Below are 60,948 nucleotides of genomic sequence, written 5' to 3'. Positions count from 1 at the left end.
TAGGTATGTTTCTGTAAAGGCTTCAGCTGATACAGGTTGCTAAGCAACAGTAACAACGTGTAACGTCAGCTGATACAGGTTGCTAACCCCCTCGCCCGACTCCTCCGGGCTTTCCGGACTTTCCAATCCTGCCCCCCTTTCTGCCTCTTCGCTCCCCCCCCCCACGAAGGGGGCAGCGCCATGGTCCGGAGCATGAGTGAGGCACGGCCGGGGGCCTTGGTGGCCAGGTGGGAGGCTGCTCGCCTGCTGCGAACTGAGGCCCCGGCCTAATCTCATGCGAGCTGAGCTGACAGGAACCCCGGGGAGAGGGGGACACCTGCTCTCCCTCCCCCAGACCTCTGTGCCCCCCAGGTCTGCCAGACACCGCGCCCCCACAATGATATTTAATCAATAAACTTTAAGATATGCTACAACGACGTATGTTATGCCGGGTACAGCTAGTATTGTATAAGTCTGAATTAGTATGCCTGGTAAATATGGAATGTTAGAACTGAGTGGGCGTGGTTTATGATGTAATAGGTGTGTGTGGGGGTGAAGGAGTATATAAGGAGAGTGTTGGGAGTTTGTGAGGTAGTATTAGTGGGGGAGAGTTGTTTGAAGAGTTTGCTGTAAGGAGAGTGAGGTGGTTGGCGTGTGGAGAGTTTAGATCAAGCAGGACTGAAAGTATTATATTTGATTTAAAGCTTTTAAACAACAATAAACTTATTATTATTTTGCCAGCTACCAAATACCACGTGTCCGCTTGGCATTATTTACCTGCCTTACAGTTATTAAACACCCACACCAGATTATGCCCACGGTATATTTAGAGCAGATCCTGTATTAAACCTGTTTTCCTCATAGCTAGGGGAAAGGTTTTAATGAAGCCTCCCTCAGGTTTTCAAGTGGTGGCGCTGGGCCTGAGGAGGGTTTAAGCGACAGGCCTGGTGTAAAGGGTCTGTTATGTCGCGCACACCTTCGTTGCTGCAGACTGGCGGTACCCTCACACGACGTTACGTGTGAGGGTACCGCAGGCCAAAACTGGAAGCAAGCAGCCCCTCTTACTCCTTTTGAGCAGGGGATGGGGGCAGGCCCAGGCCCTCACCCTCATGTACTCTTCTTTAGGCCCCAGCCCACAAAGTTGCTGCAGCCAGGGGTGGGCTAGCTCTTTGCACGCCCTGAGTCTGTAAGGGGGCAGCTGAGAAGTTCCACAGGCGAGGGAAACCCAACAAAGCCATAACAGCAGCTTGCAGCTGGGGTGGCCACTTGCCTTGCGACTCTCCAGAGCTTCCTCCCCTTGCAGGATAAGATGGCAAGACTAAGCTGGCTTGTGGCAGATGGGAGTTGAAGTCCAACAACCTCTGGAGGGCCACACGTTTCCTTTCATGCTCTAAATCGGGGGTGGGCAACTTAAGGCCCTCCAGGTGTTTTGGCCCACGAATCCGATCGCCATTCGCTGACAGAATTGATGGGGAAGGACGATGGGAATTGTAGTCCACAACACCTGGAGAGGCATAAGTTACTACCCCTGCTCTAAATGAAGGTGAATCCATCTCCATCTGACGCAGGCTATTCCACTGTCGAACAACTCCTATCCACAGGGTGTTCTTACTCATCTTTAGTCAAAATTAGTCGGGAGTTCCGGGTTCTAGTCCCCACTCGGCCATGGAAGTTCGCTGGGTGACTCTGGGCCAGTCGCAGACACTCGGCCCAGCCAACCTCACAGGGTTGTGGTTGGGAGGATAAAATGGAGAGAAGGAGGATTATATATGCCCCCTTGGGTTACTTATGGAGGAAAAAAGGTGGGATATACCGTATTTCTTCAATTCTAAGACGCACTTTTCCTCCCATATAAACATCTTTAAAAATGGGGTGTGTCTTAGAATCGCGGGTGTGTCTTAGGGTTTGTTTCTTTCTGTTGGTGGTACTGAAATTAGTGTGCGTCTTACAATCGATGGCGTCTTACAATCGAAGAAACACGGTAAATGCAATGGAAAAGATATTTGTTCCATTTTCTGCAGGATAGCCTTTCAGATATTTGACACTGTCTCTCCAGCAATGTCTCTCCAGGAAGGAATATTTCCAGACCTACCCGGAGATGCAGGGAGTTGAACCTGAGATTTCTGCATGCAAAGCAGGTGCTCTCTGCTGCTGAGCCACAGCCCTTCCTGTTCCATTACAGGAAAACCTAGGAGGAGTTATTACATATGGGCTATATGAACATAACAACTGCCCTAATGCTGGATCAGACCAAAGGTCCATGTAGTTCAGCGCTCTGTTCACACAGTGGCCAACCAGCCATCGGCCAGGGACCCACAAGCAGGACATGGTGCAACAGCACCCTCCTACCCATGTTCCCCAGCAACTGGTGCACACAGGCTTACTGCCTCAGATACTGGAGGCAGCACACAACCATCAGGGCTAGTAGCCATGGATAGCCTTCACCTCCAGGAATTCAACTCCCTTTCAAAGCCATCCAAATTGGTAGCCATCACCACATTATGTGGTAGTGAATTCCATAGTTTAACTATACACTGTGTAAAGAAGTACTTATTTATTTATTTATTTATTTATTTATTTATTTATTTCATTTATATACCGCCCCACAGCTGAAGCTCTCTGGGCGGTTTACAACAGTTAAAAATGGTAAACATTAAAAAGTATACAAACTTTAAAAACCATCAAAAACATAAAAACAACAGTATAAAAACAACAGTATCCATTTAAAAACAACAGTTCTGGGGTCCATTAAAAACCAACTTAATCTTGTTAAATGCTGTTAAAACGCCTGGGAGAAGAGAAAAGTCTTGACCTGGCGCCGAAAAGATAACAATGTGGGCGCCAGGCGAGCCTCATCCGGGAGATCATTCCACAGTCGGGGGGCCACCACTGAAAAGGCCCTCTCCCTTGTTGCCATCCTCCGAGCTTCCCTCGGAGGAGAAACTCGGCACTTCCTTTTATCTGTCCTGAATCTCCCACTAATCAACTTCAGGGGCACCCTTTGGGTTCTGGTGCTATGAGAGAGGGAGAAAAATGTCTCACTATCCACATTCTCCACAACACGCATCGTTTTATATACCTCTATCAGGTCTCCCCTTGCCCTCCTTTTTCCCAGGCTTAACAATCCCAGTTGATATAACCCCAGCCCCTGGATCATTTGAGTTGCCCTTTTCTGCACTTTTTCCAGCTCTACAATATATTTTGTTTAGGTGTGGTGACCAGAACTGTACATACAGTATTCTCAGTGTGCTTGCGCCATAGATTTGTATGACACTGGCAGTTTTATTCTCAATTCCCTTTCGGCCGTGCACTGGGTTGACATTTTCATTGAGCTGTCCACTACAACCCCAAGTTCTCATTCTTGGTCGGTCACCGCCGGCTCACATCTATCAGTCTGTCTGTCTCAATTCATCGGATGCAACATGAATGAATGAATGAATGAATGAATGAATGAATGAAAAAAATAATACTCCTTGGTTTTGCACTTAAACATAAATAGCATGCTGTAAAATCCCTACATCACCCCCATAAGCATTCATTAAAGTAGGGATGTGTGTATCATAGAATCATAGAATAGCAGAGTTGGAAGGCGCCTACAAGGCCATCGAGTCCAACCCCCTGCTCAATGCAGGAATCCACCCTAAAGCATCCCTGACAGATGGCTGTCCAGCTGCCTCTTGAAGGCCTCTAGTGTGGGAGAGCCCACAACCTCCCTAGGTAACTGGTTCCATTGTCATACTGCTCTAACAGTCAGGAAGTTGTTCCTGATGTCCAGCTGGAATCAGGGTGAAGGAATCTAGCCACTATTAATGTTGTCACTATAAGAATGTAACTAGGCAGATAACCTGTGTCACTGATTCAGTTCTCTAGAATGCATCCTGAAAGGCATATCTGTATCACAAACAGCCGTGGCTTTCAATCACCCCCAAATCCTGGAGGTTGGTAGTTCAGAGAGGAACACATAGTCCCATCCACCCAAGATCCACAGGGAATAGTCAATTAATCTAATGTAAAGTTTATGGCATAGATATGCCCTGGGCTCATAAGAAGGCGGCAACCGTTTTGGTCTGTCATTAGCCGCTGCCGTTTGGCACACTGGCACAAGTAACGTCTAATCATATCATTACTTTATGAAACGCTTAATTGCATTTAATTGCGTTATTAAAAGCTTTTCTTGGAAACCACAAAGAGATTTAACTAAGCCTGAATGACATTCATCCATCAGCCAGGCGTAATTCTCATCGATGGCTTATTGATGGAGAGGAAAGAAACACATGTCATTCAACAACAATCAATTGGGCAAGCATGCAGAAAAGGGTTGTGTGAAATGTGCTGGCCGGCACCTGGATGCTGGCAGCACCTTTATCACTAGGACAGGATCTTGCCACCCAGCAATTAACAAACCCTCGTTAAAGCGACGTGCGGAAGCAAGCAACGAACCGACCCCGAATTGCGTTCTTGTGTTTTTCCCCCCATGCTTCAGAAATTCTCATTAATTAATATTGTAGCTTTTATAGCAGGTTACTGCGGCAGGCCGAAGACTCAGAGTGCCATCAGATGAGCATTTTGTTGCACGCTTGTTCCTGGGCACTCACGGATTTTCGCGGGTCCCTCTCACGACATCGTCTGCCTCCCAAGTGCCTCCCTATTGCCTTCTTTGCACCATAAAAAACACCCCAGTAAGTCCGACTTATTTTCAAAGGCGGAAGTTGCCGCTATCTCATGCTGCGTGCAGGAAAAACGGTGGGATCAGATCGTTGTTTGATTCGTCTTTCAAAAGAGGAAGTAAAGAGGGACAAATGCGTGGGCGGAGAAGCGACGGGAAGCAAACGCGATTTTCCTCCGTGTGCCTCAGGCAGAGGGTTAGTACCATGAGAAATAAAACAGGGCAGGATTCAAGAGCCTGTTTTCTTAGGGAGGGTCTCTTTTTCCAGTTCTGCTGCTGCAGATTAGGCGGAGCGTTAAATGCCCCCAGCTGTGTAGATGAGGAGGGAAGCTGCTGTCTGGACATAGTGACTCAGAAGGAAGGAAGGAAGAAGTGTCTCTCTCTCGGGCACATTTTCCATGGCGGCGTGGCCCAGCCTCGAAGGAAAGTGCAGCAGCTGCCGCTGGTGGCAATTTCCGGGTGTCGTGAAGATGAGCAAAGTGGAAGGGTGTTGCATTCAATGCATGGGACACAAACTCCCGGGACGTTGGCCTGCATAAGCTCCATTCAAAGGAAGAAAGACTGAATCAAAAGCATTGGGGGAAATCGATTTGATAGATTTTTATTTACTGGTCAGCCAGGGCCAGTCAGTCTATGGTCCGGCCCGTATGTTTGTCATGCAAATTTGCTGCGTTAGTAATCCTGAGGCATCGTTGCCTCACCCTTCCCGGATAGCCACTGGAAGTCGGCCCATGTGTGAGTGAGTACATCCCCAGGAGACCACTTCCTCGAAGCTGAAGAAACAGATGATGGATTTTTCCCTCACTGCCCTTGAATGCCAGTTCCAGGATTTTCAGAGATAAAAACCTGTCTGCAGAGGAAACGCTGCAGATGCTGCCTTCTGTGGCTTTCACACTGGGAACACGCAAAAGGTTTGCTTGTAAGATGACCTTCATTCTGGATTCAGACGCTTGAGTCCATTAGCCGGAAAATGAACTAAGGTCTTGCAAAGCTCGCTGAGGAGTTGAGCTGTCTTGCAAAAGTCTTTGGCCTACTCTACACCAAGCAGGATATTGCACCATGAAAGCGGTATATACACTGCTTTCGTACTGCTTTCATGGTGCAATATCCTGCTTGGTGTAGATTAGGCCTTTGTTGCTTGGAAAATGTACCCTGAAGTAGGGTGACCATATGAAAAGGAGGACAGGGCGCCTGTATCTTTAACAGTTGTATTGAAAAGGGAATTTTAACAGGTGTCATTTGTATATATGGGGAACCTGGTGAAATTCCCTACACATCACACTATTTAAAGCTGAAGGTGCCCTGCCCTATTTTAAATCTGGTCACTCTAGTATAGCTCCTGCAGCTTTAACTGTGGTGATGAAGAGGGAATTTCACCAGGTTCTCCATATATACAAATTACACCTGCTGAAATTCCCTTTTCTGAGCTTCATCCCATGTACCTGTTTCCTCGAATGATCCCCTACAGCGCTAAGCTGTCGCCGTTGTTGTTCCTACTGGGCGGCAGCGCTCCTAAAATCCTTTGCATACCAGGAAATGGGTTTAAGGGGAGAAATGTAAAAAAATCATTAAAAATCAACGGATGACCCAATCTGATTCAAATTTGGTATGCTTAAAGCTCTACTTAATATCTATTAATGTACCAATTTTGATGTCTTTATCTTTAAAGCTTATGCAGATGTAAGCATTTGTTTAATTTTTCTTCAAATCCTGCTCCTGTGCCCCAGTGGCCGCTTGGATGATACGCTCGAAAACGAGCATCAAAATACGGCGAGTCTTTTGCCTTTATAGCACAATTAAAGCAGGATACATGGGAGTGCTTCACAGTCAAAGCAGATTATAAACTGGAAAACTTCGGAGTCCTTTGAATGCAATTTGCAGTGATTGCACAGTATAACGCTGGTATGATAAAGCTCTTTATGCAACTGTTAAAGATACAGGAGCCCTGTCCTCCTTTTCATACGGTCACCCTACCTAAAGGGAAGCAATTACCAATGCCAGGACCTTCCAGTCTAGTCCCCTATCACTCCCTTTTCTCCATCATGAAGCCCTTATGTAGGGTGACCATATGAAACGGAGGACAGGGCTCCTGTATCTTTAACAGTTGCATAGAAAAGGGAATTTCAGCAGATGTCATTTGTATATATGGGGAACCTGGTGACATTCCCTCTTCATCACAGCAGTTAAAGCTATACTGTAGCTATACTGTGAACAGATTTAGAAGAGGGCAGGGCACCTGCAGCTTTAACTGCTGTGATGAAGAGGGAATTTCCCCAGGTTCTCCATATATACAATGACACCTGGTGAAATTCCCTTTTCTATGCAACTGTTAAAGATACAGGAGCCCTGTCCTCCTTCTCATAGGGTCACCCTACCTTATCTACATGCAAAGGGCTCTTTAATCCTCTCCCCTCCAGCACAGATGGAAACAGGAGAGCCTCTGGCAGAGTTTTCTCCTTATGCACCTCAACAGCTCTCTCCATAATAACAGGCGGGCGGGACAGCCAAAGCCTTTGTTACTGTCCATTCTGCAGACTTGGGCAATCTGTGCCCCGAAAGGCCTTTGCCTAATTTCGAAAGCCAAGTGATCAGTTCAGAACTCCGGCAAAAACAGTCAGTCCCTTCCCAGAAGATTGATGGATCATAGAATCATAGAATAGCAGAGTTGGAAGGGGCCTACAAGGCCATCGAGTCCAACCCCCTGCTCAATGCAGGAATCCACCCAAAAGCATCCCTGACAGATGGTTGTCCAGCTGCCTCTTGAAGGCCTCTAGTGTGGGAGAGCCCGCAACCTCCCTAGGTAACTGATTCCATTGTCGTACTGCTCTAACAGTCAGGAAGTTTTTCCTGATGTCCAGCTGGAATCTGGCTTCCTTTGACTTGAGTCCATTATTCCGTGTCCTGCACTCTGGGAGGATCGAGAAGAGATCCTGGCCCTCCTCTGAGTGACAACCTTTGAAATATTTGAAGAGTGCTCTCATGTCTCCCCTCAATCTTCTCTTCTCCAGGCTAAACATGCCCAGTTCTTTCAGTCTCTCTTCATAGGGCTTTGTTTCCAGACCCCTGATCATCCTGGTTGCCCTCCTCTGAACACGCTCCAGCTTGTCTGCGTCCTTTTTGAATTGTGGAGCCCAGAACTGGACGCAATGCTCTAGATGAGGCCTAACCAGGGCCGAATAGAGAGGAACCAGTACCTCATGTGATTTGGAAGCTATACTTCTATTAATGCAGCCCAAAATAACATTTGCCTTTCTTGCAGCCATATCGCACTGTTGGCTCATATTCAGCTTGTGATCTACAACAATTCCAAGATCCTTCTCGTTTGTAGTATTGCTGAGCCAAGTATCCCCCATCTTGTAACTGTGCCTTTGGTTTCTGTTTCCTAAATGTAGAACTTGGCATTTATCCCTATTACATTTCATTCTGTTGTTTTCAGCCCAGCACTCCAGCCTATCAGCATTCCCACAGTCCACAAGGGAGGTTACCCGATCTAAAAATGAGATCAAATTAGTCTGGCAGGATTTGTTCCTGACAAAACCATGTTGGCTTCTAGTGATCACCGCATTGATTTCAAGGTGTTTACAGATTGACTTCTTTATAATCTGCTCCAGAATTTTCCCAGGGATGGATGTCAGACTGACTAGTCTGTCAGTCCCAGATGGAACTGGATGGGGAAGAAGATGAGGAAGAGGACGGGAGAGAGGGGGGAGAGATTGTTGGAGACAGAGGGTGCTAGAAGGAGAATAAGGCCATAGCTAGACTTCAGGTTTATCCCTGGATCGTCCAGGGGTCAAACCTGTTCACCTAGGTGACACACAGGGGATCCAGTGCTCAGGCAGGGACGAACCCTGGATGATCTCAGGATAAACCTTAGGTCTAGCTGTGGCCTTAGAGAGAGACGAGGGGTGTTGAAGAGAGAGAAAGAGGTGACAGAAAGAGAGGGGGAGAAAAAGGGGTGTCTGAGATTTTCATCCCACGTACCTGTTTCCCTCGAACTATCCCCTACAGCGCTAGGCTGTCGCTGTTGTTGTGAGACGGGTGGCAGCACTTCTAAGATCCTTTGCATACCAGGAAATGGGTTTAAGGGGCAAAATGTAAAAAAATCATTAAAAAATCAACGGATGACCCAATCCGATTCAAATTTGGTATGCTTAAAGCTCTCCTTAATATCTATTACTGTGCCAATTTTGATGACTTTATCTTTAAAGCTTATGCAGATGTAAGCATTTGTTTAAGTTTTCTTTAAACCTATCAAATCCTGCTCCTGTGCCCCCAGTAGTAGGGTGACCCTATGAAAAGGAGGACGGGGCTCCAGTATCTTTAACAGTTGCATAGAAAAGGGAGTTTCAGCAGGCAGGTGTCATTTGTATATACGGAGAACCTGGTGAAATTCCCTATTCATCACAACAGTTAAAGCTGCAGGAGCTATACTAGAGTGACCAGATTTAAAAGAGGGCAGGGCACCTGCAGCTTTAACTGTTGTGATGAAGAGGGAATTTCACCAGGTTCTCCATATATACAAATGACACCTGCTGAAATTTCCTTTTCACTACAACTGTTAAAGATACAGGAGCCCTGTCCTCCTTTTCATAGGGACACCCAACCCTGTAGCCGCTCGGAAAACAACAAAAGATTCCCTCGAAAAGTAGTATCAAAATAGGGTGGGTCTTTTGCCTTTGAAGCACCATTAAACCAGGATGCATGGGAGTACTCACAGTCAAAGCAGAGTATAAACTGGAAAACTTCAGAGTTCTTCACAATAAAAGCAGATTATAAGCCGGAAAACTTCGGAGTCCTTTGCACGCGATTCGCAGAGATTGCACAGTGTAACGCTGGTGTGATAAAGCTCAGAGATTGGGGAGGAATTGTACCCTTAAGGTGGCCTAAATATGTTTTTTAATAAATAAATGGGGTGTCCCGGCTCACCACTGCCAGCAGACAGCCTCTGACAGATTATGCCAGCTGTCAGTGGAGTGAAAGTCCTCCACCGCATGGTTAAGGGGTTCTTTCCCCATTTCCCATCTGCCGTGGCCGTTAGGGTACAATGAAATGTGAACTGAGAGATGCACGATTAGGATCTCATCCACACACACACCCCAAAAAATTAATAATGGCGTTCATTGGTGGGAGGCGTGGGAATAGGAATGAGGGCTATGGTGCTGGGTTAAAAGAGTTGGTCAGTCCCTTCTTCCAGTTGCCCTGGGTCGGTAGGTGGGTTGGGGCATATATGTGTGCGCTCCCCACCACCACACCCCAGCCAACCAAACAGGCACTAGAAGAATCATAGAATCATAGAATAGCAGAGTTGGAAGGGGCCTACAAGGCCATCGAGTCCAACCCCCTGCTCAATGCAGGAATCCACCCTAAAGCATCCCTGACAGAGGGTTGTCCAGCTGCCTCTTGAAGGCCTCTAGTGTGGGAGAGCCCACAACCTCACCAGGCAACTGATTCCATTGTCGTACTGCTCTAACAGTCAGGAAGTTTTTCCTGATGCCCAGCTGAAATCTGGAATCCTCCTCCCTCCCAATCCCCTTTCCTTTTGTGTCATGTCTTTTAGATTGTAAGCCTGTGGGCAGGGACTGTCAAGAAATACTTTTGTAAGCCGCCGTGAGAGCCTCTTTTGGCTGAATGGCGGCATAAAAATGCTTAAATTAAATAAATAAATAAGTAAATATCTACGTTTTATTTTGTTTAAAATTTTCCAATAAAAGATTGTTAATTTTTTTTTTTTTTTTTTTTTTTTGTAAAAGTGAAAAAGTGCTTTAGGGAACTTCACCCTTGAAGCACAGGATACACACTGGTCTCCTGTGCTACTTTTCTGATAATCAGATTCTTATTTTTATTGCTTTATACAAAGGGGAGCGTCGGGGGAAGTGATTTCCCCTCCCCAAAGCCTGAGATGATGGTACAGCCCAGTCTATCACTACAGGACTCTACCACCTCAGTCCCCTGCACGTGTCAACCAAGCTACAAGTTACTGCAGGAGACCCGGTTTCAAAACGGAGAGGCAAAAGGCTAGCTTTAAGAGGAGGGCCAGGATCTTTTCTCGATGCTCCCAGAGTGCAGGACGCGGAATAACGGGCTCAAGTTAAAGGAAGCCAGATTCCAGCTGGACATCAGGAAAAACTTCCTGACTGTTAGAGCAGTACGACAATGGAATCAGTTACGTAGGGTGGTGGTGGGCTCTCCCACACTAGAGGCTTTCAAGAGGCAGCTGGACAACCCTCTGTCAGGGATGCTTTAGGGTGGATTCCTGTATTGAGCAGGGGGTTGGACTCGATGGCCTTGTAGGACTGTTCCAACTCTGCTATTCTATGATTCTATGATTCTAAGAGGGGTCTCCTCTCTCTCTCTCTCTCTCTCTGTCAAATGTGGGTGCACCAATGCAAATCCTGTGCCTATGAGTTAAACCAGCCATATGAACCTGGCAGTTCTGCTAGGAAGAAAACCTTCTCCCAGCCGGATCTGGAACGGGGAGGAAAAGAAGAGGAATATTTTTTTTCCCAGAGCTGCCAAGGGAGGGTCCTGCTGTATGCTAAGGAGAAGGAATAAGACAGCCGCTGTGTGTTTTCCTGCCAAATGCTGCCACTGGAGGTGACTTTTGCGTCCGAGACTGAGGAGAGGATGTGTCCAGCAGTGTTTCCTGCCTGATAACGGGAGCCGGCCCCTCCAACCGGATGTTATGAGTCTTGGTGCTACCTTCATGTTCAAGTGAAGGGCTGAGGAGAAATCACGAATTGTTTATACGTCGAGAAAAATAACGCCCCCCCCTCACTCCCCGTCTCCCCGTCCTCATTCTCTCTCTTTTAATCCCTCTTTTGAACACATGTTCGTGGCTCCCCAGAAGCTCATACAAAACCACATGCAAAATAATATCCCGTAAAATACAACAGCTCGTATCCCAGCGTAGGCCTCTCAGATTTAGAGATGCCTGGTCCTGGCCACAGCCATGTGTCCTACTTTACAGAGGACACTCCTCTATTTGAAGGTGCTGTGACGTATGAATTGTATTCCCCTTACCTTTGTATTGGCAATGTAATCCCTCGATCCAAAGGGAGAGGCGGGTAAGAAATAATAATAATAATAATAATAATAATAATAATAATAATAATAATAATAACTATTGTAACCTAGTTTGATTAACACAGTAGGGACCGGTAGAATCCATTAGAGATCAGCACATTGACCAATGATATTACTAACAAAGTGATGTAATCAGAGTCTATATTCAAGAGGATCCCTTTGTTCGGGGAACTCTTAATTTGCATTTTGCACTGGAGTTCCATGTTGCAACATTTAATTCATTAATAAATTTTAACTTCATAGAATCATAGAATAGCAGAGTTGGAAGGGGCCTACAAGGCCATCGAGTCCAACCCCCTGCTCAATGCAGAAATCCACCCTAAAGCATCCCTAACAGAGGGTGGTCCAGCTGCCTCTTGAAGGACTCTAGTGTGGGAGAGCCCAAAATCTCCCAAGGTAACTGATTGCATTGTCATACTGCTCTAACAGTGAGGAAGTTTTTCCTGATGTTCAGCTGGAATCTGGCTTCCTTTAACTTGAGCCCGTTATTCTGTGTCCTGCACTCTGGGAGGATCGAGAAGAGAGCCTGGCCCTCCTCTGTGTGACAACCTTTGAAGTATTTGAAGAGTGCTCTCATGTCTCCCCTCCATCTTCTCTTCTCCAGGCTAAACATGCCCAGTTCTTTCAGTCTCTCTTCATAGGGCTTTGTTTCCAGACCCCTGATCATCCTGGTTGCCCTCCTCTGAACACGCTCCAGCTTGTCTGCGTCCTTCTTGAATTGTGGAGCCCAGAACTGGACGCAACCTGGTGTATTCGCCAACCTGGTGTGTTCCTTGACAAAGTACACATTGAAGGAGTCAACCTACTCGGCTCTCAGTTCTGAGAGCTAACGCTTGAAGGGCTGTCCAGTCCAAAGCTAGTTTAACGATAAATACCAAAAAAATGCTAGGAACTGCAATGGCCTTGAAGTTGTCTATCCATGGTTAGCAGCACCCAGAGATAACCTGACTGAGCGAGCACACAGGAAGTCACCTGGTCACATTCTTCCCCTGATGATCAGGCATATTTATTTCTGTTGAAGTAGGATGACCCTATGGAAAGGAGGTCAGGGCTCCTGCATCTTTAATATTTGTGTAGAAAAGGCAATTTCAGCAGGTGTCCTTTGTATGCATGCCACACCTGGTGAAACTTCCTCACAGCAGTTAAAGCTGCAGGAGCCCTGCCCTCTTTTGTAGGGCAGGGCTCCTGCAGCTTTAACTGTTGCGATGAGGAGGGATTTTCACCAGGTGCTTCATGGGTACAGCTGACACCTGCTGAAATTCGCTTTTCTTCACAACTGTTAAAGATACAGGAGCCCTGTCCTCTTTTTCAGAAGGTCGCCTTACCTCCACTAGTGTGAGCAGCCCCACCCCAACCTGGCGTCCTCCCGATGGGTTGGGTTGCAACCCCCATCATCCCCAGCCTGCAGGCTGGGGATGATGGGAGTTGCAATCCAACCCATAGGGAAGACACCAGGTTGGAAGAGGCTGGTGTAGCATTGCTGAGAAGGAGAAGAAGCTGCTCCTTTCATATTTGGAGTGTCTGCCATTTTTGCTTTCCTCCGCATGCTTTTCCTTTGAATTTTCAGTCGCTTCTAGGGGTCTGCCATTCTGCACCGCAGCCGTTTTCTTGCGGTCTTTCTCGCAGGAAGGAAACGGCCAAATCTGCTCCGATGATGGTCACTAGCCAAAATAGTGTCTGATCTTCCCCTGAAACCCCAGGGAAGGAGAGGGCAAGGCTAAAGCATAGACAACCGAGAAACCTAAAAGCAAAGATTTGGAAGAGGGGGGAAAGGGTGTGACTCTGAATCTGACCCACTTTCCTGTTTGATTTGTTGATGAAAGGGTAGAAGCAAGAGTTCCCCAAAGAGGAAGAGCTGGGTGGGGCGGGGGGCGGGGGGGACGGGGAAGAGACGGCAAATCCCATCTCGAGAGGCCCTGACTCTTGCCTAAAATATCTGAGTTGCTTTTTTAAAAAACAAAATACTGCTCACTCTCCTACGCTACGTGCCTCGTCAATTTGATCCTATTTCTTTGTTTATTGGGCTTTTTAAGCCCCGTCCCTGAATGCTCAGGATTTCAACGCCTGAAAATCGTGAGCAGCACGATGCGCACAAATCCATTGTGGCTGTGGCACATAATCCAGCTTCACGTGGCACATAAATATAGAATCATAGACTAGTTCCTCTCTATTCGGCCATGGTTAGGCCTCATCTAGAGTATTGCGTCCAGTTCTGGGCTCCACAATTCAAGAAGGACGCAGACAAACCAGATTCCAGCTGGACATCAGGAAAAACTTCCTGACTGTTAGAGCAGTATGACAATGGAATCAGTTCCCTAGGGAGGCTGTGGGCTCTCCCACACTAGAGGCATTCAAGAGGCAGCTGGACAAGCATCTGTCAGGTATGCTTTAGGGTGGATTCCTGCACTGAGCGGGGGGTTGGACTCTATGGCCTTATAGGCCCTTTCCAACTCTACTAGAATCATGGAATCATAGAATAGCAGAGTTGGAAGGGGCCTACAAGGCCATCGAGTCCAACCCTCTGCTAATGCAGGAATCCAACATCATAGAATCATAGAACTGCAGAGTTGGAAGGGGCCTACAAGGCCATCGAGTCCAACCCCCTGCTCAATGCAGGAATCCACCCTAAAGCATCCCTGACAGATGCTTGTCCAGCTGCCTCTTGAATGCCTCTAGTGTGGGAGAGCCCACAGCCTCCCTAGGGAACTGATTCCATTGTCACACTGCTCTAACAGTCAGGAAGTTTTTCCTGATGTCCAGCTGGAATCTGGTTTGTCTGTGTCCTTCTTGAATTGTGGAGCCCAGAACTGGACGCAATACTCTAGATGAGGCCTAACCATGGCCGAATAGAGAGGAACTAGTCTATGATTCTATATTTATGTGCCACGTGAAGCTGGATCAGGGCCAAAGGCTGCAATCCGACAAAGGGTGAAGTTAGGGTGACCATATGAAATGGAAGACAGGGCTCCTGTATCTTTAACAGTTGCATAGAAAAGGGAATTTCAGCAGGTCTCATTTGTATATATGGAGAACCTGGTGAAATTCTCTCTTCATCACAACAATTAAAGCTGCAGGTGCCCTGCCCTCTTTTAAATCTGGTCACTCTAGTATAGCTCCTGCAGCTTTAACTGTGGTGATGAAGAGGGAGTTTCACCAGGTTCTCCATATAGACAAATGACCCCTGCTGAAATTCCCTTTTCTATGCAACTGTTAAAGATACAGGAGCCCTGTCCTCTTTTTCATATGGTCACCCTGGTTAAGTGAACTTGGGCCTATTGGTTTTAGGATGGCCCTGGGGTGTGTGTGTGTGTGTCTATATGCCGCTGCTTTGTAGCCGAATCTCTCAAAGTCCTGCAGGGTCAGAATGATAAATTTAGACAGCAGGAGTGAGCGGGTTGGACTCGATGGCCTTAAAGGCCCCTTCCAACTCTACTATTCTATGGGTCTAGTGCGGCCAAAAAAACCCACGGTGCTGGCAGCAATTCTTCTTTTCAAGCCCGCCCCATGCTCTGTGTTCCTGCACTTATCCTGGGCTTCGATCCGCCCCCAGCAATGCCCACTGGCTTAACCCAAACCAAGGCCGCCACTGACAGGCGGAGGAACAACATGGTGACCTCAGAGCAATTTTAAAAATCACGGTAAACCAACACGGTGAAAAAGCAGTTTCAGGGGTAAAAGCCTGATGTGGGTGCGAGTTGGCGGTCGCGTCAAATAAACGACGTAGCGCCACTATGCAGCCATGACAGGGGTAAGTAGTCCGTATAGTCACACACACCCAACTTTCAATGTGAACTGACTCCTACATAGCTATTTAAAACCACCACACCAGCAACACACGCAGGCATGACTAAAAAGGAGGAAGAAACACTTGGTTTATTGGAAAGACATCTGCCACTGGACGTCAGAAAAAGGCAGAGGAAGCTCGCTGTGAGCAACATACAAGACCCAATATGGGGGCACCGTCCATCCCAAGACAAAATGGAAAGAGGAACAAAGGAATGAGGTCGTGGAACTTCAGTTTTGAGCAATGCATAGCGATCCCTCAAACTTTAACACACGTTTAGGCCCACTTGCGCTGGTTGGGTTTATTTGATCGGAGATCAGTCCCTGTAAACAAAGAGATTTAGGGCTTGTTCTCACCTGCATCTGGTCTATACCACTTCAGACCCTGTGTGTGTGTGTGTGTGTGTGTGAGAGAGAGAGAGAGAGAGAGAGAGAGAGATTTGACATTGTGGATAAAAAAATAAAAAAATAATGGCCCATGGTAAAAATAAGCACGTCAAGGAGAAGACTAGCTGAAATCCTTGACATGCTAGTTTACCCCATGGAGGGATTTTTTGTTTAATCTTATGGAGAAGTATCTGGTCACGTGAGCCCCCACCTACAGTCTGAAGTGGTACGACCCAGAGAATCAGCCATAAAGGCAGGGCTGGTAGAACGTCTGAAATGGAGAAACACTCATTCCGTTATGCATCGATGACAGCTGGGCCATTTGTGGTTGTCCAGATGTTCTCTCCTACAACTCCCTTGATCCTTCACCAGTGACAGGACTGATAGGAATTGTAGGTCAAAACATCTGCAGGGCCTCAAGTTGCCCACTCCTGAGGGGTGCAGAAGTGAACTTCCATGCGAACCTCACTTCTTCTTCTCCTTCTTCTTCTTCTTCTTCGATTCCCCCTTGTCCTTAATTTCCGACGGCTTCCCTTGCACCTTCTTTGGAGGTTTGTTAGCTTTCTTTCCTCGCTCCTCAGGACAGGGAGGTGGAGGATACGGGGCAGGTGGGTTGAGCGTCAAAGCCTTCTTCTGGAGCTTCAGCTGCAAGATTTCAAAGGTGACCTCGATCTCATGCTGAATAATATCACGCAGGCTTTGGATCTGGGTCTTTATGGCTTCTTTGACAAGGAACATGAGGGTCTGGAAAACACACGTAGCACATCTTGGTTACCCATGTTTCCAAAGTGGAAGCAGGAGGGGCTCCCAAAGTGGTTAGCTGCACACGATGATAATTAAGGTGTGGACACTTTTACGGAAGACCAGCTTCTATTTGACTGCATCCTTTGTTTAAAGGGCTGAGTCTAATTGAAGTCTAGTTGAAAGAGAAGAACCATCGCCTATCCACAGTTAGCACCTGGACCACAGATTGAACAGGTAGGTGCAGAGGTCACCTGCTCCCAGTTTTCAACATCATGGCAAGACGTACTTCTATTTACATTATAATAATTATTTCCAAATTTGCATCTGTACATATAAATTATGGAAATCCCTGTCCTCCTTTGCCCCCCCTTTTTTTAAATGATGCATTTCCTAGGGTGACCCTATGGAAAGGAGGACAGGGCTCCTGTATCTTTAACAGTTGCATAGAAAAGGGAATTTCAGCAGGTGTCATTTGTATGCATGTCGCACCTGGTGAAATTCCCTCTTCCTCACAACAGTTAAAGCTGCAGGAGCTATACTAGAGTGACCAGATTTAAAAGAGGGCAGGGCACCTGCAGCTTTAACCGGTGTGATGAAGAGGGAATTTCACCAGGTTCCCCATATATACAAATGACACCTGCAGAAAATTTCCTTTTCAATACAACTGTTAAAGATACAGGAGCCCTGTCCTCCTTTTCATAGGGTCACCCTAAAGTTTTAATACAACTGTTATTAAGGGGGGGGGGGGAGAATGCAAAAGCAAAAAAATTAGATGGCTGCAGCTATGGTACCGGTACTCTGTGGTGCCCTAAGCATGTGCTTATATTGCTTAAAGGTTAATTAGGGTGATCATATGAAAAGGAGGGCAGGGCTCCTGTATCTTTAACAGTTGCATAGAAAAGGGAATTTCAGCAGGTGTCATTTGTATGCATGTCGCACCTGGTGAAATTCCCTATTGCTCACAACAGTTAAAGTGCAGGAGCTATACTAGAGTGATCAGATTTAAAAGAGGACAGGCAGGGCACCTGCAGCTTTAACTGTGGTGATGAAGAGGGAATTTCACCAGGTTCTCCATGTATACAAATGACACCTGCTGAAATTCCCTTTTCAATACAACTGTTAAAGATACAGGAGCCCTGTCCTCCTTTTCATATCGTCACCCTACTTATACACACCCAGACGACAACTACGATCCTCAGAGGTGGCCCTACTGGCCATTCCGAAACGAACAGAATGCCGCCATGAAGAACCTTCTCTGTGGTGGCCCCCACCCTCTGGAGGACCCTCGCTTGTGTGGAAAACATAATATCTTTTAAACGTCTCCTAAAGACATACCTTTTTACGCAGGCTTTCCCTGGTTTCTAACGCAGCTAGTTTTATATTGCCTTTTAAACTTTCAATGTTTTAAATTCATTGTACGGTATTGTATATGTCCCGTAAGTGAGCGTTTCTGCCTATGTGGAGCAGGCCAAGTTGAGGACTTGGCTCATTATGTTCTTCACTGCCACTTTTATAAATCACCACGGACGAAATTCATCCTCCCCTTTCTAAACTTCCTTGAAGGCCACACGGAAGAGTTCAAAACCAGGTGGTTGCTGGCAGACACAGACAACTTTGTAAGCTACAGGGTGGCCCTATTTGCCCTAGCAGCATTAAAGTTAAGGAGAACTTTTGCGGCAGGTCTGGATTCTGACCTCGGGTAAGGTAGACAATAGCACAAAGAGTATGGCATTGATTCAAGATAACGTGTTTTATTGCTGCTCTATTTTGCTTAATGTGTTAACTTGTTCTACCGTTTCAACGGTTTTAATCAGATTAATGTTTTAATGTTTTAATGTTTTATGATGTTGTGATGGCCATTGGCTACAAACAATAAAGAAACAAAATGAAATGACATACCTTTTTACGCAGGCTTTCCCTGGTTTCTAACGCAGCTAGTTTTATATTGCCTTTTAAACTTTCAGTGTTTTAAATTCACTGTGCGGTATTGTATAGTTTTTAATTGTCCACTGCACAGGGAGCTTCAGCTGATGGGCAGTATATAAAAATGTAATAAATAAATAAAATCATACAAACAATATAAAACAATAAATACACACAGATAAAAACAAATGAAACCATTAATAAGCTAAAACCAGCAGAGAGTTTTAAAACAGTAAATCCAATTAAAACAATTAAAACTTTGTACAGGCGTGGTGCATTTAGCCATCAAAGGCTTTGTTAAAAAGCCATGTCTTAACTTGGCGCCGGAATGAAACCAGTGCCGGCACCAGTCGGGCCTCCAAGGGGAGGGCATGCCACAGCCGGGGTGCCACCACAGAGAAGGCCCTGTCCCACGTCCCAGCATAGCATATGTCTCACATTGGTGGGACGTGGAAGAGTGCTCCTTCAACAGATCTCAAATCTTGGGCAGGCAGATATAGGGAGAGGCGCTTCCTCAAGGTCCCAAACTGTTTAGGGCTTTACAGGTCATTACCAGCACCTTGAATTCCAACCAGAAGCGTACAGGCAGCCAGTGCAATTCCTTTAAGACCAGTGTTATATGGTGCTTGTAAGATGTACCGGTCAGCAGTCTAGCTGCTGCGTTTTATTAAATTTATACCCCACCTCTTCTTTAAAACCAGTGCTCTAGCCCTCCGAGGCTTGCCAGGTTTGTCTCCAGTGACTAGCTTTCCTAAGTCTTTCTCCTGCTTGTTCTGAGGGAGGCCAGGGTGGGGCTTGGGAACAGAACTTCAGTCTGTCAATAAAGCTGGAGAGGGCCCAACGAGATAGCGTGGGGACCCAGAGTTTCACGTGGGTCAGGGTTTCAGCCCGCAGTGCATATATAATGAAACCTGTCAACAGATGCTGTGGCAACTGGCCTCCAGCCAATCTCCCCGTAGCTATTGAGGTTGGAGGAGATCCACCAGATCTTGAGGGCCTCTGCAAATGGCAGGACCAAACCCAGGACTTGCGGGGAACCGGGGAGGCTAATGGTGGGCGTTTCCCATCAGCCTACTGGGTGGTATATTGACTGACCAGTAAATGCTGCAGCATTCGCATCTCAGCTCCCTTTGCTGGAGTTCAAAAGGTGAGGTTCTCTGCTTTCACTCGAACCCGCCCACAGTTGCTGGCAGCGCGCAGAGACGCACACGCACAGGCTTTAATAGGCCATTAATTCCACTCTATAGATGGGCTGACAATAAAGAACGCCTCAGCGTTTCATTAAATTCTCCAAACAATCTGCTTCCAAGCAGAGACGAACCAGCAAAGCAAGCCCGGGCAGGCGAAGCTTTTCCGTCTGGAGTGCAATAAACCCGTCGCGGCTTGGTTATGCAAATCAAGGCTGGAAAAAGAGCGAGAGAGCTTTGAGCGAAAGACAGGACTCTCGAGGCGCTGTGTCAATTTGCAGCTTGTAGCTGGGGGATCCAAATTCCGCAAGTTGACTGCAAGCGGAATAAATTACCCCAACTGCGACTGATTTGAAGGCCAACGCTCGATTCAGCAACCTGGACTTCTCTGCATTGAGAGAGCTGCAGCCAGTTTCCGGAGAAAGACTTCTTTGACCAGGGATCACCCTGCCCCACTTTTTTAAGCAAGGGTGCTTCCAAACAAGGCGTTATCCTACAATTGTCTGGGGAGGCCAGATGACATCACCTTCCACTCCTGTTTCCCCATCGTCCTTTTTCTCTCCAGGAAAAAAAAAATTCTGTTAAGGAGGTAACGACAGAACCGTGGCAACCATACTTTCTGAGCAGTTGCGCTATTTGTGGATCATCTGGATCTACTCCCAGTCTTAACTGGGGCAAGAGTGGGCGAATGCCATCTCACACACTGCCAACCAGAGCTAAGGAATGGAGTTGTGGCCCTTAGAACACAAGAACCTAAGAAGTGTCCTGATGCTGGATCAGACCAAAGGCCTAGCTAGTCCAGCCTTCTGTTCACACCGTAGCTGACCAGATGCCCACAGGAAGTCAGGTCTGCTGGGCAGAAAGAGACAAAATGAATGCCTTCCCAAGTACTGTCCATCCCAGGATTTAAGACCAGTCGGGGGAGCTTTGTTAGTGGTGCCCTTGAGGAAAGTGGCCTATGGGGCTAATACACTTCGCAGAGCCTTTTCGGTGGTGGCAACGTGGCTTTGGAACACTCTTCTGATAGTGATTCGATTACAACCCACACAGATCTCATTTAGGTGCCAGTTAAATACGTATTTGTGCGTATTTTGGGGGTAGAAGCGAGAGCTTTATTTGTTTTTTTATGGATTTATTGATTATGCTATTGGGTTTATTGTATTTGAATATAATTTGCTTTGAATGTTGTTTATGTGGAGTACTGTGTGTGTTTTACATAGGTTAAGAACATCAGAAGTGCCCTTATGCTGGATCAGACCGAGGGTCCATCTAGTGCAGTGGTTCCCAAAGTGGGCGGTACTGCCCCCTTGGGGGCGGTGGGATTGCCTAGGGGGGCGTTAAGAGGCAAGGGGGCGGCAGGGAGGCGCTCGAGGTGGTCTTTTCCAAGAAGCGCCTCTCCAGAAGGTCTTAAAACCCAGGGACATTTTCACGGGAGAAGGTAGTTTGGTCCCAAGCCATAGAGGGGAAGAATCCACACATGTATTAATACCGTTTAAGAAGAGTCCTTTTAATGGTGAATTGAAATGTTTCAAAAGCACTAAAACTCTAATGAAGAGACATACCCTGCTTGGTGTGCCCCGCCACGCTGGCTGCAAAACAGAGGCGTTCGCTCTCTTTTCCCTCCCTCCCTCCTTTGGCAAGCCTACGGTGGGTGCATTAATTGGTGCTGTTTTGAATCTTATTGTTATTATCTTCCTTAGTGGGTCGTTGAAAACCGCTATTCTGAATAATGACTTTTATAGTGTAGGGTAGGGGGGCACTGGGCATGAGTTTGTGGAACCAAGGAGGTGGTGACCTGAAAAAGTTTGGAAACCACTGATCTAGTACAGAACTCTGTTCACACAGTGGAGAACCAGCCATTGGCCAACCAGGGACCAACAAAGCAGGACATGGTGCAACAGCACCCACCCACCCATGTTCCCCAGCAACTGTTGCACACAGGCTTACTGCCTCAGATACTGGAGATAGGCCACCCACAGTTCAACAAACAACCCCCAGTTCAAAACCGCTGAATATGGGTTAGTGTGTTGTGTGAACAGCCCCAATCTGTATTTTCAGCATCTATGCCAATGGTACCTTTCCCAGAGTTCCTAGCAGGGAGATGGTCAAGCCAATGTGGGCCAACCCAATTCAAGACCTGTCAGACATTTGTAGGACAGGTTTAAGAACATAAGAAAAGCTGTGCTGGATCAGACGAAGGGTCCATCTAGTCCAGCACTCTGTTCACATAGTGGCCAACCAGCCGTAGACCAGGGATGAACAAGCAGGACGTGGTTCAACAGCACCCTCCCACCCATGTTCCCCAGCAACTGGTGCTTACTGCCTCGAATACTGGAGATAGCACACAACCATCAGGGCTGGTAACCATGGATAGCCTTCTCCTCCAGCAATTTATCCAACCCCCTTTTGAAGCCATCAAGATTGGTGGTCATCACTACATCTTGTGGTAGTGAGTTCCATAATTTTACTATGTGCTGTGTGAAGTACTCCTTCCTTTTATTTGCCCAGGATCTCCCACCAATCAGCTTCATGGGATGTCCCCTGGTTCTAGTATTTTGAGAGAGGGAGAAAAATGTCTCTCTATCCACGTTCTCCATACCATGCATGGATTTTGTACACCTCTATCATGTCTCCCTTAGCCTCCTTTTCTCCAAGCTAAACAATCCCAAAACAATCCCAAAACATGTCCAAAACAATCTCCACACCATGCATTTGCCCAGTTAGTACCATGGACAATATCTTTCTGCCCTCGGCCCGCCTAGCGTACCTCTTTGCTAAGGGCCCCTCTCTGCTTTTGGACATTTGTGTACACTTCCTGCAGCAGGCGCTCTTTCTCTAGACGTAAGTCTTCTCGGATGCGCAACACGCCGGCCCGCTTTTCGTCTTCAGCAGCGGAGAGGGCGGCCACGTGCTGCTGGTGCTTCCAGACTTCAAGATCCAGGCCCTCTGTCAGAGGGAGAGGCTGGGGGGGAGCATAAACCTCGAGACTGGCAAACCTTTGATGGCGGTCCCTCTCCCGAGCCAACACAAACTGGTAGAGCCAGTAGTGCTTGATGAACGTGTTATGGAAGTAATCGCACACGGCACGCAGCTGGAAAGCGGGCAGCTTTACTCGGAAGGCCGAAAGTTTCTCCTGCAGGATTTTGATGGCCTCTGAAATGGGAGAACCTGGCGAGTGGAGGGAGAGAGAAGGAATAATAAGAACATCAGAACATAAGAAGAGCCATGCTGGATCGGACCAAGGGTCCATCTAGTCCAGCACTCTGTTCACACGACAGCTGACAAGCTGTCGACCAGGGACCAACAAAGCAGGACATGGTGCAACAGCACCCTCCTACCCATGTTCCCCAGCAACTGGTGTACCCAGGCTTGCTGCCTCGGATACTAGAGATAGCGCAGAACCATCAGGGTTAGTAGCCATTGATAGCCTTCTCCTCCAGGAATTTATCCAACCCCCCTTTTAAAGCAATTCAAATGGGTGGTCATCACTTCATAAGAACATCAGAAGTGCCATGCTGGATCAGACCAAGGGTCCTCTAGTCCAGCACTCTGTTCACACAAAGGCCAACCAGCCATCGGCCAGGGATGAACAAGCAGGACATGGTGCAACAGCACCCTCCCACCCATGTTCCCCAGCAACTGGTGCACACAGGCTTACTGCCTGGAATACTGGAGATAGCACACAACAATCAGGGTTAGTAGCCATTGATAGCCTTTGCCTTCAGGAATTTATCCAACCCCCTTTTAATGCCATCCAAATGGGTGGCCATCACTAATATATATTATAGATTTAATTCCTGCTGTTCTTTCAGAGAAGCTGAAGGACAAGGTCTCTGCTTCGAGGAACTTACCATCTAAATTCATCAAAAGGAGAGAACAGAGGGAAAACGTGCCAGAAAGAGGTACCAGCAGAAGAACATGTGATCATTTCAGTTTTCTTAGTCTGGTCGCTGTAGGACAGCCTTCCCCCAACCTGGTGCCATCCAGATGTTTTCAACTTCAACTCCCATCAGCCCCAGCCAGCATGACCCACAGTCAGTAATCTTAGAAGTCGAGTCCAAAACATCCGGAGGGCTGCAGGTTGGCGAAGTCGGGTGTAGGACATTCCAGCGGGATTGCGGGACAGCCGATTGGGGATGGCTACCTAGTCTTGATGGGAAAACTGGGTTTTAGACAGGAATTAGAAAGGAATAATGGGATGGGGGAGTCTTCTGGGAGGCAGTTCCAGGCAGAAAAGGCATCGAAGCTGGCAGCTCCAATTTCAGAGGGGCGATGAATCCGCTCCAGGTTTTGTTTGGAACCAGTCAGAACTCTAAAGGAGCTATCAGAGATTCTTCTAATGTGCCTCTGAGCATATTATGAGCCTAGGATGTGTTTTATGTACCAGAATAGAACTCTGTTCACAAACACCTAAAATACGATTCCTGTTTCCCCCAAATTTCTGCATTTCAGCAGCCTAATTTAGGTGGGAAGACTCATTTTGTAATTACTATTGTTAAACAACTGGGAATCGAGAACCCTTGCTGGTCTGTCGTATATCCATCCGCCGATTGGAATCCACCAGGGGAAGAGCCTTCAGCGTGGTGGCCCCCCTCCTGTGGAACTCCCTGCCTCTGGAGGTCAGGCAGGCGCCAACCTTGTACTCCTTTCGGCACCTCCTGAAAACATCTTTATTCCAAGAAGCCTTTCTCTAACATGCAGCCTTAGATTACTGTTATTGCTTCTTTTAAATTTTGTTTTAACTGTTTTTATTCTGTTTTTATTTTCATTTTACATTGTACACCGCTCCGAAATTTTTCAATGGGGAGCGGTATATAAATATTCTAAATAAATAATAATAATAAATAAATATCTCCTACCAACCAGAAGGTCCCAATCTGCGCACCCCCTACTGTAAGGGACCCCTAAAACATCAGCCACATCCCTTAACGCTAGAGCCTTGTGCAGACTCCAATCTGTGCACAGATGCCCATGTGGGGAGGCGCAGACGGATCACTAGTCCTGCTAACTCTGCCACAAACTCCATGCACTCCAGTGCAGAAGGCCCAACGCATGTACATAGGCTGATATACCAACTGCGCCCTTATCTGGACAGAGATAAGGGCCCAGCCTAGCTACAGTGATCCATGCTCTGATAACCTCTCGCTTGGATTACTGCAATGTGTTATACGTGGGGCTGCCTTTGAAAACGGTCCAGAAACTTCAACTGGTACAAAACAGGGCAGCCCGTTTACTAACAGGGACTGGCCGACGAGACCACATCACGCCAGTCCTTTTCCAGCTTCATTGGCTGCCAGTCCAGGTCCGGGCCCGATTCAAAGTGCTGGTATTAACATTTAAAGCCCTAAACGGCTTGGGGCCAGGCTATTTGAAGGAACGCCTCCTCCCGTATGTACCTGCCTGGACCCTAAGGTCATCCTCAGGGGTCCTTCTCCGCAAGCCCCTGCCAAAGGAAGTGAGGCAGGTGGCTACCAGGAGGAGGGCCCTCTCTGCTGTGGCACCCCGGTTGTGGAATGAGCTCCCTAAGGAGGTTCGCTTGGCACCTACGTTATATGCTTTTAGACGCCAGGTGAAGACCTTTTTATTCTCCCAGTATTTTAACAGTCTATAAATAAATTTCAACTTGGTGTTTTAAATTTGTAATTTTGCATTGCTGCTGTTTTTATCTGGTTGAGCTTTTATATTGTGTTTTATATTATGGTTTTATACTGTTGTTTTACACTTTGAATGGTTTTAATTTTTGTGAACCGCCCAGAGAGCTCCGGCTTTGGGCGGTACAGAAATGTAATTAATTAATAAATAAATATAAATAAATACATTCAAATGGCTCAAGGCATGCAACCTCCGGGACACAGATAGAGTGTATAGAATCATAGAATCATAGAATAGCAGAGTTGGAAGGGGCCTACAAGGCCATCGAGTCCAACCCCCTGCTCAATGCAGAAATCCACCCTAAAGCATCCCTGGCAGATGGTTGTCCAGCTGCCTCTTGAAGGCCTCTAGTGTGGGAGAGCCCACAACCTCCCTAGGTAACTGGTTCCATTGGTGTGCATTGGGAGCAGGACATTGCATGCATGGAGGTGGCGGGGTGGGGACAGCAGGCCAGATCTCAAATATGCCTCCTCTCCTAAAATATTCATCTGCGCTGTTCAGGCTACAGGCTTTTCTGGGCCCTTGGGCAAGGCTTCCTCCACAGGCCTCCTCCTCCCATGAGTCTCACCACCATTATCACTAGCTGCTGTTGCTTCGCCGTCTGTTCTTTCTCACCATGGTTCCCACTTGCTTGCCTGACAGGCAGAGAGCCAGGGAGCAAGGAGGCCGTGGAATCTCCTGCTTCCCCTTTGCACCACTATTCTTATTGTTGTTGTCGTCCTCATCCTCATCCTCATCTCATTTCTATACCACCCCATAGCTGAAGCTCTCTGGGCGCTTTACAACAACTCGTAAAAATCGAAAAATAAAACATAATAAAAATACAGACAAATTAAAACAAAATAAACAGCTAAAAACAATTTAAATAAATGATGTTTTCCTGAATAGACCAGTCCTAAAACAGCAGATATAGACGCCCCATCATATACATTAAATGCCTGGGAATAGAGGGTGGTCTTTACCTGCCACCAAAAATGACGGTGTTGTACCAGGCGGGCTCAGAGGAGAGCTTGTTCCGCAGTCAGGGGCCACCACTGAGAAGGCCCTCCCCCTTGTTCCCGCCTTCTGAGCCTCCCTTGGAGGTGGCACTCAGAGGGGAGGGCAGATGTTGACTGTATTGTCCAGGTAGGTTCAGATCGGGAGAGGCGTTCCATCAGGTAGATGTCCGGAGCCGTGTAAGGCTCAGTAGGTTAAAACTAGCACTTTGAATCAGGCTCAGAAACATACAAGAGGCCAATGCAAGTGGGCCAGAATTGGTCTTATATGTTCAGACGTTCTGCACCCAGTTAATAATCTGGCAGACGCATTTTGCACAAGTTGCAGTTCCTGAACAGTCTTCAAGGGCAGCCCCGCATAGAGAGCATTGCAGTAATCTAGCTTGGAGATGACTGAAACGAGGTTATCCCTGTCCAGATAGGGGCATAGCTGGGGCACCAGCTGAAGCTGGTAGAAGGCACTCCATGTCACTGAGGCCACCTGAACTCAAGTGACAGAGATGACTCCTGGAGGATCCTTGAGCTATGAATCTGCTCCTCCATTCAGAACAGGTTGAACACCCTCCATCCAGTTAGAGGAACCACTCACTGTTGTCTCCATGCTAGGCATTATAAGAAAAGGAATTGAGAATAAAACGGCCAGTATCATACAGCCCTTATGCAAATCTATTGGCGACCACACTTAGAATACAGTGTACAGGTTTGGTCACCACACCTAAAAGAAGGATATTATAGGAAAAAGCGCAGAAAAGGGTGACTAAAATGATGAAGGTGCTGGAGCATCTCCCCTATGAGGGAAGGTTGCATCAACTGGGATTGTTTAGCTTGGAGAAAAGGAGGCTAAGGAGAGACCTGATAGAGGTGTACAAAATTATGAATTGTACGGAGAATGTGGATAGGGAGATATTTTTCTCCCTCTCTCAAAATACTAGAACCAGGGGACATCACATGAAACTGATTGGTGGGAGATCCACCACAAATAAAAGGAAGTCCTTCTTCACACAGCGCATAGTTAAATTATGAAACTCACTAGCACAGGATGTGGTGATGGCCACCCATTTGGATGGCTTTAAAAAGGGGTTGGATAAATTCCTGGAGGTGAAGGCTATCCATGGCTGCTAGCCCTGATGGTTGTGTGCTAGCTCCAGTATTCGAGGCAGTAAGCCTGTGTACACCAGTTGCTGGGGAACATGGGTGGGAGGGTGCTGTTGCACCATGTCCTGCCTTGTTGATCCCTGGCCGACGGCTGGTTGGCCCCTGTGTGAACAGAGTGCTGGACTAGATGGACCCTTGGTCTGATTCAGCATCAGGGCCCTTCTTATGTCCTTATGTTCTTATGACCAGGGCAAGAGGCAGGTGGAGGGTGAGGAGGAGGAAGAGGAGGAGGAGGAGGAACACCTCCAGTAGCTTTGACAGGTGCCCAGCCTTGACGCCAGGTCTGCACCTGTGCCCAAATTGAACATCTCCACAGAGTAACGGTGTCACAATAGGAAAGCAGACATTTTGGAGCCAGAGTGTTTGAACAACAAAGTAATTAGCACTGAGCAATATTTGTGTTATAGGACACACAGAAGGTGACATCATTTATTATCCAACCCACTTTATATGTAAAGATTCTCCTCCCGGGGTGGGTGGAAACGACGGCTCCTTGTTCCTTTTGGCTATTGTTTATTTACCGAGCTCTGCTGGATCAATAAAGCTAGTGCTATAAAGATCCCGATAAATATGGATTTGGGATTATTCCATTTGAAACGAGAAAGGGCTGCGCTCCAGCCACAAAGCTCCAACAAATTCGCCTTTGAGTAATGCTTAAGGCAAACAATGAGAAGCGATTTTCACAGCTTCCCTTTCTCAAGGCACTGAGGGAAAGGAGGGAGGGAGAGGAGGGGTAATAAATAAATAAATAAATTATTATTATTATTATTATTATTATTATTATTATTATTATTAATTCCCTCTCAGTTGCTGTGGGGATTGCATCTAAGCTCAGAAGGAAGAAGGGAATCTCAGCCTCCCTGCTAATGAAAACACGCTGGGGTCAGGGGGGTCCCTGTCAGACCTGACTCCATTACGCCACTGCTGAGGAATTCGGAATGAGCTTGAGGACACTCACAAACAAGGGTATATTGGGGTGGCAAAACAGCACAGCTCTCAGGCCATTTGGTACAACCTCCAGGGCTGGCCCAAGACATTTCGCTGCCTGAGACAAAGACAAGATGCCCCCCCCCCTTCCATGTACCAAAAGCCAACTGGACTGGCCGATGAATCTGCCTTCAACAATGGTGACCGGATGGTGTCTTCCGTTGCTTCAGAAGACAGCAGGCTAACTTAGGGGTTGCAGAGTAGGCTGCGTGGTAGATGGCTCTCTCTCTTCCCAACACCTCGCCTGCCGCCTCTCATCACCTGCTGCCTCGCTTTGCCTCATGGCAGGGCTGGCCCTGACGAAGTCCTGCTTGAGGCGGGCAAGCCAGACTCCATCACCTCAATCTGCCGCAGATCGACACCCATCTTCCATAGGGCAGAGAGCATCCGAGTGTGCAAAAGGCACGGTCTGCAGGACTTGGGCCCCCCCCGCGTGTGTGGTTTTGCAACACTCCGTGTGGCAGGCAGAGATGTCCCTTGCCCCGCCTCACTCCTGTGCACGTTTTCCCTCCATGTTTGTGTGTGTCATCCAAAAACACTGCAGATCAACGCAAATAAACAAGCCTTCACATTTCCCAGCTTAGAGACGAGATCTTGCTAATGAGCATTTGGCTGGGGCTGAGAATTAAGAATGCAGCTCTCATTTTTGCTGCTGCTGCTGCCGCCTCCTCTTCTTCTTCTTCTTCTTCTTCTTCTTCTTCTTCTTCTTCTTCTTCTTCTTCTTCTTCTTCTTCCTCCTCCTCCTCCTCCTCCTCCTCCTCCACCTCCTCTTCCACTTCCTCTTCCCCCAGTGCAGGTGCCTACTAAACGAGCAATAATCAGAGACGAAACACCTTGAAATGACAGGCGTCAATACCGGGATGTGAGAAAAGAATAACAAAATACAACGGTATGTTCATGAACATTTTACTTGCTTGTGGGGAAAGCTGTCAGCAGTAGAATGTCGACAAACACTGCAGCTCACGTGATGGAAGTGAAAGGTGAGGAAAACCCATGCGAGTTGGATGGGATCAAAGATGATCCATGCCAAAAACCCTTCAGGGAGTCAAGGGAGTGGTGATCTGGAGCCTATTTGGAGAAGGAAGGCAGCCAGCGGGTAAAGGATTTAGCGTCCCCTTCTCCTGTTGCTTCTGCTCCTGTTCATCACTTTCCAAAGCTGGTTTTGGTTGGGGGGGGGGGAGGCTGTCGGTGGAATGTTACGCACATCTGTGTGTAAGGTCTCATTTGGCCCTGAGGTGATGGAGCCAGCTGCGTCCAAGATCCCATCAGTGTGTTCTTTAAGCCCTACAAAACACTGGTTTTACAGAACGAGCCTCTCTCTCTCTCTCTCTCTCTCTCTCTCTCTCTCTCTCTCTCTCTCTCTCTCTCTCTCTCTCTCTCTCTCGTAAAGTTTTGATGCTTAATCCGAAATGGATTCTTGTTTGCTTTTCCCCCCACAACGTTTTATTTCTGCAGATTAACTCCTGGCTCGCTCTGCCCCTTTTGAGCAGTCATTTCATCTTCTCATCCATTAATTGCTTGTCCTAATTGTCAAAGGAGGCAGAAGAGGACAAGACGGGGTGGTGGCGGCTGGCCAGGTAAAGACAGCGTGGGTTTCCCTGCTGCCCATTGTGCCAGCCTGCCCCGTGGCCATTCCCGCCCCTCCAACCCATTAGATAAAAACAGGTAGATAGGAACTCCGCGATAGCGTAGGCAAAGGAGGTATTCCGACACTCCCCACGGGCATTTAGCAACCACGTGACCAAGCAAGGAGATTGCGCCCGTGAACCACGGCTCCGGTGTGGACTTGCCTGGCAACCGTGCCCCTTCGTGGCCACACATGCAGCATTACTGTGAAGGGGGTGCTGTGGTTCAATGGTAGAGCCGGAACTGGCCCTGCTATTAGGCAAAGTGAGGCTGTTGCCTCGAGAAGGTGCTGGAATATGGTGACCATATGAAAAGGAGGACAGGGTTCCTGTATCTTTAACAGTTGCATTGAAAAGGAAATGTCAGCAGGTGCCATTTGTATATAAGGAGAACCTGGTGAAATTCCCTCTTCATCACAGCAGTTAAAGCTGCAGGTGCCCTGCCCTCTTTTAAATCTGGCCACTCTAGTATAGCTCCTGCAGCTTTAACTGTTGTGATGAAGAGGGAATTTCATCAGGTTCTCCATAAATACAATTGACCCCTGCTGAAATTCCCTTTTCTATGCAACTGTTAAAGATACAGGAGCCCTGTCCTCCTTTCCATATGGTCACCCTATGCTGGAAGGCAACAGCAAGGTGTTGGGAGGAGAGAGCTGTGCGCCTATAGGACACCTTTCACACCAACGGCAAAGGACGTTGGGTGGGTGGGGTGGGTAGGTTCATGGGCACAACAGCATCAGGGAACATGGCTGGTGGGTGCATCTGTAATACATTTCTGGGCACCTTCACCTGCTGCCTTCGGGTGCAATGGAGGACACTGCCTAGGGTGACCACATGAAAAGGAGGACAGGGCTCCTGTATCTTTAACACTTGTGTAGAAAAGGGAATTTCAGCAGGTGTCCTTTGTATATATGGAGAACCTGGTGAAATTCTCTCTTCATCATAACAGTTCAAGCTGCAGGAGCTATACTAGAGTGACCAGATACAAAAGAGGGTAGGGCTCCTGCAGCTTTAACTGTTGTGATGAGGAGGAAATTTCACCAGGTTCCCATATATACAAATGAAACCTGCTGAAATTCCCTTTTCAATACAACTGTTAAAGATACAGGATCCGTGTCCTCCTTTTCGTAGGGTCACCCTAACACTGCCCCATCAACAGCGTTGATGGCAGATTGATCAGCCAGTCCAGTTGGCCTTTTATACATGGAAAGGGAGAGCCACCATCTTGTTCTTTGTCTATGGCAGCAAAATGTCTTGGGCGGGCCTTGGGTAGAGCGTATGCTTTGTGTGGAGAAGGTATTGATGATCCCTGGCATCTCCAGGTAGGGCTGGAAAACGCCTATCTGAAAACCCCAGAGAGTTGCTGCCAGTCAGTCCTGGCAATACTAGGCTAGATGGACCAACGGTCTAACTCATTATGACGGTTTGCTCTATTCTAGGCTGACCCTATGAAAAGGAGGACAGGGCTCCTGCATTTTTAACAGTTGCATAGAAAAGAAAATTTTAGCAGGTGTCATTTGTATATATGGAAAACCTGGTGAAATTCCCTCTTCATCACACCAGTTAAAGCTGCAGGAGCTATACTAGCGTGACCAGATTTAAAAGAGGGCAGGGCACCTGCAGCTTTAACTGCTGTGATGAAGAGGAAATTCCCCATATATACAAATGACACCTGCTGAAATGTCCTTTTCAATACAACCGTTAAAGGTACAAGAGCCCTGTCCTCCTTTTCATATGGTCACCCTACTCTATTCCTATGTCTCCAGGTGTACCCATGGAGATATACAATGTATCCGACATTCAGAAGCATGTCTGGGTACCCATTAAGGCAGCGGTCCCAAACCTTTTTGGCACCGGTTTCGTGGAAGACAATTTTCCCACGGACCGGGGGGGATTGAGGGAATGGTTTTGGGAAGCCCCCCCCCCCCCACTCCAGCGTCCTGGCTTCACTTCGGCTGGGTGAGCACCCACCTGGCTTCGCTTTGGCTGGGCAGGCGAGATGGCGCCCCTCGCCAAGGTACGCTGGGGCGGGGGTGGGGTGAAAGCAGCTCACCTGCACGGCCCGGTTCCTAGCAGGCCACGGACTGGTACTGGTCCGTGGCCCGGGGGTTGGGGACCCCTGCGCTAAGGTATCCTGGCCAATCAGGGTTCCTGCTGGATGTGGGGTGTGCCCCACGGCCACATCAGGAAGCATGGCTAGTGGGTGCATGATCCTGTTCCCCAACATGCTTTAGCTGTAATACATTCGCCGGGCACTTCTAGGACAACATCTCTTGCATCCACAGGGACTTATACTCCAGTGTTACGACAGGTGAGTCAGGCAAGGTACCCTCAGCACAGCCTTGTCTATTCGGCGGGATACAAACGCAATAAATAAAGAAAGAAGGAAATACATTGTCCAGTTCTCATGGAGGAGTTTGTTGGCACAGCTCAATGACGTTGACAAGGCGCTTGGACAGGTTCATGTCACCACTTCTGTATTGGATTCTTCCCCTTCTTGGCTTATAGAAAAATGGCAGGGAGGGAACAGTTGGCTGAGCCACAGAGGTTGCCAAACAGGGCAAGTTGTTCTTGGGTGAGACCAATTATCTGGCTCCATTTCAGTTGGCATCCCGGCCAGTTTTCGGCACAGAAGCCACCTTGGTCTCCATATATGTCAGAAGCGAGGCGGGGGAGCGTGACCTTCTTGATACTCCTTGATCTCTCTGTGGCTTTCAATGGTATCCTTTGGGGGCAACCGTCTGAGCTGGGAGCAGAAGGTACTGCGTTGCGATGGTTTAGCTCCAGAAGGTGGTACTTGGCTTCAGTTACTATGCTCTGATAACCTCCAAATTAGAATACTGCAATGTGCTCTACATACATTTCCCTACTGCATTTAGACTGGCAATGGAGACAAGCAAGACTCAGATGTCATATAAATGGGTCACAACCTTACCGATTAACACAAGGATCTGCAGCATATTAATCATATTTAAATTCTGTTTTAAATAACCAGCACCCCCCAAAGTGCAGGACCCTAATCTTCCTGAGATGAGAAGTGGCAAAGCAGCTGCATCCTCCTCCTGCCCAAATTGGGGAATCCTACCCCTGAAACTGCACTGACCTTGCCAGCTGTGTGGCCCGTTTCCCAGTGAATGACTAAACAATGAGGGAGCCTGGCCTGGAACTGGACATCAGGAAAAACTTCCTGACTGTTAGAGCAGTACGACAATGGAATCAGTTACCTAGGGAGGTGGTGGGCTCTCCCACACTAGAGGCCTTCAAGAGGCAGCTGGACAACCCTCTGTCAGGGATGCTTTAGGGTGGATTCCTGCATTGAGCAGGGGGTTGGACTCGATGGCCTTAGAGGCCCCTTCCAACTCTGCTATTCTATGATTATGCTAGTTTCTAACTGCTACAATTTCTTTTTAAATCAGGGAAAGCATTGGATTTCACAAACCCCATACCCACTTCGCAGAGTAGTTTTTCCCCCCAGAATATGTAGACCAGCCTTCCCAAAGCTGGTTTCCCACTCACCTCACCACCACCACCACCACCACCACCCAGCCTGCATGGCTGTTGGGAGCTGTAGTGCAACACATCTGACAGGGACCAACTTGGGGGAAAGCTGGTGTAGACACATGTGAAGGGCTGAGCCTCTCCAGGTCTTCTCAAGTCCACAAAGATGGGCTTGATTGGCAGGACACAGGCTTGTCCCGAACTCAGGCCAAATTCCAATCTGGGTAACGTCTTGGGGCCACTTTCTGACTTTAAGCCTAATCAAAAGCAGGACAAACCACTGCATGTCCACTCAGAATAGGGTGACCTTATGGAAAGGAGGACAGGGCTCCTGTATCTTTAATGGTTGTAGAGAAAAGGGAATTTCAACAGGTGTGATTTGTATGCCCGCAGCACCTGGTGAAATTCCCTCTTCATTACAACAGTTAAAGCTGCAGGAGCCCTGCCTTCTTTTGTATCTGGTTAAGAGGTCAGGGCTCCTGCAGCTTTAACTGTTGTGTTGAAGAGGGAATTTCACCAGATGCTGCATGCATATAAACGGCACCTGCTGAAATTCCCTTTTCTTTGCAACTGTTAAAGATACAGGAGCCCAGTTCTCCTTTCCATAGGGTCACCCTAACTCAGAAGCAAGCAAGACTGAATTGTTCAGTGGCAGTTTGATGTAGCGCCCCACTGCATGTTAACTCAGAATGAAGCAGGCGTGAAGCATTCAGCAGCACTTTCAAATGGTATCCCAAGTGTTAAGCCTCTGCAGGTCTACTCACAAGTAAGTCTGAGCAAGCGCAGCATTTCAACTCATGAGTAAGCAGGGCAAGCGTTGCATCTCTCTGCTCAGAAGGAAGGAGGGCTGAATCACTCAGCAGCTTCTTCCCCAGGCCCCATCAGGAGATAAGGGAAAGACTCTTATCTCTGAACGACAGCTGATCTGAGATAAGAGCAATCCCTCATTAAGCGCTGAGTAAGTGAACCTTTTTCAGTGCCCAGCAGGGAGAAATACTGGGAAAGTGTTCCGGCAGCCCCACCCCCTAATAATACAGATGGATCCAAGAGGAAGCAGAGTTTCAAAAAGAACATGTCCATCACCAAAGGCCAGATTAGAGAGCTCTGTGGGCAAAATGAGCCCCATGGGGTAGAAGTTCAACACCCCTGGAAAAGATGGGGCCCAATTGCCATGTGCCCTTATGTGGCCCAGCTGTTGGCATGTAAATTACCGTATTTCTTCGATTCTAAGAGACGCCATCAATTGTAAGACGCACACTAATTTCAGTACCACCAACAGAAAAAAAAAGGCTTTGATTCTAAGAAATAATAAACGCACCCACGATTCTAAGACACACCCCGTTTTTAGAGACGTTTATATGGGGGGAAATTGTGTCTTAGAATCAAAGAAATACAGTATCTCATTACTTCAAACAGAGATTTCTGTCCATCATCTCCTTTCCTGCTCGAGCATCCTCAAAGCCTAATTAGACAAATTTATGCAGGAGGAGAGAGATTATTATGCTGGCTATTAGCCGTGATGGCTAAATGGATCCTCCATGTTCACAGGCAGTGTAGCTTTGACTGCCAGTTGCATCCATGGGAAGGGGCTGTTGCCCCCAAGGCCCTGCTGGTGGGTTTATTGGAAGCATCTGGTGGACCACTGGTTGAAACAGGTCCTCGTCTATACGACGGTGGTATTGCTGCGCCTGGTGGAGCAAGCCGGGGCGCAGCTGCAATGACTAGGGTGACCCTATGAAAAGGAGGACAGGGCTCCTGTATCTTTCACAGTTGTATTGAAAAGGGAATTTCTGCAGGTGTCATTTGCATATATGGGGAACCTGGTGAAATTCCCTCTTCATCACCACAGTTAAAGCTGCAGGAGCTATACTAGAGTAACCAGATTTAAAAGAGGGCAGGGCACCTGCAGCTTTAACTGGTGTGATGAAGAGGGAATTTCACCAGGTTCTCCATATATCCAAAGCCGCCCGCCCGTCCCCCCACCCCAGCATTCTGGCTTCGCTTCGGTTGGGCGCCCACCCAGCTGAATCGAAACCAGGACGCTGGGGTGGGGGGGGTGGGTATGGCTTCACTTCGGCTGAGTGGGTGCCCAGCCGAAGCGAAGCCAGGACGCTGGGGCCGCGGGGCAGGTGTGGCTTCACTTCGGCTGGATGGGTACCCAGCCGAAGCGAAGCCAGGACACTGGGGCAGGCAGGCAGCTTTGGAACGGTGTGCCCAGAAGCCGGCTTCTCAGAGCCGCTGTGGGAGAGCAGCTTCCAGGTGTGGCGTTCGGCGCCCCCCCCCTTACCTTGGCGCTCTAGGTGGCCACCTGAGTGGCCTCTATGGTAGCACCGGCCCTGGACGGAGAGGAACAGGGCAGCTGGCTCTCCTACCTCTGAGCTCGCTCTGGCTGCCCCGTTCCTCTCCCCCACCCCATCCGCCCCCTTTATTTTTTTTTTCTTTAAAAGCCTCCACAGAGGTGCAGAGCCTGGCTCCAAGCTAAAAAAGTCAGGGTAAGTCTTTTAGCTTGGAGCTTTGGGGTTTTGCCCCTGGATCCCTTCAGAGTGGCGGACACATCATGTAACTCTCACCTGCTGCCACTCTGAAGCTACCCTGGGGTAAAGTGCCCGTGTAGACGTCCCCCAGGACACTGGACAAGATGGAGTCTTGTTCTAATCCAGCCAGGCTGTTCTTGTGCTCTTACGTTCAGATAGGGTGACCCTATGGAAAGGAGGACAGGGCTCCTGTATCTTTAACAGTTGCATAGAAAAGGGAATTTCAACAGGTGTCCTTTGTATATACGGAGAACCTGGTGAAATTCCCTCTTCATCACCACAGTTAAAGCTGCAGGAGCTATACTAGAGTGACCAGATTGAAAAGAGGGCAGGTCACCTGCAGCTTTAACTGTTGTGATGAAGAGGGAATTTCACCAGGTTCTCCATATATACAAATGACACCTGCTGAAATTCCCTTTTCAATACAACTGTGAAAGATACAGGAGCCCTGTCCTCCCTTTCATATGGTCAGCCTAGTTCAGAGCTTTCTTCTCACTACAGGATACATCCAGCTCAAATAGACAGCATGATCTTCCAAGTTCAAACAGTTTGCCCGGGACACCTGGCCTTTGAAATCTCCGCTAGTCACAGTTGGGACAGGAACCAGCTACATTGGATGGCACGTGGGGAGGCCCCATCAATCTAGTTCTGATCTGAGGAATGTTGTCCTGCTTGTGGGTTCCTGGTCGACAGCTGGTTGGCCCCTGTGTGAACAGAGTGCTAGACTAGATGGACCCTTGGTCTCATCCAGCATCAGGGCACTTCTGATGTTCTTATTTGTTTGGCAGGTGTGTGTATGTAAAAGCAGGTGAAAGGCAAGCCTTGTGAAATGTAGAATAACAGTAAATGTGACACTGGTAAGGTGTACATTCTCCACCCAGGTATCATTCAAAGTGGTGGCAGTTTATCCTCTCTCAATAGCAGGTTAATCTACTTTATCAGATGTTCTTGTGTGGGTGGAAACCTATCACATCACCTGGCAATAAGAAGAGCTGAAGGGAACTGGGACACCAGCAGAAATTACCCTGCTAAAGACATCGCCCCTTCTTTAAAGCCACACTTCTTGAACCTGGTACCTTCCAGATGTGTGGGACTGCCTGCGTCATCACACGGGAGGAAAATCGTGTTTCCTTATTGTCGCTTTTCTACCTGTGCATTGGTCCCTCATGACTTCCTCTTTTGAAAGAGGAAGTAAACAACCTGCACGTAGCCCATTCAGTGGGCCGTTCTGATCCCGCTGTTTCTCCTGCGCACAGCAGGAGATAGCGACAACTTCCGCCTTTAAAAATAAGTCGGACTTACTGGGATGTTTTTTTGTTGTGCAAAGAAGACTAGGAGGGGCGGGAGGCACGTGGGAGGCTCTCACTGCCATGAGAGGGACCAGTGAACATACGAACATAAGAAGGGCCCTGATGCTGGATCAGACCAAGGGTCCATCTAGTCCAGCACTCTGTTCCCACAGGGGCCAACGAGCCATCGGCCAGGGATGAACAAGCAGGACGTGGTGCAACAGCACCCTCCCACCCATGTTCCCCAGCAACTGGTGCACACAGGCTTACTGCCTCGAATACTGGAGATAGCACCCAACCATCAGGGCTAGTAGCCATTGATAGCCTTCGCCTCCAGGAATTTATCCAACCTCCTTTCAAAGCCATCCAGATTGGTGGCCATCACCACATCCTGTGGTAGTGAGTTCCATAGCTTAACTATGTGCTGTGTGAAGTACTCCTTCCTTTTATTTGTCCTGGATCTATCACCCATCAGCTTCATGGGATGTCCCCTGGTTCTAGTATTTTGAGAGAGGGAGAAAAATGTCTCTCTATCCACGTTCTCCATAACATGCATGGATTTTGTACACCTCTATCATGTCTTCCTTAGCCTCCTTTTCTCCAAGCTAAACAATCCCAAAACAATCCCAAAACAATCCCAAAACATGTCCAAAACAATCTCCACACCATGCATAATTTTGTACATAATCCATGAGTGCCCAGTAACGAGCGTGCAATAAAACACTCGTCTGATGGAGCTCTGAGTCATTTAAGGCTGCCTTGAACAGTGTCTTAGAACCAGTGGAGGCTGGTGGCTCTTATGTCAGTGTGGTGGTGAATCCGCTCCTGGTTTCAGTCAGGAAGAATCAGCTATCTAGGCTGCAGAGAGCTCCTTTAGAGTTCTGAGCGATTCTGACTGGAAGCCGGAGTGGATTCGAGGCTCCACTGGTCAAGCACCCCAAATTCGGAGGACAGCACTGCCTGACCTCCAAATTGTCAAAGCTGGAAGGCTTCACCGAAATGATTCATGCCCAGCTGTTGATCCGGAGGCTTCCATGTCCCCCGCAACCCATCTCTCTCTCTCTCTCTCTCTCTCTCTCTCTCACACACACACACACACACCTGTGCTAAGTAAACACAGCCCACACCTTGATGGTGTGAACTGAAGGTATTATCTCATAAGCAAACAGGAGTTGCACGATTCGCTCTAATTTGCTTTTTGGCAGCAACGTGGGGTCCGAAGCGAAGAGGAAGGAGAGAAAACACACAAGGCTTCTCGGGATTTGGAGGGCAGGGCAAATGCGTGTGTTGATCCAGAGGCAGCGTATGCACACAGCCCAAGGCCGCTGGGGGGGGGGGGGGACGTGTCCAGAACTGCATGTGCACGCACGTTGACTGCCAAGCCGTCAATGGGACTGAACAGATAGATCTCAACGAGGCGTGCCCCTGCAACGGGCGGGGCCGAGCAGCTGAAATGTCTTGCAGGATCTAGCCCTAAAACGAAATGCTGTGCACGCTGCGTGTGTGAGGCTCAAAGCATTGTGGTTTGTCTGGATTCATTTCCCTCTGGCATCACCCACCAAATGCAAAGGGCCTGCTTAGGTAGGGTGGCCATATGGAAAGGAGGACAGGGCTCCTGTGTCTTTAACAGTTGCATAGAAAAGGGAATTTCAGCGGGTGTCATTTGAATAGATAGGGAACCTGGTGAAATTCCCTCTTCATCACGACAGTTAAAGCTGCAGGTGTTCTGCCCTCTTTAAATCTGGTCACGCTAGTATTTATTTATTTATTTAAAATATTTATATCCCACCCCATATGACTAAGATCTCAGGGCGGCGTACAGATAAAAACATACAGTATTAAAACAATAAATAGGCACAGTTAAAAACAAATTAAACCATGATCCAATTTGAAACCATATATAATTTAAAAGCAGTAAAAACAGTTAAAACAATGTGCCGGTGAGTTTAACCATCAAAGGTTTTGTTAAAAAGCCATGTTTCTACTTGGCGTCGAAATGAAATCAATGTTGGTGCCAATGGGGCCTCCAAGGGGAGGGCATTCCACAGTCTGGGAGCCACCACAGAGAAGGCCCTCTCCCTTGTACCATGCATTGAAAAGGGAATTCCAGCAGGTGTCCTTTGTGTGCATGCAGCAACTGGTGAAATTCCCTCTTCATCCCCGCCCTGCCCTCTTTTGTATCTGTTCACTCTAGTATAGCTCCTGCACTTTAACTTGTGATGAAGAGGGGATTTCACCAGGTTTTCCATATATGCAAATGACACCTGCTGAAATTCCCTTTTCTATGCAACTGTTAAAGATACAGGAGCCCTGTCCTCCTTTTCATAGGGTCCATATGGAAAGGAGGACAGAGCTCCTGTGTCTTTAACAGTTGTCTAGTAAGGAGAATTTCAGCAGGGGTCATTTTTATGCACGCAGCCCCTGTTGAAATTCCTTCTTCATCACAACAGTTAAAGCTGCAGGAGCTATACTAGAGTGACCAAATACAAAAGAGGGCAGGGCGGGGATGAAGAGGGAATTTCACCAGGTGCTGCATGCACGCAAAGGACACCTGCTGGGATTCCCTTTTCAATACAACTGTTAAAAGATACAGGAGCCCTGTCCTCTTTTCCATATGGTCACCCTATGCTTAGGAGGTTTGTGAAATCGAGTCAGACCCTTAGTCCATCTAGCCCAATATTGCCAACACTGGCTGGCAGCAAAGGCTCTCCAAGGTCTCCACCAGGAGGTTTTCCAGCCCTATCTGGCAGTGCCAGGGGTTAAGCCTGGACGCGCCTGCATCCAAATTGGGTGCTCTACCATCTCAGCTAGGTCCCCGAGCAGTTGATGTTCTGCATCAAATCCACCTGATTTGGTCACAAAACCCCAAATTTATATCCCCATTAGAATTTTTTCTCAGCATTCCTCAATTATGGATTCCGCTTGGGAGCTCCCAAGTTGAGGCTTTCATTGAGCAGCCCACCGGCCTCAACCTTAAATTATTTATTTATTTATTTATTTATTTACTACATTTCTATACCACCCAATAGCCGGAGCTCTCTGGGCGGTTCACAAAAATTAAAAACATTCAAAGTATAAAACAACAGTATAAAACCATAATATAGAATACAATATAAAAGCTCAACCAGATAAAAACAGCAGCAATGCCAAGTTACAAATTTAAAACACAGAGTTAAAATTTATTTATAGACTGTTAAAATGCTGGGAGAATAAAAAGGTCTTCACCTGGCGTCTAAAGGCATAAAATGTAGGTGCCAAGCGAACCTCCTTAGGGAGCTCATTCCACAGCCTGGGTGCCACAGCAGAGAAGGCCCTGCTCCTGGTAGCCACCTGCCTCACTTCCTTTTTTTGCCCTGGGGAGAGGGAGAGCGGGCAGGGGTGTGGAGGGAAACCAAGGACGGTGCAGACTTCACTTCAAAACACAGTTCAACTTGCTCCTGTTCTCGTTTAAGACCTGTTTTTTCTGTTCGTTCAAACAGAAAGGCTTGCGAATTTCTATTTAATTATGTGTGTATTACAATTTATACCGGCCAATAGCCAAAGCCCTCTGGGCAGTTCACAACCATGAAAGCGTGCACTTCTCAAAGTGTTTTTAAAAGTGCACATTTTTCCGAACGTGAACTTAAGTGTGAGAATATTGCAAACGTTTACGGAGAACATGTTTTCGAGTGATTTGCGAACTGAAATGAATTTCATATCCATCCCTACGTGAATCACTTTTGGAGGAACGAATGGAACATGAGTGCAGATTATCCAAGAGGGCAATGGCTTTTTTCAGTTATCAAAGGGATCTTTAAAAGAGCTTTTTAGTTGTTGCTGTAATAATGTTGTTTTCCCAGCCACAAGAGGGAGAACTGACACAGATTCGTGTAGACTCGAAAGGATACCAGCTCGTGCAACCTTTTGAGAAAACTGAGATGCAAAAACTCCACCAGGGACCAAACAGCGTTGGCAGACATTAATATTATTACTTGTATGTATTAATTATTGTTCCCCCCCCCCCCGTTATTCTGTTAAACACACCCAAATTTACAAAAGAAGCTAGAAATATACAATAAGGCTGCCATCCTATGTCCATGTACCTGGGAGAAAGCACCACTGAACTCACTGTGACTTACTCCTGAGTAGACAGGGATAGGCTTGTGCTATAATTTTTAATCCCACGCCTCCCACCAATGAACGCCATTATTAATTTTTTGGGGTGTGTGTGTGGATGAGATCCTAATCGTGCATCTCTCAGTTCACATTTCATTGTGCCCTAATGGCCATGGCAGATGGGAAATGGGGAAAGAACCCCTTACCCATGGGGTGGAGGACTTTCACTCCACTGACAGCTGGCATAATCTGTCAGAGGCTGTCTGCTGGCAGTGGTGAGCCGGGACACCCCATTTATTTATTAAAAAACATATTTAGGCCACCTTAAGGGTACAATTCCTCCCCAATCTCTGAGCTTTATCACAACAGCGTTACACTGTGCAATCTCTGCGAATCGCGTGCAAAGGACTCCGAAGTTTTCTGGCTTATAATCTGCTTTTATTGTGAAGAACTCTGAAGTTTTCCAGTTTATCCTCCGCTTTGACTGTGAAGTACTCCCATGCATCCTGGTTTAATTGTGCTTCAAAGGCAAAAGACCCGCCCTATTTTGATACTACTTTTCGAGGGAATCTTTTGTTGTTTTCCGAGCGGCTACTGGGTTGGGTGACCTTATGAAAAGGAGGACAGGGCTCCTGTATCTTTAACAGTTGTAGTGAAAAGGAAATTTCAGCAGGTGTCATTTGTATATATGGGGAACCTGGTGAAATTCCCTCTTCGTCACACCACTTAAAGCTGCAGGAGCCCTGCCCTCTTTTAAATCTGGTCAGTCTAGTATAGCTCCTGCAGCTTTAATTGTTGTGATGAAGAGGGATTTCCAGGGTCTCCATATATACAAATGACACCTGCTGAAATTCCCTTTTCTATGCAACTGTTAAAGATACAGGAGCCCGGTTCTCCTTTTCATAGGGTCACCCTATTTGAAGCCTTGGTCCAGACTTTTATTCAGACCCCCTCCATGGCTCCCCCTTTGCATTTGGGGGCACATCCACACACAAACACACACGGTGCTACTACCTCCGAAGCTGCCCATAACCCTGGGAGTGAAGCTTGGGGAATCATAGAAAAATTGAGCTGGAAGGGGCCTCTAAGGCCATCGAGTCCAACCCCCTGCTCAATGCAGGAATCCACCTTAAAGCATTCCTGACAGATGTTTGTCCAGCTGCCTCTTGAAGCCTCTAGTGTGGGAGAGCCCACAACCTCCCTAGGTAACTGGATCCATTGCCGTGTTGCTCTAACAGTCAGGAAGTTTTTCTTGATGTCCAGCCGGACTCTGGCTTCCTGTCACTTGAGCCCATTATTCTGCGTCCTGCACTCTGGGAGGATCGAGAAGAGATCCTGGCCCTCCTCTGTGTGACAAGCTGTCTCCCACAATAAGGTCAGTCAAGGTTTCTAGTCCCAGTGAGAAACCGATACATCGGCAGTCTTGCCTTGTGCAAGAGCCCATTCACTGTGCCAATAGAGATGTCAGCCTGGGTCAGGGCAGGGCCATCTCCTGTATCTGTGGCCTGGATCACGTATACACAAAACTATCACCAAGGCTACGAGATAACCTCTTTCCAGGCAGTGAGTTAGGGCCCTTTGTAAACCAGGGAAACCTGCAAATCCTCTCCTGGAATGCTGAGCTCACAGGTGCTTTTGCTGCCAACGTTTCGATGTCACGGCTCTGGGCATCAGCCAGGGCATGAAAAAGGGCTGATTTAGCGACCTGTTGCTTTTGAATCTCGTCTACCTACCGGCTTAATGCTCCAGACCTGTCTGTCGGTGGCTTCATATCACCCAGCCAATATTGTCGCAAGCGATCACTTTCAAAGGCGGCGGGTAATGGCTTGCAAAACAGGCCGTTGGGACAGGTGGAGCTCAGGTGGCGATGATGAGGGGTGTCATGCTCCCTCCTGAGAGGCTGCACAAAAAGTCTCTGCTTCAACTTGCTGCCTACTCAGACATTTGCCAGACCTGTAGCGTCCGTCATTTTATTAGCTTCATCACACCAGGGTTATGCTGTGCAATCACTGCGAATTGCGTGCACAAGACTCCGAAGTTTTCCAGCTTAGAATCTGCTTTGACTGTGGAGTACTCCCGTGCATCCTGCTTTAATTGTGCTATGAAGCCAAAAGACCCGACCTATTTTGCTACCTCTTTAGGAGCGAATCATGTGTTGTTTTCCGAGCGGCCACTAGGGGGCGCAGGAGCAGGATTTGGTATGTTTAAAGAAAAATTAATCAAATGCTAACATCTGCATAAGTTTTAAAGATAAAGACATCAAAATTGGCACAGAAATAGATATTAAAGAGATCTCTAAGCATACCAAATTGGAATCAGATTGGGTCATCCGTTTTTTTTTAATGATTTTTTACATTACCTCCCTTAAACCCTTTTCTTGGTATGCAAAGGATCTTAGGAGCGCTGCCGCCCGGGGTGTGATTTAGCTAGCAACAACAACAACGACAGCTAAACGCTGTAGGGGATAATTCGAGGGAAACAGGTACGTGGGATGAAGCCTTATATTTGCAGTAAGTGTAACTATTATTCGTCGCCCGGCTGTTTACAATTCATTAGGAATGCATTCACGGCAACCTTTTCAAGAAACAGAAGTGCAGTTCCCCAGTTTACTTCACTTCTCTTTTGCCCACACGGCCAGACAGCGGCGAAAGTAGCACCCCCCTTTTTTTAGTGGCTTTCCTCCTCTACCTGATATCAGTCATGAAAATGAGGAGGTGAACCTTTTTCCTGCCAGGTCAAGAAAAGCTTCGCTGGCCGCATTTCTGCTTGTCAGGCTGCTATCAAAGGCATGAGAGAGGAATTAATTAATTCTCATACACAGAGACACTCATTCAGGAGCCTCTTGGGAAAACCTTTGAAGATGGTTCAGAAGCTGCACCTTATTTTATCGATTGATTGATTGCATTTATATTCCGCCTTTTTTCCTCCAAGGAGCCCAAGGCGGCGTACATATTCCTCCTCCTCTCCATTTTATCTTCACGACAACAACCCTGTGAGGTAGGTTGGGCTGAGAGTCTGTGATTGGCCCAAAGTCACCCAGTGGGTTTCCATGGCCAAGTGGGGACTAGAACCCAGATCTCCCAACTCCCAGTCCAACACTTTAGCCACTACACCAGACTGGCTCACACACCTTGTCCAAAAAGCAGACTGATAATGGATACCAGGATGTCCAAATATATAAGACCCACTCTGGCCCACTTGCGTTGGCTGCCTGTATGTTTCCGAGTCTGATTCAAGATGCTGCTTCTAAGCTATAAAGCCTTTCACAGCTTGGGACCACAATACCTGATGGAATGCCTCTCCCGGCTTGAACCTACCCTTACACTACACTTAACATCTAAGGTCCTCCTCCGGGTGCCTACTCCGAGGGAAGCTCAGAAGATGGCAACAAGGGAGAGAGAGGGCCTTTTCAGTGGTGCCCCCCCCCCCAATTATGGAATGATCTCCCTGAAGAGGCCCGCCTGGTGCCAACATTGATATCTTTTCGGCGCCAGGTCAAGATTTTTCTCTCTTCTCAGGCATTTAGCAGCAGGTGATGAGTGTTCATTGATCCCGAATCTGTTTTCAGGTTTGGCTGATAGATCAACAGTTGTTTTTAGACGTATGTTGCCTTGGTGTATGCTATATGTACATTTTTATGGTTTTAAATTTTGTATATCGTTTTTAATGTTTTAATCTTTTGTAAACCACTCAGAGGGCTTCAGCTATGGGGCGGTATAGAAATGTAATATTATAATAATAATAATAATAATAATAATAATAATAATAATAATAATACCATCATATTTCTTCGATTCCAAGATGCACTTTTTCCCCATATAAACATCTCTAAAAACAGGGTGTGTCTTAGAATCGCGGGTGCGATTATTATTCTTAGAAGCAAAGCTTTTTTTCTGTTGGGGGTACTGAAATTAGTGTGCATCTTACAATCAATGACATCTTACAATCAAAGAAATACGGTAATCAAAATGAGGCCCACTTGGAAACTGGGAGTTGTGATCGTTCCACATTTCAACCTTGTTTGTACACGCACACGTCTTCAAAGTATTGCACAATTTTGCAGTCTATGAAGAGTGTTGCAAAGTTGATTTGGCTCAACACTCATCTCTATACTGGGGTTTTCTCAATGGGTAGATTCATAGAATCATGTAATACTAGAGTTGGAAGGGGCCTAAAAGGCCATCGAGTTCAACCCCCTGCTCAATGCAGGAATCCACCCTGAAGCATCCCTGACAGATGCTTGTCCAGCTGCCTCTTGAATGCCTCTAGTGTGGGAGAGCCCACAACCTCCCTAGGTCACTGATTCCATTGTCGCACTGCTCTAACAATCAGGAAGTTTTTCCTGATGTCCAGCCGGAATCTGGCTTCCTTTAACTTGAGCCTGTTATTCCGTGTCCTGCACTCTGGGAGGATCGAGAAGAGATCCTGGCCCTCCTCTGTGTGACAACCTTTTAAGTATTTGAAGAGTGCTCTCATGTCTCCCCTCCATCTTCTCTTCTCCAGGCTAAACCTGCCCAGTTCTTTCCGTCTCTCCTCATAGGGCTTTGCTTCCAGACCCCTGATCATCTCATTGCTCCACAAGTGATGTCCCTCTAGATGGTTTGGCTCACCTTTGCTTTCCTCCAGTATTTCCCCAGTCATCTTCCCCACTTCCGCCACTGCCGGCCAGGGCAAACCTTTCTCAGCGGCAAACACGAGGCTGCGGTAATGGACGTCGAGTTGGATGCTACAGCGCAAATCCCGGACTTCGTCAAACTCCTTCCACCCTAGCAAATCTCTCAGATACTGGCGGCCTTTTTTTTGCTGGTGGGGACACGGAGGAAGACATGATCATTAACACGTTAAAGGCCTATCCCTCCCCCATGATGTTGACTTGGTCATTGCCAAAAAAAGAAAAGAGAAGAGGACGTGCATCACTGAAAGATGGACAAAGGAGAACACAGAATTATATTATATTTCCACATGTTAATTTATAGGTATAGACACAAATTTAGAAATAATTACTATGATTTAAATAGAAACAGAATACAGTTCACCATAGGGTTGAAAACTGTGACCAGGTGTTTGCTTGTGTACCTGTGTGGTCACTGTTGATGGGCAACCTCAAAGCCCCTTTCTGCTCTCCCTTCTATTGGTTCTTTATCTTTTAAAAGGCTTTGGACTGGAAAGCCCTTCAAAGAGAGGACTGTCCTCTGGCCACCCTACTAACGAAACTTATCATTTCCTGGCCTTGTGATGTGTCCATGAAACGTTGACATCCCATGGTTGGGGGGGCTGCTTCATGCAAGCTGAGAGGTTCACCTCAGGATCGCTTCATAATGGCAAACTTGAGGTGAGGTGAGAAACCATACGAACATCAGAAGAGCCCTGATGCTGGATCAGACCAAGGGTCCATCTAGTCCAGTGTTCTGTTCACACGGTGGCCAACCAGCTGTCAGCCGGGACCCACAAGCAGGACACAATGCAACAGCTTCCTCCCACCCATGTTCCCCAGCAACTGGTATTTATAGGCTTACTGCCTCTGATACTGGTTCATGTTTGGCAGGGTGACCATATGAAAAGGAGGACAGGGCTCCTGTACCTTTAACAGTTGCATAAAAAGGTAGGGTGACCATATGAAAAGGAGGACGGAGCTCCTGTATCTTTAACAGTTGCATAGAAAGGTAGGGTGACCATATGAAAAGGAGGACGGAGCTCCTGTATCTTTAACAGTTGCATAGAAAGGTAGGGTGACCATATGAAAAGGAGGATGGAGCTCCTGTACTTTTAACAGTTGCATAAAAAGGTAGGGTGACCATCTGAAAAGGAGGACGGGGCTCCTGTATCTTTAACAGTTGCATAGAAAGGTAGGGTGACCATATGAAAAGGAGGACGGAGCTCCTGTATCTTTAACAGTTGCATAGAAAGGTAGGGTGACCATATGAAAAGGAGGACGGAGCTCCTGTACCTTTAACAGTTGCATAGAAAGGTAGGGTGACCATATGAAAAGGAGGACGGAGCTCCTGTATCTTTAACAGTTGCATAGAAAGGTACGGTGACCATATGAAAAGGAGGACAGGGCTTCTGTACCTTTAACAGTTGCATAGAAAGGTAGGGTGACCATATGAAAAGGAGGACGGGGCTCCTGTATGTTCCTGATGTTCCAGCTGGACATCAGGAAAAACTTCCTGACTGTTAGAGCAGTAAAACAATGGAATCAGTTGCCTGGTGAGGTTGTGGCCTCTCCCACACTCGAGGCCTTTAAGAGGCAGCTGGACAACCATCAGTCAGGGATGCTTTAGGGTGGATTCCTGCATTGAGCAGGGGGTTGGACTCAATGGCCTTGTAGGCCCCTTCCAACTCTGCTATTCTATGATTCTATGAAATAGGTACATGTTCATTATACAGTAACCTTTTTCTCCTCCTAAATTTATAAACATAATTACTTTTCATTTCGAGTTTTAACTTTTAACCCTTTTTTACCTCTTCCTTCCCATTTTTCCCTCCCCGCCCCCCTCCTTGAAGACTTTTCTCACAGATTTTTCCATCTCTTCTTCTGCCATGTTATATCACTTCTATTTGACTGTTCCTTTGTTATTTTTCTAGACTCTGCTTGTTTTTTATGAGTCTCGGAGCATCCTATAAGCCCCTGCCATAGTGTTCTATTCATTTCTTTCTTCATATATTCGATATATTTTTGTCAATCCCTCTTAAAGTTATCTTTTTGTTTTACTCGTCTTTGTACTTGTAATTTCTGTGTCAATTTATCACTAATTGCTATTTCCCAAATTTTCCTTTTCCAAAATAGCTACTGTCATAGGATGACCATATGAAAAGGAGGACAAGGCTCCTGTATCTTTAACAGTTGCATAGGAAAGCACATTTCTCCAGGTGTCATTTGTATGCATGCAGCACCTGGTGAAATTCCCTCTTCATCACAACAGTTAAAGGTGCAGAAGCTATACTACAGTGACCAGATTTAAAAGAGGGCAGGGCGCCTGCAGCTTTAACTGTTTTGATGAAGAGGGAATTTCACCAGGTTCCCCATATATACAAATGACACCTGCTGAAATTTCCTTTTCAATACAACTGTTAAAGATACAGGAGCCCTGTCCTCCTTTTCATATCGTCTCCCTAACTGTCAGCATCTTTGCAATTTTCCAATTGCTTGCTATTAATTGTCTTGCAGCTGTCAGCATTTATTATTATTATTATTATTATTTATTTATATAGCACCATCAATGTACATGGTGCTGTACAGAGTAAAACAGTAAATAGCAAGACTCTGCCGCATAGGCTTACAATCTAATAAAATCATAGTAAAACAATAAGGAGGGGAAGAGAATGCCAACAGGTACAGGGAAGGGTAAGCAGGCACAGGGTAGGGAAAAACTAACAGTAGAAAGTAACAGTAGAAGTCTGCACAACATCAAGTTTTAAAAGCTTTAGGAAAAAGAAAAGTTTTTAGTTGAGCTTTAAAAGCTGTGGTTGAACTTGTAGTTCTCAAATGTTCTGGAAGAGCGTTCCAGGCGTAAGGGGCAGCAGACGAAAATGGACGAAGCCGAGCAAGGGAAGTAGAGGCCCTTGGGCAGGCGAGAAACATGGCATCAGAGGAGCGAAGAGCACGAGCGGGGCAATAGTGTGAGATGAGAGAGGAGAGATAGGAAGGAGCTAGACCGTGAAAAGCTTTGAAGGTTAACAGGAGAAGTTTATATTGGATTCTGAAGTGAATTGGAAGCCAATGAAGAGATTTCAGAAGCGGAGTAACATGGTCGGAGCGGCGTGCTAAGAAGATGATCTTTGCGGCAGAGTGGTGAACAGAAACCAACGGGCTGATGTGAGAAGAAGGAAGGCCAGAGAGAAGAAGGTTGCAGTAGTCCAACCGTGAAATAACCAGTGCATGAACAAGCGTCTTGGCAGAAGAGACAGACAAAAATGATCGAATCCTGGCAATATTATACAGGAAAAATCGACAAGATTTAGCTACTGCCTCAATATGAGGAATAAAGGAGAGCGAGGAGTCGAAGATAAAGCCAAGGCTACGAGCTTCCTTGACCGGAGTAAGCGTAACACCATTGACAGTAAGAGAGAATGAGAGATGAGGAGAAGGTTTAGGAGGAAAAACAAGCAATTCAGTCTTTGCCATGTTAAGCTTCAAGCGACGATGAAGCAGCCAAGCTGAGATATCTGAAAGACATGCCGAGATACGATCGTGAACATCAGGAGAAAGTTCCGGAGATGACAGATATAGTTGTGTATCATCGGCGTACAGATGATATTGGAGACCATGAGATTGAATAAGCTTGCCCAATGGCAACATGTATAAGGAAAACAACAACGGGCCAAGCACCGAGCCTTGCGGAACCCCTACTGAAAGGGGAAAGGAGGAAGACGAGCTGCCATTAGTCAACACGCTGAAAGAGCGACCCGCTAGATAGGAGGCAAACCAGTTATAGACAGAGCCACAAAATCCAAGGTCATGAAGGGAATCTAAGAGAAGATCATGATCAACCGTGTCAAAGGCTGCAGTTAGATCAAGGAGAATAAGAACGGAATAATGGCCTTTAGACTTGGCAGTAAGGAGATCATTGGTGATCTTAGTAAGGGCTGTTTCGGTGGAATGCAGAGGACGGAATCCAGATTGAAATGGATCCAAAGCAGAGTTACTAGAAAGAAAGTCAAGACAGCGAGAGTAGACCGCACGCTCCAGGATCTTTGAAACAAACGGCAACAAAGAGACAGGTCGGTAGTTAGACAGAGATAGCCTATCAAGAGTAGGTTTCTTGAGAATGGGAGAGACTGTAGCATGTTTAAAAGCAGAAGGAAATGAACCAGAGGACAGAGAAAGATTAATAATATGTAGCAAGGAAGGGAGGATAGCAGGAATAAGATTAATAAAGACGCGAGAAGGAATCGGATCACGAGAACAAGTGGAAGGCTTCGAAGAGCGCAGTATTGTAGACAGTTCATCCGCAGAGACCGAAGGAAACGCAGAGAAATTTGCAGGAGGAGCTGACAGATGAGGAACAGGAACTGGAAGAGGAGCAGAGCTGGCCAGATCAGAGCGGATAGTTTGGATTTTAGCATTGAAAAAAGAGGCAAAGTTGTTAGCAGACAGAGAGGCGGGGAGAGATGGCGGATTAGGCTTCAGAAGAGAATTGAAGGACGCAAAGAGCCGCTGAGGATGCCTAGCATTTGACTGGATCAGCGTTGAGTAGTACTGCTGTTTGGCCAGTGAGATGGCAGAAGAGAAAGAGGAGAGTACAAATTTGTAATGGACAAAGTCTGCCCGGTCCCTGGTCTTACGCCAAAGGCGTTCAGCTGCCCGGGAACAAGAGCGAAGGTAGCGGAGGGAAGAGGTGAGCCACGGTTGGGGTTGAGAAGGGCGAACTATCCGAGTTGTAGATGGAGCAAGATTATCAAGAGTTGAAGATAAGGAGGAATTAAAGAAGGAGACAGCTGAGTCCAAGGAGACAGCCGAACAGACAGAAGGAAGGGAGGAGGCTAGGGACTGGGAAAAAGCCTCGTAATTGATAGATTGCAAGTCACGACAAGAGCGAGAAGCGGGACGTGAAGGAGGAGGATTATGAGTAATATTGAAAGAAACTAGGTGATGATCTGACAGCGGAAAGTGAGCAGTAGAAAAGTCCAACACAGAGCAATTCCGAGTGAGAACAAGATCCAGACAGTGTCCAAGGGAATGTGTGGGTGCATCAGACCAAAGCTTAAGATCATAAGAGGAAGATAATGAGCGAAATCGTAGAGCTGCAGCATCTTGAGGTCATCCACATGAATGTTGAAATCACCCAGGATAAGAGTAGGACAGTTGTCAGAGAGGAAAAAGGACAGCCACGAATCAAAATCAGAGATAAATTTTGAGGACGAGCCTGGGGGGCGGTACAGAACTGCAACCCGCAGTCGCAGTGGAGCGAAGAGCCTCACCACATGTACCTCAAAAGAGGAGAAGCAATGTGAAGGTGGAATGGAAAGAGGCTGGAACTGGCACAAACTAGATAATAAAAGACCCACACCACCACCCCGACCCTCTGGGCGACTAGTGTGAGAGAAAGAGAGTCCTCCAAGAGAGAGGGCAGCAGAGATGGCGGTATCATGGGCAGGAAGCCAGGTTTCAGTAAGAGCAAGGAGGTGGAGAGACCTAGAGATAAACAAGTCCTGGATGACAGGGGCCTTAGAAGCAAGAGAGCGACAGTTCCATAAGGAACACGAAAAAGGCAGCTGAGAAGAGGGGAGACACCGGATAGGAACTAAGTTAGGAGAGACGAGATTGGAACGAGCCATAAGGAACAGATATGAGGAGAAAAGAACTGAGAGGAGACAATGAGAAGATCGTGACCTGAATCAGAAAGAGGCAGCGACCCGACCGTGGCTGGGGTTTTTCCTCCAGAGTAGAGGATCCGCTTGACCGGCTTCGCCCCACGGCTGAGAGCCACAGGCTGAGAGCCCTTGTGCTCTCGCCCTTCGGCTCGCGCCTCCAGCAAACTGGAGGCCTGAAGTACCTGAAAAGGAGGGGGGGAGGAGCAGAAGCTGCAATTCAAACAGAACAATGGCAGTTAGTCAATGTTGCTCAATGGCTTCTCAGAGAGCTAAGTTGCTTCTCCTCTTCAAGTTGCAAACTGCAAACTGCAGCAAACTGGAGGCCTGAAGTACCTGAAAAGGAGGGGGGAGGAGCAGAAGCTGCAATTCAAACAGACCAATGGCAGTTACCTATTAGAGGTTTTTCTTTTATCTCGTTACTTTCTTTGGCAAAAATATTCAATAATGCCAATTCTGGGTTTTTATATATTTTTTGATCTGTAATATTCTCCATTTCCCTGAAGACCCTATCCCAAAATTTCTTTACTTTCCCACAATCCTACCACATATGTACTTGAGTTCCATTTTTCTTACACCGCATAAATACTGGATTTAGGTTTTAAAAAAACAACAACTTCGTACACAAAGACCTATCAGCGTCCAAAATGTCAAGCTTCTACCTCATCAGGAAGTGGGTGAACATTTCTAGACATACAAGCCCACACACATACTTTCAACTTTATAGGTAGAGATATTATGCAATATTAGGGTGACCATATGAAAAGGAGGACAGTTGTACTGAAAAGGACACCTGCTGAAATTCCCTTTTCTATGCAACTGTTAGATACAGAAGCCCTGCCCTCCTTTTCATATGGTCACCCTACTAAAAATCAAGGCATGATCTGATCTGATTCAAACTTGGTGTGGCTAAAACCCTCCTTAAGAGCTATCACGGTGCTAAGTTTCATCTCGTTATCTTTAAAAATGAGGGAGCTGTAAGCATTTTCATTAATTAGGGTGACCATATGAAAAAAAGGACAGGGCTCCTGTATCTTTAACAGTTGTATTGAAAAGGAAATTTCAGTAGGGGTCATTTTTATATATGGGGAACCTGGTGAAATTCCCTCTTCATCACAACTGTTAAAGCTGCCCTCTTTTAAATCTGGTCACTCTAGTATAGCTCCTGCAGCTTTAACGGTTGTGATGAAGAGGGAATTTCACCAGGTTCTCCATATATACAAATGGCACCTGCTGAAATTCCCTTTTCTATACCCTTTTCTATTTTTAGGAACTTTTTAATTTCCCCCTACCGCTCAATTCATGCTCCTGATACTCCACCGTTGCGAAATTCCACCTGTTTGCATTTGTGGAGGAACTGTTTTCCTTCACTTTGATAATGTGCATCTCCAGTTCATAAAAATAGAGATCTGCTGGGGTCCTCAGGGCATGGGCTCCTTCCCCCTGCTCTAGCTTTGTTGCCTAGCAATTTGTAGTGGCTAGTGTGTCAAACTGGGAGTTGGGAGATCCGGGTTCTAGTCCCCACTCGGCCATGGAAGCTCACTGGGTGACTTTGGGCCTGTCACAGAGTCACAGACTTTGTTGTTGTGAGGATAAAATGGAGAGGAGGAGGATTATGTTTGCCACCTTGGGTTCCTTGCATGAAAAAAGGAGGGATATAAATGCAACAACAACAATAATAATTTCTGCAAGCAATGAGGGTGGGGTTGGAGCAGTAAAAAGTCCATTCAACCGACTAAGCACAAGTCCATTTGTGTGACACTGTTGTGCTGGAGGAGGAGGAGAACCGACCCACTCTCCGTCTCGTCAGCAAGACTCCAGTCAAAGCACACACACCCAACAAACGAAAAAGCAAGATCACAGCAGCGGAGACATGATAGCCCTCTTCAAATACTTAAAAGGTTGTCACCCAGAGGAGGGCCAGGATCTCTTCTTGATCCTCCCAGAGTGCAGGACACGGAATAACGGGCTCAAGTTAAAGGAAGCCAGATTCCAGCTGGACATCAGGAAAAACTTCCTGACTGTTAGAGCAGTACAACAGTGGAACCAGTTACCTAGGGAGGTGGTGGGCTCTCCCACCCTAGAGGCCTTCAAGAGGCAGCTGGACAACCATCTGTCAGGGATGCTTTAGGGTGGATTCCTGCATTGACCGGGGGGGGGGGGGTTTGGATTCAATGGCCTTAGAGGCCACTTCCGACTCTACTATTCTATGATTCTATGATTCTACATGGAGTCTTAAGGTAGGGTGACCATATGAAAAGGAGGACAGGGCTCCTGTATCTTTAACAATTGTATTGGAAAGGGAATTTTAGCAGGTGTCATTTATATATATGGAGAACCTGGTGAAATTTTTATTTATTTATTTATTTATTTCATTTCTATACCGCCCAGTAGCCGAAGCTCTCTGGGCCGTTCACAAAAATTAAAAATTATTTAAAAAATTATAAAAAATTCCCTCTTCATCACACCAATTAAAGCTGCAGGTGCCCTGCCCTCTTTTCAATCTGGTCACTCTAGTATAGCTCCTGCATCTTTAACTGTTGTGATGAAGAGGGAATTTCACCAGGTTTTCCATATATACAAAAGACACCTGCAGAAATTCCCTTTTCTATGCAACTGTTAAAGACACAGGGGCCATGTCCTCTTTTTCATATGGTCACCCTACTTAAGGGCACATTAAATTAGGGTGACCATATCAAAAGGAGGACAGGGCTCCTGTATCTTTAACAGTTGCATAGAAAAGGGAATTTCAGCAGATGTCATTTGTATATATGGAGAACCTGGTGACATTCCCTCTTCATCACCACTGTTAAAGCTGCAGGAGCTATACTAGAGTGACCAGATTTAAAAGAGGGCAGGGCACCTGCAGCTTTAACTATTTTGATGAAGAGGAAATTTCACCAGGCTCCCCATATATACAAATGACATCTGCTGAAATTTCCTTTTCAATACAACTGTTAAAGATACAGGAGCCCTGTCCTCCTTTTCATATGGTCACCCTACATTAAATCCACTTGGGGGAAATAATCCACGATTTTCCTGCCCCAAATTACTGTGCAAAATGGAGGAAGAGAGGTGAGACGGTTGCGGGGCAGGGATGACGTCCTGTGAGTCCTTTGCTGCGATACCAGATACCAAATGTTGTGTTAAACTGCTGGTGTGACAGAGCTCAGTGTTACGAAAAGTAATTGCAATTGAATATGCTTTTATTCTTGATTTTCTTAAGTGCTTGCTATCAGTGCTTTGATTGCATTCATCCCTGTTTTGTTTTAAGTTCAACTTCTTTTTTTAAAGTGACCTTTCTGGAGCAGAAGAACTTCAACTGTGGATTGGAATACAAAACAACTGGATTACCATTCATCAAGGAATTCCATTCTAGTTCCTGTGGTTTCAATAAGGGCAAAGACTTTTTGGCTTTATCACACTGCATATGCGAAAGGGTTCACCCTTGCAATGATGTCTGGGTTATTAACAGCACCAGTTTGTTGAATGATAACTGTTAAGGTAATTATTCACTGTCTGTAGCTTTTTGCATTTCAAAGCTGTCTGAGAGCACAGTTTACATTCCCCCCAGAGGCTATGCATCTGACGAAGAGGTCAGTGTGTGTGAAAGATTATGCCAGAATAAATGTGGTAATTTGTTAATCTTTAACTCGCCGCAAGGAATTCTATGCAGGTGAGTGAGCAAGCTAGAATGGGAGCAGGAAGTAGCACTCTCTGCCTGTTCTGTGTGCAAAACATACCAAGAGGGCTGGAGAGGTGGAGAATGGAGAAATGAGTCCAGGGGAAGAGAACGGGTAAGAATGTAAGAAGAACCCTGATGCTGGATCAGACCAAAGGTCCATCTAGTCCAGCATTCTGTTAATACGGTGGCCGACCAACTGACAAGGAACCCACAAGCAGGATATGAATGCCACAGCACCTGGTGAAATCCCCTCTTCATCACAACAGTTAAAGTACAGGAGCTATAGTGGAGTGACCAGATTTAAAAGCGGGCAGGGCACCTGCAGCTTTAACTGCTGTGATGAAGAGGAAATTTCATATATACAAATGACAACTGCGGAAATTCCCTTTTCTATGCAACTGTTAAAGAGACAGGAGCCCTGTCCTCCTTTTCGTATGGTCACCCTAGCTGAGGGCATTGTCTATATATATTTTTTTCTATTACACATCTAACCATTGCTATACTGTCTCCAAGGGTACCTACACTTCCTGATTTGAAACGATTCTATGAGAGGTATAAATTTGTGATGTCTTCCCCTGGGCAGAAAGTGTGAGAACCCAAGGAGGCTACAGGCTGTGTGAGAGATGAATGTACATTTAAAGACACGATGCTGACACACACAAACACTCCTCAGTCATCTCATAAGAACAAGAACCCTGAACCAAACCCGTGCAAATTTCTATGAAATTCCTTCTCCTTTGAATTTCCTTTTGGAAGCAATTTCTTTTCTATTAAACTGAATGAGAATGGTCGAAATTTCCATGGGAGAAATTTTCGGCACAGCACTGCTTGAACATGAAAAGCAAGCTAAAGCATTATTACGTTCCTCTAGGCATGTGAAGAATGTAGGTAGAAGCTGGAGTGAAAAGGAAAACTCAAGATTTGGAAATAATTCCAGATTAACGCCCTCGATTCCAGAGAAGCAACATCTTGACAACAAAACAAGGAACGAGATCATGGCACCTTAATGATGGACGCATCCACTCTGGCATGATCTGAACTGCGGGCCCTGCAGCAGTTTGGATCATGCCAAACTCTCGAGCAAAAAATTAAAAAGACACAGCTGTAGACACACTTTTAAAGCAACGTCTCTCTTGGCCTGAAGGATTGGACTGGAAAGTGGAGTTTAGGGGTAACTGATGGAATTTCCCGCTAGGGATGTGCTCCGCTTCTCCTTGAACTGGAGAAGCAGGAGCGGAGTGGGGGGCTTCGCCTACCCTTAAGGTGAAGGCGAAGAGGATTGGGGGCCGGCGAAGCGTGGTGAAGAGGATCGAGGTGAAGGTGGATCCTTCGCCTTGATCTGGAGCTCCGCTAAAAAGGTAAGTGGGGTTTACTTGGCCCTGCCGCGATAGCAGCAGGGCCAGGTAAACCCCCCTCCCTCCTCTCCCTTACCTGCGTCCGTCCGCAGTCCCTCGGCTTCTTCAATTGAGCCACGGGCTCAATTGAAGAAGCCGAGGGACCGCGGACGGACGCAGGTAAGGCCCCCCTCCCCCTTGGTCTCTGCAGGTAAGGGAGAGGAGGAAGGGGGGCCTTACCTGGCGCCACTCCCCTCCACTGTGGAGCTCCGATTCGGAGCCGGAGCTCCGCGGCGAAGAGGAGCGGACTATGGGCGGAGCGGCGCGGAGCGGGCCAATCCGAAATTTTCAGATCGGTCCGCAGGGCGGAGCGGGGGGTCCGTGCACACCCCTATTTCCTGCTATACAGCCATGAAGCCCGCTGGGCAAGTTCAGACTGAGTTACTCTCTTGAAGGCTAACCTACCTCACAAGGTTGTTGTGGGGGTCAAAAGGGGGTTGGAGAGAGCCTTGCAAACCACCCACAGCATTTTGGAAGAAAGGGGCAAATAAACAAACATGAAGAAATAAAATCTACATATCTAAACAATCCAATCATTCAGTAATCACATCACGCCAGTCCTTTTCCAGCTTCATTGGCTGCCAGTCCAGGTCTGGGCCCAATTCAAAGTGCTGGTATTGACATTTAAAGCCCTAAACGGTTTGGGGCCAGGTTATCTGAAGGAACGCCTCCTCCCATATGTACCTACCCGGACCTTAAGATCATCTACAGGGGCCCTTCTCCGTGAGCCCCTGCCAAAGGAAGTGAGGCAGGTGGCTACTAGGAGGAGGGCTTTCTCCGCTGTGGCACCCCGGTTGTGGAACGAGCTCCCCAGAGAGGTCCGCCTGGCGCCTACACTGTACTGCTTTCGTCGCCAGCTGAAGACCTTTTTATTCACTCAGTATTTTAACACTTAATTTTAACTTAAATTTAAATTTTACTGTTTTAACTCTGTATTTTAATCCTATATCAACTTTGCTGTGTGGTTTTATCCTGGTTGTGCTTTTTATACTGTATTTCGTAATTGTGTTTTAACCTGTTGGGTGTTTTACTGTGGTTTTAATTTTTGTGAACCGCCCAGAGAGCTTCGGCTATTGGGCGGTATAAAAATGTAATAAATAAAATAAAAAATAAAATAAATAATTTTCTATTTTTTCAAAAATGCTCTCTCGCTCTCTCCCTGTCTCTCTCACTCACACAAACACATACACACACACACCACACACACACACACACACACACACACACACACACAAATACATGCAAACCCAAAAATCGAACCTGACTAACCCTTCTGAACTATCAAAGAGATGATTCTGAATATTACATTTCAGGGCTCGATTTATGAAAGGAGGTCTCCTTATTACAAAACCAGCCAGTACTTTTTGCTCCAAAAACAAATCTGCTTCTCAGCTTTATCCTGATTTCCACGAGAGTGGAACTTGGCAAGCTCTTGAACATATAATATATCGGGGAGTGGGGGGGGGGATCTCATCACCTCCCCCCCACCCCCACAATAATCGGTTCAACTTTTTTCTTTTATTTACCTTCAGCTGAATGACGGTCTCCACACCCTCTGCGGATAAGTTGGCCATCCTTCTTGGGAATCAGTTGCTAGGCAACGTTGGCTTGTGATGCACAAAACTAGGGAATGAAAGGCGCAAGTGAAAGGTTCTGTTAGAACTGAGCGCTCTCTTCTAAAGCAGGTGACTGGAAGCACATTACAAAGCGCGTAAAGAAGGCCACGGTCGCTCTTCACAACGTCAGAACTGCTGGGCAGGATCTACGCAATTGCTTTGTAATGGTTTATAACAGTGCTGACAACTGTTCCGGCCCAGGACACGCTCCGTGTACTGCTTTCAACCCGTTTCCAAAGCGTTATATCCTGCTTGGTGTAGATCTGAGTCTGATGATGTCAGGCCTCACTTATCTGTTGTTTAAAAAATAAAATAAATAAATAAAAAATGCACACACAGTAGCTTTGGCTATGGGGCGGTGTATAAATAAAATAAATAAATAAATAAGTGTCTCCTGAGCAGAAAACTGACATTTGGGCAAATGACCAAGTCGCCTCCGAGGGCCTAAATCTCGCCTTGGTTTCTGTGCCAAGGTGAGTCAGGCAACCCCTGAAGCAGCCCCGAGGCAGATTGGGGCTGCTTTGGGGGCTCCGAACCAGCCTCCAAGGTGGATTGGGGGGTCCCTGCACAGCCCTATTGAAATATTTGGGCAATGATTTGGGAGATGGATAGAAGCGTGTCGGGGATAGATAAGACACTGCTGTGGGGTCTTTTTAGCTAAGATTTAATTAGAAGTGGTCTGCAAGGCTTTCATAGAGTAGTAGAGTTAGAAGGGGCCTACAAGGCCATCGAGTCCAACCCCCCTGCTCAATGCAGAAATCGGAGGACACGATCAGAGGACTATTCCGTGCAGGACACGGAATAACGGGCTTAAGTTAAGGGAGGCCAGATTCCGGCTGGACATCGGGAGGGACTTCCTGGCTGTTGGAGCAGTACGACAATGGAATCAGTTACCTAGGGAGGTGGTGGGCTCTCCCACACTAGAGGAATTCAAGAGGCAGCTGGACAAGCATCTGTCAGGGATGCTTTAGGGTAGGGTGACCATATTTGGGAAACCAAAAAAGAGGACACCTAGTGTGTGTGGGGGGGGAAGCAGCTTTCTGAGTCCTGCAGAAAGTACGTTATTCCCCCGCCACCTTCAAGAACCCGATTGGAGTGGAGGAGGGGAAAGGATTTCATTCTGCACCACCACCATCCACTCCAATTGGGGCCTTTTCTATAATGTCAAGGAATGACCCACTTTCCCCTTTAAGACCTCAATTGGAGCTCGGGGTGGGGGAATGATGTGCCTCAAGAAAGCATGTCACTCCCTCCTGCCATGCTAATGGCAGCCTTAAAGGGGAAGGTGTGTCATTCCAGGACATTATTGAAAATTATAGAAAATCCCCCCTGACACCATGGAAAGAACAAAAACCAGGACAAATCCGGGGAAATCCTGACAGTTGGTCACCCTACTTTAGGGTGGATTCCTGCATTGAGCAGGGGGTTGGACTCGATGGCCTTGTAGGCCCCTTCCAACTCTGCTATTCTATGATTCTATGACCCCAAACCTCCATTTCTAAAAAAAAAAAAAGAAAAGAAAGGGGGGAAAAAAACTTAACTCAGGCTGCACTCCTATATCCACTTACCTGGGAGAAAGCCCCATTGAACTCAATGGGACTTACTTCTGAATAGATGTGTATAAGATTGCATGGTCCGTGGGACTTCTGAGCGTTGTAAGTGAGCTATGCTGTGGTTGCACCTGTTTAACTGGTTTTGCGAGACTTTGGCAGAGTTTGCACTGAATCAGAGACAACTCGGTTTCACCGCTTGAAATGTGGCAAAGACTGAGTTCTCAAGGAGGTGATCAACCGGCCAATGGATGGAGGAGAAATATGTTTCAGCTACTTCGTTTGTTTTACCAGAATTGATCCCGTTTGCAACTCCGGAAACCAAAGCTTGGCTCGGAACACAATTTGCAGTCAGACGTCCAGCCATTTCTGAACTTGCCATGTGTTTCGACTGCATTCGGGGAAAATACCAAAAACCCTTTGGTAAATGCACAGAAAACTGCATACATTTTAAAAAATGCAAACACACACTCTTAAATCAACAGGAGAAAAAGGAGTACAATTGAAAAATGTGAACAAAAATGTGTAGGTTTTCGAAAATGTGCGTTGAAATTTACACACATTTCCGGGAAGTCGGTGGGTAGGAGGGAGATCAAAACCTGATATGGGATGACTTGGGAAAAGGTTTGCAATAGAAACCAGAGAATTTTATTGTTATTGCACACATCTACCTGTGTCTGGGCTGAACCAGTTCAAATTTTTGGGAGATTTTGGGAGACTCACATGACTGAAGGCTAGGGCTGTGCACGCCCTCCCCAAACTGCTTCGGATCCTGATCCAGACAGTCCGGATTGGGCCCAAACCAGTTCA

General features: G+C 47.0%; 1 protein-coding gene across 1 annotated transcript; it reads right to left on the bottom strand.

Annotated features, from left to right (window-relative positions):
* Positions 1-16,363: 16,363 nt before the first annotated feature.
* On the bottom strand, positions 16,364-58,546 carry C4H8orf74 (chromosome 4 C8orf74 homolog). The gene is made up of 4 exons (XM_063125369.1): positions 58,499-58,546; positions 46,193-46,385; positions 22,520-22,920; positions 16,364-16,642 (listed from the first exon to the last, which is right to left on the bottom strand). Exons 1-4 carry the CDS (start codon positions 58,544-58,546, stop codon positions 16,364-16,366), a joined length of 921 nt encoding a protein of 306 aa, XP_062981439.1.
* Positions 58,547-60,948: the final 2,402 nt, after the last annotated feature.

This window comes from Elgaria multicarinata, chromosome 4, assembly GCF_023053635.1.
Source record: "Elgaria multicarinata webbii isolate HBS135686 ecotype San Diego chromosome 4, rElgMul1.1.pri, whole genome shotgun sequence".
Taxonomy (NCBI): domain Eukaryota; kingdom Metazoa; phylum Chordata; class Lepidosauria; order Squamata; family Anguidae; genus Elgaria; species Elgaria multicarinata.
The sequence above is the reverse complement of the archived record's forward strand: the minus strand, read 5'-3'. Positions and strand labels throughout refer to the sequence as shown.

What these genes read in the sequence shown, in the direction of transcription:
- C4H8orf74 (XM_063125369.1), bottom strand. Translation starts at nt 58,546, where the DNA reads ATGGCCAACTTATCCGCAGAGGGTGTGGAGACCGTCATTCAGCTGAAG. An exon ending in AGACCGTCATTCAGCTGAAG is followed by an intron (nt 46,386 to 58,498) that starts GTAAATAAAAGA and finishes TGTCCCCACCAG; the next exon opens with CAAAAAAAAGGCCGCCAGTA. An exon ending in AATACTGGAGGAAAGCAAAG is followed by an intron (nt 22,921 to 46,192) that starts GTGAGCCAAACC and finishes TCCACTCGCCAG; the next exon opens with GTTCTCCCATTTCAGAGGCC.